The sequence below is a fragment of the Musa acuminata genome, chromosome BXJ2-1 (assembly GCF_036884655.1).
Source record: "Musa acuminata AAA Group cultivar baxijiao chromosome BXJ2-1, Cavendish_Baxijiao_AAA, whole genome shotgun sequence".
Taxonomy (NCBI): Eukaryota; Viridiplantae; Streptophyta; class Magnoliopsida; order Zingiberales; family Musaceae; genus Musa; species Musa acuminata.
In genome coordinates this window covers 14,112,032-14,164,293 of record NC_088338.1, presented here as the reverse complement: position 1 = coordinate 14,164,293, position 52,262 = coordinate 14,112,032, and the positions used below count along the sequence as shown (strand labels likewise).

Genomic DNA, 52,262 nt, shown 5'->3' with positions numbered 1-52,262 from the left:
GGACTTCCCTAGATGGGAAGAAGAAGACCCAATTGGTTGGATCTCGCGCGCGGAGCGATATTTTCGGTACCATAAAACCGCGAATGCATCTATGGTGAAAATTGCAGCTATACATCTTGAAGGGGATGCTATACAGTGTTTGATTGGTTTGAACATACTTATGGAGTCCTTTCATGGCGACAATTCAAAGAAGGATTGCTAATCCGCTTCAAACCAATCGATTACGAGAATATTGACGGACAACTAACAAAGATCCGACAAACCTCTACCATTCAGGAGTACCAAACCAGGTTTGAAAGGTTATCTAATCAAACTCATGATTGGTCTTAAAAACAGCTATTGAGGACCTTCATTAAGGGCTTGAAGCCGGAGATCCGAGGAGAAGTTAAAGCGCGACAACCGTACACGCTTATGGCAGCCATCTCTTTCGCACGACATCAAGAGGAGCGATTGAATCATGAAGCTTGGAGGACTAGTGTTGCTCCTCAACCAGAAATACTGAAGCCGTCAGCCCCACCTACTGTCGATCGAGTCCCTGCACCAAAGAAGTTGACAAGAGAAGAGCTTCGGGAGCAATCTGCGAAGCGGTTATGTTGGCATTGCGACGAGCCGTGAGTTACAAGCATTGCTGTAGAAAAGGGAGACTTCTTTTGATTAAACCAGTAGAAGAAGAAGTCATTGAGCATTCAAAAGAGAGCCTTAAACATAACGAAGAAGATGTGGAAGAAGAGCCACAACCGACCGACGTTACAGTACACACAATAGCTAACTACTCAAACCCGCAAATGATGAAAGGGAGACTTCTTATGTTTGAACCAATAGAAGAAGAGGTCATTGAATATTCAGAAGAGAACTTTGAACATAAAGAAGATGTGGAAGAAGAGCCACAACCGACTGAAGTTACAGTACACGCACTAGCCGGTTACTCAAACCCGTAAACGATGAAAGTTGGAGGCCTTCTTAGACAACAACCGATCACTATTCTCATCGAAACGGGCAGTACTACTAACTTCCTAAATAGTAAGCTTGTTGTTCGGATAGCATTACCTATCGAGAATCGCTGCAGGTTTGATGTTAAGGTCACCGACGGACAGATTTTGAATTGTGATCATAGGCGCTCGCAGGAGAAACTATTGCTGCAGGACCAAGAGATAATTACAAATTTTTTCCTTCTCCCTCTTAACAATCATGAGGCCATGCTCAGAATTAAATGGTTGACGACATTAGGTGATATTTCCTTGAATTTTATGAAACTAATTATGAAATTTTACAGTAAGGAGAAACATGTGACATTGCACAGGAAACGTGGGGGCGACATAACAACGATTTGCATACAACAAATGGAGAAGGTTTTGCATAAAGCATGCAGCGGCTTTTTCGTACAACTTGAGCAGCAAACTAAGGGAGAGCCAACAGAATTTGAAGATCCAAATCTACTTCCTTTACTTGCTGAATTTTCAAATATATTTGATGAACCGCGCAACCTACATTTTACCCGTCGGCATGATCATTGTATAACTATCCTTCCAGGCAAATCTTCAGCAAATGTTTAGCCATATCAGTATCCACATCTCTAGAAGGATGAAATAGAAATGATTGTAAAAGAGATGCTCGAAACAGGAGTTATTCGGCCAAGTTGCAACCTCTACTCTTCACCGGTGCTACTTGTACGCAAGAAGGACGGAACAAGGCGAATATGTGTTGATTACCGAGCTTTCAATGGCATAACCATCAAGGACAAATACCTTATTCCAATTGTAGATGAATTGCTAGATAAAAGGGAGCACAAATCTTTACAAAGCTGGACCTTCGATCCGAGTATCAACAAATACGAGTACGCGAAGAAGACATACCGAAAACCACCTTTTGAATACACAACAACCACTATGAATTTTTGCTTTCTTCAAAAGAAGGTGGAATATCTTGGGCATATCATATCAGAGGAAGGTGTGGCAGTAGACGCCTTCAAAATTGGAGCAATGCAAAACTGGCTGACCTCGAGGAACATAAATTTGCTACATGGCTTTCTGGGTTTAACAGGCTACTATTGCAAGTTCGTGAAAAACTATGGAGAGATTAGTGCACCACTTACTTCCTTACTGAAAAAAGATGTCTTCCAATGGTCGGACAGAGCCTCCACTGCCTTTGACAAACTTAAGGCAACCATGACGACGACGCCGGTGCTAACACTACCAGATTTCAACCGACCCTTCATTATTGAGGCCGACGCATCTGGAGTCGGAATTGGAGCCATTCTCATGCAAGATGGTCGACCACTCACATACACTAGCAAGGTATTATCTCCCTCCTATCAAAATAAGTCAACATATGATAAGGAGATGCTCGCCATTGTGCGCGCAGCAACGAGGCGGAGACCCTACTTGATTGGCCGACGATTTCAAATTAAAATCGACCATAAAAGCCTCAAGTACTTTTTGGAGCGAAAGATATCATCCCCTGAGCAGCAAAAATGGGTAACAAAACTTCTTGGATTTGATTATAAAATAACTTACAAAAAGGAGAAAGAGAATGTTCTTGTTGATGCGCTTTCGCAGCTACCCGAGCAAGTTGAAGTTTCAGCCATTTCACTTCTGACCAGCGACTTTCTTAAGGATATTAAGATGGAATGGCAGGAAGATTCAGAGACTAGTAAGATTATAAAAAAATTGGAGGAAGCACCAAGCCCCATGGCTCATTACAATTAGGACTCAAAAGAATTACACTATAAGGGTACTAAATTGAAAAGGAGTATGGCATATCACCCACAAACCGACGGCCAGACGGAAGTTGTAAATAGGTGCTTGGAGACAGCCCAAAGTCACCCACCAAATATGACTACCCAAAGAGAACTTCAGACTAAGCTAAGTGCCATTATTGATCGACGGATCGTGACTCAACGACGACGATCCACTACTGAATTACTAATACAGTGGGCAAACCTACTAACAGAAGATGCCACTTGGGAGAACTATGATAACTTGAAGATCAAATTCCCAAAATTCATGAATCGTCAGCCTCGAGGACAAGGCTGATTTGAAGAGGGCGGGTCTGTTAGGACTCTAGCTAGGAGAGTCCTAATTGAGAGGGACATTCATGTAAAACCTACCTAAGCCGACCCCTATTAAAGAGGTGAAGAGGCCGGCTAGGGTTAGAGGTTATTTTTTAGAGAAGAATAGGGAGTTGTAAAGAAATAGGAGTCTTGAGTAGGAGTCCTATTAAGAGTTGGTTAGAAGTAGGAGTCTTGATTAGGAGTCCTATTAGGAGTTGGTTAGAAGTAGGAGTCTTAAGTAAAAGTCCTATTAGGAGTTAGGGTTTAGAAGCCCTATAAATAGTCATGTATTCCACCTCTTTTCATAAGCAATAGATGAATTTTTTCTGCAGCCTTTGAGCATCAACTTGGAGGGAGGAACCCCTATAGAGTTCCAAGGAAGCTGATCCCCTAAAGAGACCAACCCCAAGTTTAGAATCTACAAGGATTTTAACAGATAGAGATAGAGAGACTAGAAAGAGGGGACGCACAATGGCCGACCATGTCCCAAGAATAGCTATGTGGACAAGGCTTCGCCAGCATCTCGTCAAGCTCACCTCCCATTTCTTGAGAAGCGCCTCCGACTACATCCGCTTCCGCGCCGTCTGCAAGTGTTGGCGTTCCGCCGTCCCCCCCCCGGCCCCGTCACCTCCCCGCTCAGCTCCCCTTCCTCCTCTACCTCTCTACCCCGGAACCAAGAAAGAGTTCCGTCTTCTGCCTCGCCAACGCCTTTAATGGAAGCATGCGCCGCCTACCTCACACCACCAGCATGTATTGCATCGGCGCCTCTTACGGGTGGCTCATCCTCATCTCCGAAGCCACCTCCGCGGTCTCCCTCTTCAACCCCGTCACCGCCGAAGACATTCCTCTCCCCCCACTCTCCACCCTCCAATCATTCGTACTGTTGTTCTACCAATCGGAGGACGGCATCGGATCTTACTTCATCAAAACGGACTACCCCAACATTACGGTCGAGTCCAACGCCATCGTCGACAAGGCCGTCTTGTCCTCCGACCCTACCCTCGACCGGGACTTCGTGGCAATCGTCTTCCTCGACGGCATATACAAGCGCTGCTTTACCTGCCGCCCAGGGGACAGATCGTGGAAGGACAACGTCAACGAACCTTTCGATGATCTCCATTGGATTTTCCCAGGAGTGCCGCAGGTGTTCAACCTGACTGACGTCGTGCCCTACGGCGAGCGGAGGTTGTGCGCTATCTACAATGACAAAAATTACTTAGCAGTCTTCGACGTCGACCCAGGCCCGCCGGGGAGGGCGACGATGATCGCATGGAACTCCATGCCGCCCTGCGTGCCGCGCGGTGGTTTACCCACCTACTTGATTGGGTCGGCTGGAGAACTACTCCTGGTTACCGAGTTCTACAAGAGGAGTGCAGCCAGGAAGAACACCAGGAGCTTCCGCGTCTTCAGGCTCGATCCAGGCGACGGAGACCGGCCAGCGAAGGCGATCGAAGTGCAGGACATCGGCGACCGTATGTTGTTTTTGGGTACGAACCATTCGGTGTGCGTCGCCGCGGGGGACTTCCCAGGGTTCCTGGGGAATGCCATCTACTACGTGAAGGAAGAGAAGATGAGTTTGGAGGGGGAAGATACCCTGGTGTCGACCGTGTGCGTGGTCAACCTGGAAAATGGTGAGATCACGGAGGTTCTCGATTCCGGCGGGTCTGAGCCGGATGGGCTCGAGTGGCTGTCGGACCGGTTGGACATCCCCTGGTGGGTGGCCCCCAATCTTGGCAGGGGCAAGAACTAGAGATTGCTGACGTCTTACATTCTGGCATCAACCAATTGTGAGAGATACCCATAGTATTCTTTGGCTTTCTTATTGTGCTCTTAAGGCGTCGAGGTTAGTTAGCAAGGCAAGTTGAGACTCAGTGTGCTCTGGATCGAGGGTCAATTCATTGTGCTATGACGTGACTCACTATATTTCCACGTCGCTAGTCAAAGTAAAAGTTAGCGTCGTCATCGCCCCGTGTGCTATCGAGGAGACTCATCTTGCCACGTCATTGGTCTACACAGAAGTCATGATCGTCGTTATCATGAGAGTCGGTGTTCAGCATTGGCTTGCTCAGCCTGGGAGACGGTGAGATCAGAGTCATCGCAGATTCGAACCAGGCTGAGGGGCAAAGGTTCGAGTGGCGGTCTGACGGGTCGGACGCGACTTGGTGGGTGTCCCCTAATCTTCGCGGCCGCTACGAGTAGACATCGACGGACATGGTGGTGAACCCCCATCTCTTTTACGGGTTCCGTTCTTTCTCGATTGCCAATTCATTAAGTTCCTGACATGATTTCCAAGATTTAGATCTCATGGTTTAATGATGTTGACTGTTTTGACGCTATTCTGTGTCTCTCTTTTTCTCTTTCTATTTTTCCTGCAAAATTTTGAGCAATAACATTGGGTTTTTCACAAATATATAACTAATCAATCCCGTAAACTATGAAATTGGCACAAATAAAAAAATAAAATCCTTTCTTTGTGGCAAAGATTAAAGAATATATTTAAGTCTAACATACTGAAATGAATTGTTAGACAAAAAAAAAACAAGAGTCCTCCTACTCATCACATTCCACCTTACGAAGTGGTAACAAATAACAAAAACACAGAGAAAAGAATTAAAAGCATAAAAATTAAGAACCATGAAAAACAAGCCATGAAATTTGAACACTGTACAGTTTTAAGGTACTATCTTTATCTATGGCTGGAAATTGCCGGTGATGAGATCGTACCTACATTTTGATCAAATGAAGTTTCAATGGCCACGTCGGAGAACAGAAAGAAATCCACCTGATGACTTATCCTTACGGCAGTATTCATCTTCGACCTGTTTGATAGTTTCAAAACCATCATGTCAAAGAAGTTTTGGAATTTAGGAACATAATCCTAGGCTTAGATGATGAACCTCTTTAGCAATAAGCTGTAGTATCTCCAATATTTCTGAGAAGTCAGGCCTGGCAGCTGGATCTTGTTGCCAACACTTGTGCAGCAGCTCATCAAGCTTTGGATGAGTATTCTTTGGTAAGGTAGGCCTCAAACCCTATAGAGTAGAAATAGAAGTAAAAAAGAATGTTGTGCAGGCACATATATAGTTTTCAAACATATATGTTAAGAAACATAGAGAAGCACTGATACTAATATAAGTATGCAACTCTTACAGAAGTATATTCTTTTCCTTAATAACTAGTTAAGTTAATTTTAGTGATTGGAGGATCCAAGTTCTACGCTGATTAAAACCCATACAATATGGTGTTGGAACTCTGTAGGAGCATCGATCAGATAAAACCAGTCATGTATGGCAAGCAATCATGTGTTGAATGATTTATGGTGATGGAAAAAACTGCTTTATGTGAAAAGGGGAGCAAGATATCTTCATGTTGATATGAAAGTATAAAGATCACCTATGCATGATTATATCTTATTTTTACTTTAAATACACCTTTACTAGTTCTTGCATACTTGGAAGTATTTGTCATAAATTAGCTTCTACTTTTCAACAAGCTATGTTGTTCATGTGATCTCCTCACCTAATCTAAGTCATAGGTATAGAGTTCTAATAAAATAGATTGCAAAACATTCGGCATAAGTAGCATAACCTGCTTTCTCAAGATCCCTCATAAGTCTAATAAGATAGATTGCAAACACATACAGCCATAACATACTCTTCTTTATTCAAGACCCCTCATATCAGAACATATTGTGTCAGATAAAACACTGTTTACACATGTTTGTGCTCCATAGGAATGCATGATTTATTGGCTTCAATGCAAGTGGCAAGGAGATTTAGTTTTTTAATTGTTCCAATCCAGTGCAGAAATCAATACATGAAGCAAAAGACAAAACAATTTTTACAATAAGTCACATTGTTGGTATCATGTAAAGTTAAGTTGGTCAAGAATTTGGTAGAACAATATTATCTTAATGAAAAGGAAGGATGTGTATGATGGATTCCTATGAATGTGTATTATAGATTGTTATATTTCTGACAACATAAGTGAAACCGGAGGTGAGGTTACCTTCTGAACAACGCCTACGGCTGCTTGAAGTGGGGTTAAGTATTCATATGGGAGCTGCACAGAAAAATAGAATATAGACACACTAAACTTCATATGATGTTTCGTTTTGAGTGAAATAAAAAAGAATTCGTACTGCATGAGTTGAAGTTACCTTAGCTGTAAGCAACTCCCACATTACAATTCCAAAGCTAAAAACATCAGCTTTGTGATCATAGGGCTTGTGTTCTATGACCTAAATATAGAGGAAGTGCAGAATTTGTTGGTTCGTTGGAGATCTGAATTATAAATAATGAAACCACAGAATATTCAAGGAAAAACCAACTGAATTGCCAAGAACCAATAAGACAGGATACCAATACAACTAAATCAAGTTAAACAATATTCAAGAGACCTAATCATGCCACCATGTAAGCTTTGCAGAATTAAGATAAGTCTATAGTTGCACACAGTTTTAATGGAAAATATAGCCAGTTACAGTTGAACCCATAGTATATGGATTATGTATACATCTCCATATTTTACAGTCGTATTTGCTTAAATGTGCCTGTCGGGTTTGTTTTCCTCTATTATCAGAGAGAGAAAAGGACCTTTCAAGAGTGGTAGTAAACTCTGCCTAGCAAAGAGTTAAGTCAATGCCATCAGTGTGCTATTTTCCAGTGTATACACAGATCCTTAGCCATCATTAACCTCCCAACTCTTCTTCATCTTCCATATTCCTAAACAAGGAACTGACAGTGATCCACAACTCCAGCTAAACATTTATTTCAAGACACTGGCAAAATTAGAAATAATTTGCAACTACTACTCTTTGTTCAACACCACAAAGGTACTAATTTGTAGAACACTCAGATCAAAATGAAATTTTAAAAAAAAGCTCCTTGCAAGATCTAGATCTAAAGCTCAACAAGCCCCTTGTTTTTATCATGGGTGAACCATAAATTTCAGTTAACATTCTCTTGAAGTCAGAAGACTCAGAACTATCTTTTCTAGGATTAGCATTTTTAACAGAAACCTGGAAGTTCAAAAAAGTATCAAAATTTACCACATACAATGACCCAAAAAAAAAAAAAAAACTAAATGAGCAAGCAAATTGTATCAAAAGATAATCATCATCCTCAAAAGTTATAAGTCAACTGCATGACCTATCATGGAGACCCACACCAGAATCATGATTTTTTAATACCAAACCCATAGGACTACTGAAAAGATGGGCTTGAGCTCAAAACCCGATTGGCAGGAAATCGAAAAGCTCCCTGAGAGAGTTTTGTGTTGTGGAAACAAAACTGAAAGGGCATGCAGAACCTTGGAAATGTTGAGCAAGTGCATATATAGATCAAGAAACAAATAATGAAAAGGACAAAGTAGCAATGCTGATTCTCCGACAATTTCCATATCTGTTGGCACATATGTTGACAAAATTGGTGAAAAGTGCAGTCAACAGTATAAACTATGATCAAATTATGGTGTGAGACAAATAAAAGCAACAATGTGGTAGGAAGTGAAATTAACACTAGAACTTGAATTAAAAAAATTAGCACTGGATCATAACCTCAGGTGCCATCCAGCGATATGTGCCTGTTTCAGCAGTCATAACTCCAGACCCAGCTTTAACACGTGCTACACCAAAATCTGCAACCTTAACAACCTGCGATGAATAAGTAGATTAGTTGAGGGAACTAAAGCAAATTCAGCTACATTGATACAAATTTACATAGGCCAAAACATAAGGCAAGGTATCTAGAGATAAAACAATCAGTTTCATGTAATAGAAATATTTACGACTTGTATGTAACAGAAATATTTGATAGTGAATCAGGGAAGATACACAATCCACTAACATAAATAGAGAAAAAAATCATTTAAATGCAACTGAAGTTTTAATCTTCAGGTCAACACAAAATGACACAAAGCAATTTAACCTTCACCTAATCAACTAGCCTCAACTTGTTGATTGGCTCGTTAATTATTGACAGCAAGCCCTGACAAATGTTAACAAGAACTGTCAACTAATTCCATCCACTTACCGATAGGTTCATGAATTCTATATAACGTGGTTTCCTAATCAACCTTTCGAGCATTAACATTCTTCATATATTTGAATGTTACCTAAGGCCACCAGCAATCATACACCTACATCTATGTGCTAGGGTATCATACACAAAGAAACACACAAAATTGAAGTAATTTTATGCTAATTCTACAAACATCACATGCATCTAACGAGGAAGTTCACTACAAAATTCATAAATAAAAGAGTAAAATTAGTTAACACAAGAATTCTTTCACCCAAAATTGCAAAATAAGCTGACTTGGAGAAAGTTGTGTAGATAATGTATCCATCATCTCCCATTTTACTTGGGGAAAAAACTATCGTATGTGTGGCTTGGTAACATCGGTTTTTCTTTACATGTCAAAATGCAGATTTCCAAGTCAACACACATTGAAATTGTTCTTGATCTGTTTAATGATTTTTCAATCAAGACCTTACTATCATACAGTCAAAGTCTTAACCAACTAACATAACTCGTTTCTTCGAATATATTGAATGAGATTTTGAACCTCAACCTTTTGATGAGTGGTTCTAGTATACCACTACCAATCCAATGTTTAAGGTGTCAGGGTGTGATTTCAAACCCTCAATCTTTGAAAAACGAGTTAGTACATAACCACCAAACCAATATTTTAGGCAATGTTTGAAATATCGTACCGTACCATACCGGCATTTCGACATTCGCTCGGTACGGTACGGTACAGTATACCGAGCAGTATACCGTTCGGTATATCGCTCGGTATATATATATATATATACATAAGATTTTATATATATATAATATTATTTATATATTTTTTTTTTCCTTCTTCGGGCGACATCGTTGAGGCGACGCGACGTCGCCTAAATATATATATATATATATATATATATATATATATATATATATATATATATATATATATATACCCTCCAGTAACGGGCGGTCTGTGTACCGGTCAATTGACAGACCGATACGTACCGTCTAGTACGAATGGTATTATTCGAAATTGTATACCTTGATTTTAGGTGTTGATTAATGATATTTGTGTGGCATTTTACAATGTAAAACCGAATCTTGTACTTACGCTGATCATAAGAAAAATTAGAATCTAAATGATTGAGCTACCGCTCAAATTCACCTAGTAGACTCCTCGCTCTCCAGATGCACATGTTACAAACATGTGCTCAACTAAAGTAGCAGACAAATGGAGGGGACCACATACCCACATTGCCTGACAAGAATACAAACAAGTAACCCAGAAGTCTCACCAGCTGGTAGAATGTGCTGAAATCACTTGCCTCATTCTCATCCATCAGAAGATTGGCAGCCTTCAGATCCCGATGGATAATGTTATTTTGGTGCAAGTAGTTCATCCCCTTAGATACATCAATTGCCACTCGCAATAAAGCTGGAAGCTTGAAGACTCCCTTCTGTTTATGAAGAAAGTCATAAACACTTCCACCCGACATAAATTCTGAAAATAAAAATACAGAAAATGAAGAAGTTTCATAACAGCAACATATCTCAATCTAGAAAAACAAATAGCCACACATACTCAAGCTTCACCAGATATTAATACCTGTAACAATACATAAGCTAGGAGGTTTTGTACAAGCACCAATAAACTGCACCACATTCTTGTGACGAACCTTTCTGCGACACCAAGAAAACAAGGATAAAGCAGAAGGTTGAGAAAAATAAACTAGAAGAGGAACAACCTCTAGGAAGCCTGGTTGATATGGTAGTCATTGTATGTCAGCACATGCATAAAACAGTTTAATGCAGTGCAAAACACCACCTAGAAAAGGATAAAAGAATATCTTATCTGATTGCTACATGGCAATAGAAAAGACAAACCTGATGAATCCAAACCATACAGACTGGGACTACAAATGAATGGATTCCACTGCATCCAAATTAAGTCCCATCCATTGTCTTCAATGTGGTGCCTCCACAGGGTGCAACTTGATGCAGACTATTGACTGACACTAGTGGCACTCTGTTTCTCCTAATTAATGATTTTATTGGAAATAGTTATTCCTTATTAGATTATCTAAAAGAAAATATCTATGGAAAGACTCATATCAACTCATTAAAAAACATGTATATGCCCAAAAACAGCTGGATTTCTATCCTAGGGAAGCGAGAGAGCAAGAGAGAGATCGGAAAGGCAAAATCTTGATGATGTCCCAGATGTCTTAGTTGGTACATCCTACATGCGTACATAAAACTCAAATGAACTTTTTTGTCTCTATTGGCTACTCACAAGAAAATCTATATTTGTGGCTTGCATTTAAAATATTCTCATGATAATTAAGGATGAACTTAAGCTTGAAAGCTGTAAAATTATAAATACTGATGACTAAGAACAATGTAACACAAAGCACACACATAAAGCATGTAATTGCAAAACCTAACGGAAACACAGCAAAGCACATCGAAATATGTTGTAGCATGATTTATGTGAAAAAACATGATATAACAAGCATGTCATACCTAAAGTCCCTGAAAAGACATGATATAGTACTATTAGCACTATATACACTCAAGCCACTGGATGTTGAGAAAATAATACTGATTAATTGTACAAATAGAACCAACCGCATGATGAAGACTTCCTGAGCAAACTCTCGCTGCATATCAACATTAACACGCTCAGGCTTTAATACTTTAATTGCCACATCCTGGCTACAGTATGTTCCACGATAACTGAAAAAGAAAAGCATTGGTGTTTAGACAGTTTAAAGTGTTAAGCATCCCATTAACTTAATCTACTAATACATGTTGGTAAACTAACTAGTGAAACTTACAGATCACCATATGATCCAGATGCTACTTTATTTCCAAACTTCAGCAGCTGAAAATTGATTTCCCAAACATCAGTCCCATCTGTTGGTATCTGGACATGGTCAGGCAGAAAGTTCTCTCCAGATTGTGCATTCTTAATTTGAGGAGACGATGAATGAGACTTTGACCATGCTTGTCTCTATATAGGAAGGTGTTCAACAAACTTAAGATCACAAAACTTAAGATCACAATCTTCTAACAAAAGATTAAAACATCAAAAAAAAGAATCAACTACTTAAGATCACAATCATCACCAAACAATGTCACAAAGTAGATGAGGTAAATTTAGAAAGGACCATATATTGAAGCAACATGAAACTGAATATTATGCATATAAGAATCAACTACTGAACCATATATTTAAACTAGCACCAGAGAGAAACATATGACTCCTCTTATCATTTCCTGCTGTTTACTGTTGAGTGTTTATACAAGATTTCAAAGAAAAAATAAATGACATGCAGGTAGTTCTCACTTGAAAAGATAATGAGGCATGTATGCTGATTTATGGGGAAAGAATTACTGATCATGTCAAAATGGAAATCCTAGTGAAGGTTGTCTGCAAAGATTCATGATTATGATTCAAACAGAAAACCGCTGTCTCTCTTGTTATTGCTCCAATTCTAAAATACAAATAACCTCTTCTCTAAAATGAATGCATACAATGAAAAAATACAAGAGACCCTATAATATATGCATGCCATCTTTTGAAGTTCAGATAAGAACTTTAAGCTAAGCAGGGTTCTAATAGTAAAAAACAGTTAGAAAGTTGAACCAATGTGCAATCAATTTAGAGGTAACTGACTAGTTCACTCAAGCACCAAATAAGGTCTATTTTTTACAGCCAAAAATGACAGGACAGTTGCTTCAATAACTTGCATATACTTTCAAACATTAAATCTCGTAACCTTAAAAGTATTTATATAACATAATACTATTTGTTCAACTCTTAAGGCTTGCATCTAAAAGTCTGATTTCATATTATTTCTTTCTACCTATCCTTAAAACCTCACAGCAGAAGGAGCTTCTCAGCACCACAGCCTCACTAAATTTCAAATAGGCAACTTTCTCCACAGTTTCCTCTTACACTTCCTGTGACGCATTAATACTCCTTGTTTATTGTGCTTTCACTAAGTACTTTCTTAGACCTAAAGTCAAAAGTTTGAGAACAACATTTTTAAGCAAAAAATCCTGGCCAGAACCAGACTAATGCAAATAAAAGAATATAAATACAAGTTCACCAAATGCCTAAATTTGCGAATGAGAAAAACAAATAACAAGCAACAAAAAGTTGCTTAACAAATTGTCCATTAAAGGGACCATGTCCCATTGTAACAATCCTGTTTTTGTCCCCTAAGCAACTAAATCAGTCATGAATTTATAAAAATGTAATGGTCAAGGACAATCCTTTGCAAACCTGAGCTATTTGACCTCAAAGAGGTGATGGTTACGAACAACGAAGTCCATCGACAATGGAGTCAATCAAGATTCAAACTAATGGGAAAAATAGAGAAAGAAAGTTACCCCCATCTTGTGAATTTCCTTTTGCAACAAGTCCTTGAGTCGATCAGTTTCCTACATGCTTTGAAGAGCAAGTAAGCATTCTTCCTTGATGGCTAAAACATTAGTGAAAACTTACACATAACAATTATCTAGAGACAACCCGTGAAAGAATTTATAGTACTCATAAGTGAATTAACATCATATTCCAACAAAATGTTGCAAAAACAATCATATCTGAGCAACAAACTTGTCAGAGCACCAATAAAGTATTAAGAATAGACCAAGGATTAGCATATTTCTATAATAAAAAAATTACTTATACACAATCATTTCTAAAAAATTGGGTCAATAGAAATTCATTCACGATGATGCAAAAATATGTCTATTATTGTGAAAATTACTCCTTTGAATATAACCTCAAGGCCTCTAGTTAACTAAAAGTTCCCTGGCACATCACCAAATACCATGTTATTTTAGTCTGACTTACCATATTCATCACCACTTAATAATTCATAACCTTATTCTGATCCTGTACATATCATGTAAAATGCAAGGGTATATCTATGTCAATATATAAAAATGTCTACAGTTTTTCTAAGGAGAATTCTATTGTAATCAAATTAAATAATTAAGTTAGGAATTAATTTTTTTCCTTATTTGCCATTGTAATTTAGGAAATCTTAATCTATTTCCTTGTTTGTTAATACAAATTAGGAAATAACTATTAAGCATTCCAAATAGAGTGATATCATATTTGTTAGTATATTAAATATAAATAATTTATATTAAATAAATACGAAAATGAAAATAGATTTCCTTTAATGGAGGCTCATATTTTTCTCATATTAAATAATTTATATTAAATATAAAAATTTTCTCATATTTTTCTTCATTTTCATTAAAAGATCTGTTAATCGTCTCCTTTGCTCTATCCATAGCCTCATAAATATATCCCATTGCAGGCTTATTTTTATTATCCACCAACCGAAGGACTCGAACAAGAGGGCCCATTACCTTTAATATATAAACTACATGATTCCAAAAGGATGGCATTAAGATGATATCAGCAGTCCTCTTGCCTTTTGCTTCTTTTGCCCATTTGCCTGTCACCCATTTCTCAGAGATAAACATATTTCTCAGAGTATGTTTTTGACGATGCACGCTCTGTAATATTAAGAATGAAGTAGCAAATCGGGTGACACCATGTCTCACTAATTCTTTATTCCCTGTAAATTCTCTCATCATATTCAAAGCCTCAATGTGATTATAAAGAAATCCAACAACAAAAATTGTCCTTTCTAAGGTTTTCTTGATTTCTAAGATCTTTCCAATATCCTCCAACATTAAATCAATACAATGTGCTGCACATAGAGTCCAATACAAGTGTTGTCATTTTTATTCAAGCAATTTACCTGAGACAAAGGATAACAAAAATGATAAGACTTAAGAGTTTAACATACTTAATTGAAGATAAAATAATTAACAAATTCAAAAGATGAATATTACCAGCTAAAATATAGTTGCTTCCATTGTCGGTTATGATTTGAACGATATTTTGTTCTCCAATTTTTTCCACGAAGTTGTCAAGTAAATCATATATCTTGTCTCCAAATTTTACAAAAGATGAAGCATCTATTGACTTCACAAACATAGTCCCTAAAGAACAATTAACCATAAAATTAATTATACTCCTGCGCCTCCTGTCAGTCCAAACATCTGACATAATAGAGCAACCATGTGTTGCCCATGATTCTTTATGACCCTTTATTAAGTCATTTGAATAATTCAACTCTTTTTGCAGCAATGGAACTCGCATCTCATAATAACTTGGAGGTTTTAATCCTGCACCATATCTTCTAATAGCTTCAATCATATCCTTAAAACTGTTTAAACGAGTTGCACTAAGGGGAAGACCAGCCTGATAGAAGAAGCAAGCAATGTGCTGAATTGTTCTTCCTCTTATTTCTTTATCACAAGCATCACTTATATTTGATTGTCTAAATTTTGAGCCTCCTGCTTGCCCTTGTTGTTTCTGGGATCCTTGAAACATATATAGATCCATCGGTCCTTTTTTACCTTTCTTAGTACTCATAACTTATTTTCCTTTTTTGTCGTATATTCTTTTTTCACTTGGGTTAATACTCATAGAATAATCTTTCTTCTTCATCCCTGAGATGTTTAACATTGTCTTCTGGTAAATTCCCGTAAGATTAATTCTTTTGTGTCTTCTTTTCATTCATATAACTCAGCAACTCTTCTTTTACCTCAAGTGGACACTTTTTACAAGTTGTTGTATTCTTGAAATTTCCTACTAGATGTTGTTTTGCACGAAAAATACCACCTCTAGTAGTCTTATCGCAGAATATGCAAGTCACTGCATTAGGATCTTTCGGATCCTTCAAATAATTATACTTCCATGCAGGATCTTTTTTTGATACCATTGGAGACTCTATTAAGTTGCTCTCTACACTTGTCATTTATGTTGAAACCTAGCAATAATTTCAAATAAATGAAAATTAACAACATTAAAATCAAAATAATATATTATTAATCTATTAACAGTATTGAAAATTAATCATTTTAAATAAACTTAATATTAACAGTATAAGCCTGCTAACTGAGAAAAGAGGATGCAGCAGCGGCGAGCGGCGGCAGCGGCAAGCGACGACAGCGGCGAGCAACGGTAGCGGGAACGGGAAAGGGAGCAGGAGCGGCGAGCAGCGAGCAGCGGGAGGCGCGAGCGACAACAGCGACAGCGATTGCGAGCAGCAATAGCGGCGAGCAGCGGCAGCGGGAGCAGGAGCGGCGAGCAGCGGGAGGCGCGAGCGATGACAGAGGCAGCGTTTGCGAGCAGCGAGTAGCGGGAGCAGGAGCGGCGAGCAACGGGAGGCGCGAGCGGCGACAGAGGCAGCGTTTGTGAGCAGCGACAGCGGCGAGCAGCGGCAGCGGGAGCAGCGGCAGCAGGAGCAGGAGCGACGAGCAGCGGGAGGCGCGAGTGGCGACAGAGGCAACGTTTGCGACCAGCGACAACGGCGAGCAGCGAGATCGGGATCGGGAGCGGCAGCGACGAGGGTTAGGGTTGGGTTCTCACTTATATCGATTTTAGTTGGTTCGATTGAACCAACTAACCATCAGAGACCGAACCAGACCTAAAATCCTGGTTCGGTCGCCTTGGTTAACCCAGGCGCTCGCCCGAAGCGCCCAGCGCCTGGGCTCGGGCGAGCGCCCAGGTGGCGCCTGTTTGAAGCGCGCCGCCTGGGAGATTAGCGAGGCGCTCGGGCCTCGCCTCGCCTCGCCCGAGCGCCTTTTTAAATCACTGATCTAGCCCAATATTGTTATTAGATTTGAGCCCAAATATTGATTGAACTAAACTAGACTTGATTAGTCTAGATCGATTCAAGGTGATTTCGAATTGATTGACTTATTCAAATCAGTTGAACCTAAATTGAACCTAATCTAGTCCAAATTATACTAGTCTAGGGTGGTTCCAGACCAATTAAATGAGGATTAGAGATCGGTTCAGTTAGGTTCTAGTAAATTGAGTTCAATTGGATCGATTGAACTAGGGTTCAAGTCAATTGAGGGCAAATTTATATTATTTGATATTGATGATATTTGAAAGAGATGTTTTAAATATGTTATTTCATCCCGATATGGACATAACCAGTGTGAGATTATGTTACTTCCGTGTCGAGAGCAGGTATGGCGATTCCCTTCGGGGATTAGTGGGCCGTCAGACGTGGCGGCTGGATGGTTCCTCCATCCGCTATTGGGAGGAACTTGTCCCCACTTTGGCGGGTGAGGGACACCTCTCCATGCGCAGTTGGGAGTGCGATATGATTTTGCCTCCATCCGCTGTTGGGAGAACACAAACTCATCCCGTAGGATAAAGCCTCTCCATCCACTATTGGGGGAGTGCTCCTTCAGGTATTTGATATACGCCAATGGGATGATTGATTGAATTTTGATCATGTATTCATTTTGAGTTAACTTTTTGGGTTCCTACTCAGTATTGCTGAATTTTCTTTATTTTTGTTTTTCAGAGCAGCCTCCCTCTAGTACTAAATCAGATTCCATTAGAGAGCAGATCTTCCTCTACCGCTATGTAGAGTCACTTGAATGATTCTTGAAGTTAACATCACTATGTTTACTTTTCTACTTGTGATTTAACGAATAAATGAATTGTAATAAATATTTATGAACAAAGAATAAAGTGATGTTTATCTATTTGACCTAAACGTGTGGAAAGATATGGAAAAAAAAAAATCCAGGATGTGACATCTATCCATTTTTATGTTCGGAATTTTTCACCAAGAAAAAGATTATTGAAGAATTATTACCAATATTAAATGTAAATAATACACAAAGGCATGATTCATACCGGAGAAGGCATGTAAAGAGGCCCTTTCTATACACCAAGCCAGTGAAAAATATATTTATTTATAAAAAAGAAACAAACTAATTATCCATAACAAAAGAAAACCAAATTATAGAATAGTGTAAAGACAGTTAATTTGGAAAACGTTCTCAATCCAAACCAAAAAAATCATGTTTTTGGGTTCAAATAAACCATAAAAAATGAGACAATTTTTTGTCCTAAACTAAGATAGATATGCTCTTATAGTAAGTATAAGTTGACAGTTAATGATAACATCTTGTTAGAATTCATGCATAAATTTAAACATCATGCTCATGAATTTTTATGTCAACACTACACTGGATTCTTGAATCTCAACTATTAACTATCATTAAGAAATATTAATTAAAATAAAGTGTCAAAAATATAATTTTTATGCTTAAGTGAATCCTCTGACTTATATACTTCAGTTTTTTACTGATCACTATGAATCAAGACATCAAGTAAAAGACAAAATTTAGAGACTTTTTTTTTATCATTGATATTTGCCAAAACATGAAGTACCTTGGCCTATCATCTCCAACAACCAAAGAATTTCATATTCGTTGATATAAAGTAGTGAAGTTTCATGTTTAACATACATTTTCAGATGAAACTTCCAAAGCACCTTCATGAATTATATGATAGAAGAAACTAAAATTCAATTGAACAATAAAGACTTTATCTTCAAATTGAGGGCCAGTGAATTTAATGTGAATATCAAGGTTCACAATATCGTACCGTACCGACGTTTCGACGTTCGCTCGGTACGGTACAAAACGGTATACCGAGTAGTAAATCGAGCGGTATACCGCTCGGTATATATATATATAATATATATATAACTCGACGACGTCGCCGAAGCGACGTCGCCTCTCTCTTCTCTCAGGCGGGGCGACGTCGCTTCGGCGACATCACCTCGTTTATATATATATATATATATATATATATATATATATATATATAAAAGATTATATATATATTTATATATTTATATATCTTTTATTTAAAAGGCGACGTCGCCTTTTCCTTCCCCACGCAGGGCGACGTCGCCTCGTTTATTTAAATATATAAATATAAATATATATATATATAATCCGAAATAAAGGTGCCTCGGCGACGTTGCATCGCCTTTTTCTAAAATATTTATATATATAAATATATATATATATATATATATATATATTTTTATTATTATTTTTCATTCCGCCCGGTAGCGGGCGGTCCGTGTACTGGTATGCCATCGGACCGGTACGTACCGCCCGTACCGGGCGGTATCATTTGGTATTGCCTACCTTAGTAGATATAGTACCAGATGAGTCATTTCTAGATAAATGAGTGGTATCTGTCTTCCCTAATTTTCTACTGCAAATATGTAAAAGCACAACTCACGGCTCAGGCTACACAGCCTGAGTTCCCACCTAAAATATTCATCTATCTTTTAGCATATACAATTCACATACTTCTAAACAAATAAAAAAAGAATGGGATACTGAAACTGAAGTGATCAAAATAATCAAATCTATATCAATATTGCAGCTAGATAAAATTGTCAACCATTATGATTGCTTCTAATATCATAGTGCAAAGTAACATCTATGACCCATGGCAATAAGTGCATCGAAGCATGCCAATACTGTAGCTTCAGTTAACTCCTTTTATGTACAGCTATGTTTTAAAATATGTCCTTTCCTTTCGGAGTGAAGGATAAAAACATCATCACCTGCAATTGAGGAGTAATTTTCATACATCACATATACTCAAAACTATTTCTACCCAGTGATAACCATGTAAATGACTATAATTGTTGTACATGTGTATATCCTGTTATACCAATACTAAAATAACTAAAATGAGAATCCAAATTATGTATAAGAAAAAATTGTCAAAAATTAGTATAGTTCAAGAAGGATAGATGACTGACTGTCAACTAGACCAAGTATTTAATGCAGATTATTCAAAAGTTTACAAATATACCTCACAAGGCCAACCATCAACAACAAACACATCCAAGGAGTAACCATCATTTGTTGAAAAGGCATGTGCTTCTTGAATGTTAAGGCCAAGTTCAGCAAGCAAGGAAGTCAGCTGGAAGTACAAAAAAATAAAGAGATTTACAAAGATATCTCAATAGTCAATACAAAAAAAACCAAAAGATTAGATGCCTTCTATCTAGATTAATTTGTTACATAATATGCCATGCATTAGCCACTGGAAAACCAATGGAAAGAAGAAATACTTGGTATTTGTATAAAAGAAGTATTATGAATTGCAGAACATTCAACTTGGAAATATACATTGTATGCTGAAATTTTGGTTTCATTATATCTTGCAAAATCAGATAAATTTGTTCTCATAAGTTCTGAACCAATCCACCTGATTCCATGAAAAGTTGCAGGCAGAAATAGTAAACAACTTTGGAACCTAACTCATAACAAATTTAAGTAACCCAAGCAAGTCAACCAACCAATAGACTAAAAATACCAATGGGGCGGGATAGTACCAGAACTCTTCAAGATTTGAGCTACTCATTGAGGCTTGAGCAATAGAATATTATCACCTTTTATGATAATCTATAACTTCATGTTTATAAGCAGAGCCCAAATATAGAAAACTTGTTGCTAGAGGAAAAATTCAAACAAGCTACAACCTTACAGACAATAAGACCAAAAGGACTAACTCCAACATGTCACATCACTCATTGGTGTCTAGATTTACCAAGTCGAAGCACTAAATCCTATGAAGTTGCTTCCGGAGACTAAAGATAGTGTATCAATTTCATATATACCAAAACTCCATGTCATTGATCTATTCTTCAACATAGGTATAACATATTCAGCAAATGACAGGTACAAACCAAAAGATATATAATTACTTAAGAAGATGGGCAGTCTCTGAATTTGCAAACATGTACTAAGAAAATGTTGTATGATGGATATAACTGGGGAAGCAGTTAGTTTACCAGACTTAGAAGCTTTGGCTTGTCATGTGTGGAAAATGTGATTTCATGCATTGGCCTGCAACAAAATAAAATCGACATTTCATGGTGAAGATAAATATCAGATGGAAAAAGAAACAAGCTCATTAAATACAGTACAACTAGCACAGAAAAATATAAAAATACAATATTTGAAAATAATAATGGGACCTACCATTTGGGTCTAATTAATTCCTGAACTTTTTTTGAAGTGCTTAAAACTTGAATGAAGTTAATGTGTCTTGTAATCTACAGTGAAGATCATGGAACAACATGCAGAAGAGAACAGAGAACACAGAAACAACACCTGGGATAAGGTGGAGCACTGGCAAAGTTATCTTCATCTTGAACTTGTTGCCTGCTGGCTTCAAGAGCAAGAGCCTCAAGATTAGGCGAAGAACCAAAGGCAGGAGGAGGATGAACACTGAAGATTGTGTAGGTGATTGAAAATGTTATCATGAATATAGCAATGGGAACAAGAAAGAGAAGTAGGAAGTTAAGTGTCGATAACACAAGGTAGAAAAGGAAGTAAAAAGGTATGCTTAGGAAATTTCACAATTAGAGAACATGCAGTAGGAAAATAAACTGCACCTTTGCCTAAAGTAAGTTGAAGCAGACTGAGAATCTCCTATTCCTGGTGCATTAGAATCAGAAAAATCAGCTTGGCTTCCATCAGGAACTGGAGAAACCTAAAGAAGCAATTGATCAAGTGAAAGGACCACTAGTCAACTACAACCAAGTCAAGGACAAATAAACTAGATGCAGACACTAAAGCAGAATATTCATTAAATCCTATTATTATATGGAAGTTCAGAAACGTAATGTTCACAAGAAACCCAAAATCTATTGTGCGGGAAAGTCGAAAAAGTTTGCTAGAATTTGTTTTGAAAACAAACAAAAGAAGTGCCATCAAATTATTGCTTTATGTGGTAAATGATCTGAACATTATTTTGTTTCTACCTATGCTTAGTGAAACAACCAAAAGCTCTAGACTCCAAAAATTTATACCCCTGTTAGAATTAGCAATTTCAAACCTAAGAAGACCAGAAGTATTAGTCTTCAACTAACCTGGGTTTTAATTTACCTAATAAGGTTCTACGAGAAGTGTTTACCTTATTTTTGTTTAACATATTCTCATTCAGGTTTTATCACCTGCACCATTAGTTTGATCTAGTACAAATTAGCAACTTTTTTCAAGCTAGACATCATATAATGTTTCAATCAGATGACTAGCTCAGTAATGTGGAACAAGAAGAAGAAGACTATTCTCAAGGAGCCTAAAGTTGCAACTTATCACTTTTATTTATCACACATTGTTAATTTTATATTTTATGTTTCTTTCAATGATCCCACATTGTTAGTTAGTTAATTTTCAAGGCCTACAATTAATATAAATAAAGGCCTCCTCTAAGCCTATAAAATCATCAAAAAGCAATATTTTCAAGTATTGTGGAAGTTTCTCCACCATAAGGAGTTTTTTTCTCATCAGGTTAGTTGCTAGAATCTTTTCTAGTAGTAATTTCTTATTTCCGTTCCTGTCCTACGTCAGTTGATATCAAAGCCTTGCTCTTGGTTAGCATAATAGGTTTTTGGTCAGAAAAATAACGAGTATGCTCTACACTCGCCACGTATAGTGGATTTTGTGTATCAGAAACTTAATTTGTTAAGTACAAGTACAACCCCATAGCCCATCAAGATGAGGTCTAGTGGTAATAATGGCGAGAACGGCAACGACATTGTCGGTGATGGCAGTAGCAAGTTCGATGATGATGGCCTTCGTGATGGAAGCAATGGCAACAACCCCAACAGTAATGATCGGGGAGGGCCAACCCTATGGGCAGAGTTCGAAGCACAAGAAGCGAGGATGATCCGGGAACTCCGAGAGATTCGTGACATGCTCGTTAACTTAGGTTTAGGCGCCAACAGAGTTTATGATGATGGTATGATCAATCGTGCCAGAGTTGATGCTTATGGCCAGCCTAATCATCAACACGGGCCTGCAATCCAGCATAGGCAACCAGCCTATGAAGATGTGTCAGACGAAGAAGATAGAATTGTAGACCATCACAGAACCAACCAAAGAAGAGGTGCAAGTACAACTCAACCTTGACACTTCTACCAACGTGATACTATCCGTCCACAACAACCAACAGTATATTATGATAACTCAGAATAGTGAAAGGTACAGAAGACATCAAGCACCATCCAGATGAAATAGATTATTTGAGGATTATCGCCTCAAAACAGATCTCCCCAATTTTAATGGCCACCTCAACATTGAAGCTTTTCTTAACTGGAGTTATTAAGTATAGACCTTCTTCGAGGTGATGGATCTTCCTGATCACAAACAAGTCAAGCTTATTGTATACAAGTTAAAAGGAGGTGCAGCAGCTTGGTGGGGGTACATTACAGAATAATAGAAGAAGATAAGGAAAGGCACCAGTACAAACATGGCGAAAGATGAAGCAACTTCTCAAAGGAAGATTCCTACCCCAAACTATGAACAACTATTGTTCTAACAAAACCAAAACTGCATCCAAGGCACTCGATCTGTAACCGAGTATACTAATGAATTCTTATGCCTTTCAGCTAGATGTAAATTATCAGAGTTAGAAGACTAGCAAACAGAAAGGTACGTCAATGGACTAAAATTTATAATTAAAGATAGGATGTCTTTAATTCCGATAAGGACAGTAGATGAAGCACACAATATGGCATTAAAGGTTGAAATGTTGTTGACTCGACCTCCAATTGCAACCTAGCAATTCTCTACTCTGACAACACCACATGTTCTTGACAAAGAGGAGCAATTTATGACTGAATCAATGCAACCTACAACTCAAGGCACAAATACCGGAGGAGCAACAAGGCAAGCTAAGCATATCCCGACTATCACAAATAATCCATATGCTCGACCCCTGGTTGGGAAGTGTTTCAAATGTGGGGAGCCTAGTCATCGTTCCAACGAGTGTCGTGCTCGTAAGACTGTCAACCTTACAGATCACAAAGATAACTTTGAAGGAGATGCTCAAGATGATATGATTGATGATATTGACAATGCTAAAATAGCATAGAAAGAAGGGGAACACGATGCATGTGTTGTGATAAGATTATTACTCACCCCAAGGCAAGAAGATCCATCTAAGCATAAGAAATTTTTTCATTCTCAATACAGTGTTAATAACAAAGTGTGTGCATGATTATAGACAACGGAAGCTATGACAATATTGTATCCAAATCATTGATGAGGCATTTAAAATTGCACATAGAAGCTCATCCAACACCATACAAGCTAGGGTAGATTAAAGAAGGCCCAACTGTCATTGTAACTGAGATCTGTAGAGTTTCTCTCTCAATTGGGAAAAGCTACAAGGAGAAAGTTATATGTGAGGTAATTGACATGGATGCATGCCATGTACTACTTGGAAGACAATGGCAGTATGATGTGAATACAACCCACCTTGGAAGAAAAAATATTTATATATTCTGGTAGAACGGAAAGAAGATTCTCATTCTACCGATTAACAAAAAGGGAGATGAAACCAACACTTCCAAAGTGGAGGGGAAGTCTCACTTATCTATTTCTAACTTTGTTCAAGAATTCATTGTCAATTTTAAAGAAATAAGAGTATAGTATGCTCTTATTGTAAAGGAAGAAAAACCACCTAAAGCAAAGATTCCAAACGAACTAAGATCGATATTGAAAGAATTCAAAGAGAATACCCCTGAAGAGCCAGATGGACTTCCACCCATAAGAGATATTCAGCACCAAATTGATTTGGCTCCAGGAGCAAGGCTACCAAATTTATCTCACTACCAGATGAACCAAAAAGAGAATGAAATATTGAGAGAGAATGTAAAAGAGTTGATACCGAAGGGATACATATTCGAGAAAGTATGAGCCCATGTGCAATTCTGGCTTTGTTGACACCCATAAAGTTGAAAGCTACTAATGCTAGGTACACAGAAGTAACTCATAAGCATAGGAGAGAGAATGTATTCAAGGAAGGAGATATGGTATGGTGTACGTGCAAAAAGAGATATTCCACATAGGCACTTACAACAAATTGAACACGAAGAAATATAGTCCCTACAAGGTCTTAAAGAAAATCATAATAATGCCTATATGATTGATTTACTAGATGATTGGGGAGGTTCAAAGACCTTCAATGTTACAAACTTATTTAACTACTTTGCAAGTGAGAATCCATTATATCTAGACATAAACTCGAGAGTGAGTTTTTCTCAAGTGGAGGGGATTAATGCAGAACAAGCAGAAGAAGACTATTCTTAAGGAGCCTAAAGGTGCCACTTATCAATTTTATTTATCCCATATTGTTAATTTTATGTTTTATATTTCTTTCAATAGTCTCACATTATTAGCTAGTTAGTTTTCAAGACCTAGAATTAGTATAAATAAAGACCTCCTCTAAGCCTATGAAATCATCAAAAAGTAATATCTTCAAGTATTGTGAAGGTTTCTCCACCATAAGGAGTTGTTTTTCCTCATCAGGTCAGTTGTTAGAATCTTTTCTAGTAGTAATTTTTTATTTTCGTTTCCATCCTGCGTCACTCAGTAAATTAACTGAGATGACATTTCTCAAAGGAAGAACTAATGAATGAAATTTTGAAAAGAAAAGAAAATCACTAGAGAACCCATATCATTTCCCCACTCAGATAAATATGAAGTAACCGATGCATAAATACCTGAAAACCAATAAGTTTTCAAAAGTTCCTAAAATCAACATAGTAAATGCATGAAAGATCATAGAACAATAACAATATAAGCCAAATTAGACACAGCTTAGTCACAAATTAACCAATACAAAGATATATAGCCACCATTACATCGTAAACTGCATGTGAAGTATATCAACTCTTTGGAAATAAATAAAGCTAATAACAGCTAATTATTCAGCAAAACAGACAAATGATATGTACACACCACAAATGACAAAACCGTGCACCGAAGTTATGGTGGCAACATGATCCACCTATAGCATAATGAATATATTAAAAGAAAAGTATAAAAACAATTGATATCAGAAACGCTAGAAAAATTTTAAATTGAAAACAGAAGCAAAACCAATTGCTAAAGGATAACTGCTCGATACAAGCTTCCATCAAAAGTATTACAAACATATTATTTGGTGATAACATCAACCTCAATTCACAAGGTGAAAGATAGAAACTAATACATCTGCTACTATCATGTTAACCAAAATATGCAAAAATTTCTTTCCTCCTATCATGTGACATATACTAGCCCTCTATATACAAGATTTCAACCGAAAAATCATGCAAAGGGACTGTTGCTTGTTGTTTCTCATTCTGTTTACATAAACAATGTTTGTTTCAGCCACTCAAGCCCTGGATGGTTCTGAGTAACTCATGCTCGATAATTTTAAGGAGAGGGCGACGAAAGTGCTATACCAGTTGTTTAGAATCCATCGGAACTACATTCATCCTTCGTTGAGTAGAGTCTTAAAAGTAAAAGCAACATCCAGATGAAGGAACAGCTGCTGAAGCTTTTACCTGCACCAAGCGTACAGCAAAGACAGGCCTATTTGCAGGTTCTTTAGCCAGTTCCAGCAATTTTTTGTGAGTCAAGACATCTTCTGCCCTCTCTACGTTTACATCCAATGCGTAACTGCAAAAGGAAAAGGCCAACAGATCAACATTTGATTCGAGGGAAAAGCACGGCAACAAGTTCGACCAATACAGGTAAAGTGTATCGGCGACTTCGGTTGTACACTCTTGTCAAACAATGATGCCATATAACCAACAGGACATTAAAACTCAATCGAGAATTCGAATTGGACTGGTCACATCCTAAGAACAAGTGGATAAAGAATGTACGCCAGCAAATATCACCAATGCGTGGATTATTCGGACTAGAAACAATCAGGAACAGAACCCTTTCGAGAAAGGCGAACGGAGAACTATATTTCAGGGCCCCGACCGACGAAAAAGATCAAAAGGTCAACAAATCGACGACACCATCACTAATGATCCAAGAACGAGAAGAAATAAGATAAACCCACAGAAGCGGACGCAACGTGAGATCTACCGAGCCGGGAGACGATTGAAGTGGTTCCACAACCCGTCCTCGAACGTCGGGGACTGCACCTCCGGCCGACCGTCCTCCCTCAGGCGGCAGAGGACCTCGTTGTAGACGTCCAACTTGTGTCGCTGCTGCTGCTGCCTGGTGTGGGCCTGGGACGAATCCACCGCAGCCCAGCTGCTGCAGCTCTCCGTCGTGTCCTCCATCGCCATTCACGAATCCAAACCCCCCAAAGAAACCCAGGGAAACCCACAAAAAAGTTCGAACTTCCGCTGGTTAATGCTCTCTTCTCGTCCAAAGGTTCTGCTTAGGCGATGGATGGATCGAAACGGAGATTGGGGTGGCGATCGCCCATGATCCACGTGAGACGAGGCGAGTGGGATAGGAGAAGGAAGAAGGGATTAGCTTTAAAATGGTTGTTTTACATATATATCCTTGCACCATATGCAAATAACTTTCCATATGGCATACATCCCTCCAAAATTGAAATTAAAAGCCTCTACATTTTTTAATTCCTTTAGTATTTATTCGTCGGAAAACCTAATTTAATTAATTATAATCGGTTTATATATATAATTTTTTTGAATTAAAAATAGCAATATAAATAAAAAAAATTAATAATTAATTTCGCTAAGAGTAGATATTGGAGATTGGCTAATAATCAAATCATCAATTGCAATCCAAAATTCCATTAGGTAGACCCAACTGTATTCATATTTTCATTTATGTTCTTCAATCTATCAATTTTTTGATAGGTTCAATAAACTTTTTTTTTCTTTTCCTTCCTATCTCCAAAAAACCAAAAAAAAGGCAAATTTCAAAATTTTAATAAGTGAAATTGTATTTCTAAGTTTTTTATTTCTTTATATATAAATAACTAGAATTTTAAAAAGAAAATAACAAGGCATCTGAAAATAAATTATTAATTTCTATAAAGCAACATTATATTTGTGCTCTAACATCCCCACAAGTGTAAGGCGTTCCAAATAACAAGATTAAATGAATGTTATGTATTATCTTTGGTGAAACATTCAATTGGTTAAGGTGCATTATATAAAGTCAATGATTTGAGTAGGCTAATTACATATTATCCATATAATTAGTTATTTTTAATATTTTAATTTCTACACTTTTAAATATTACATTGAAATCCTTATACTTACAAAAAAAAAAGAAACATTTAATCCATTACTCCAATTAATTTTTTTTTAAAAAAATTAATCTTATAAAATTAGGGATATTAATATTTTGTTTTTGTAATTATAGAGATTCTAATATAATTTTTAAAAATATAAAAATTATGATGTTAAAAGTAATTAATTACAAGATGTAATCTATAAGTAATCCGGTTTAAATCTCACCCCAAGTTGCAACTTATAACAAAAGAAAAAGAAATAGGGTTCATATACAAATATGGGTAAACAATTAAGAGAGAGAGAGAGTAAAGAAAGATAAAGCTGAGGATGACATCTGACCTACTTTGATAATATAATAACGTTGATAAGAGACGAGTTAGGTGAAGCAAGTTAGAGAAAAAGCTCCAACATTCTCAAGTAGAAGCTCTGACCTACACCAGATAATGAGCCATGAGTCAGCATCATCACTGACTTAAAACTCGTCCCTCTCTCTCTCTCTCTCTCTCTCTCTCTCTCTCTCTCTCTCCTTACATGTCTAAAATGGTGATGCCTCTTGTGACCTTCTGTCTGCGAACAATGTCCGATTCGGATGTGATGAGGATGGCGGTGGCATTATCCAGGTGGTGGACGACTCTCTGCTTTTTGTTCCCTTGCTTTACATGTACATGGGGCTCTCTTTCTTGGCTTTTAGTATTTTGCCATTATTACGAGTCTTCTTTCATTTAGCACTAACAATATGAAGTCGAATATTTCACATCAATTTTGAAATCAAAAAGAGAAATCAAGTCATTAATAATCAAGAAATAAATCAAAATTTTGGTAAGAAAAAAATACTAAATACAAAGAATAATTTTCTCTTTTGTTAACTTAAATTCATTCTCGAAATCTTCTTATACACCTCATATAAGCATACAAAACTCTTATCTCGGTCTTTTCTAAATTCACTAAAAAAACCTCTAATTTAATAAGATTTTTTTTTTAATGATTGAGTTCTTGATTTTAGTCCTTCAAGTAATTTGAATTTAATTATGATGCTTAAAATATTTATCAATCCTAATAAATCCTAAATTTACTAAGATATAATCTATGTTATCCATAAAAAATATTCTCCTAACAAATCAAATAAGGAAAACCATTCCTAAAAATATAGTTAAATTAAAATAAAATATTACCCAAACACTCTCTCGCTCATTGATTAAAATACTCATTTTCTCTAATTTAAATGTCGATATTCTCTTTTCAAGCCTTGAGTTAGCATGCCTTAGCTAATCACTTTGCATCGATCTTTCCTTCTAGAGCTTGATAATATATATTTTAATGAGCAAATTGAATTGATGAACGAATTTGACATAGACCAACCATGACGTTGTGCATGTATCTTTTTACGGGATAAGGAAGCCAACGCATCCTCCATTATAATAATAATAATTATTATTATCATCATCCAGCGATGTCATAAGTGTCGTGCATTGGTACGAAGCTTCCCTTCCTTAGGGCAGACCACTAAGTACGGAATGTTTAGAGGAATATTCCAATCATTAGCTTGCACAGGATTAAACCAAACGTGTAACGTGATTAGCCGCTGGATTTTGTTGGAGATAATGATATTTATGAAGTGGACGGCTAAGATTTCGGCTAAGTCGTTGATCTTTGATCACAGTTGATCCTGATCTCCCACGCCAAAAGTCAATGCAGCTCTAATTACAATGCAGTTAGTTAAACACGCTATTAGGATTGTGCAGCATCATTTTGATGTTGATGTGTGTGGTCATTTCGAATTCTGAACTACTTGAGCTTAGTATAGCAAGAACAGTTTATATATATTTTCTCCTAATCAACTATTATCTTCGTGATAGTGTATTCTAAATTTACCTTAGGGGAGGATTTAAAATCTAATTCTTATCCTAAATTTAGATATAGATAATCACTTTAGTATAGTCACAGTACCAAATTCTAAGATAAAATTTTGACAGGGAGAGTATACCTTTAATTTTAGCTATATTATAGTATAAATAGATGTCTCTCCAAATGCAATTTATGTATACTTAATATTTTACATTAACCTTGAATGTCGACTAACTTCGAGTATAAAGAGGTCTCATCCTATTGATTCGAGACTCTAACCAATTTGACTGCAACCCTCCCTAAGATCTGGTCAAAGTGATCGTCTCAGGATTATTAGTGTTTCATTTTTCTTCTTTCTTTTGCTCGAATCATCTACATGCGATCACATAAGATGGCATTAATTCGCATAAATAAAAGATAAAAGTAAACGGACTTCAGCTGGTTGATGTTGGAGAGAGAGACAAGAACTGGATAATCTCAAGGAGACCTGATGACAAGAGTTTGACAAACGCCCCCAATCCAGCTGAGATTAATGTCTAAGAAACGTGGGTGTTTTGCAGAGACGACCGCGGCGATTCGATGAGTGCGTGCGCTCTTCAGACTCCTTTTCCTTCCTCCGTTTTCCTTCGATCTGATGCGAAACCGAGGAGGGAGACATGAGCGTTCATAAGTATTGTCGTCGTCAGGGTGAGTACGTGGAAAGGACGGCTCTTGGTGACGGCGAAGGGCCACCGACAGAGCTCCTGCGCGGCACGTGCCGTTTCCAGCCTGGTCACTTTACTCGAGCCGCGGCGGCCGGCAACCGCGGGTTTCAACCACCGTCCAAACCTTGTTGTCAACCCATCGAAGAAGAAGAATGATATCACCGCGACGATGCAACCATACGTGCAGGCCTTATCCATGGCTGCTTCCTGCGCCCCCCCCCCCTCTCCTCTCTCGCTCTGGGATATCAGATTGTGACATGGCGATCGGTAAGCGTTGACAAAAATGTAGTTGATTGGAATGAGTCAATCCAAATCAGGTTCAAGAGATTCGAGTTTGTCTTCTGCTAGCTACAGATAATATTTCTTATACCTCGACTCTGCTCATTTGTTTAGCTTATCCAGGAAGTCAATAAATTAATAAATTCATCTTATATCAGAAGAAATATCTATAAACACCGCTAGATTGAATCATGAGAGAAGTGTCTATATGTGCATATAATAGATATATAGTGATTGATTCCATGGACAAGGAATAACATTATTGGTGAGACACATCGTAGCAGATAACGGGGACCAGTCAATGACAATGGGAAGGATGACGGAGCATCGAAGCAGAAAAGCTATTTGGATCCACAAGCTTATCCAATAGCATCTAATTTATACAGTATACTTCGTTATCATCTGACAGAGGTGAAGCACAAGGTTTGTCTTCGGCTTGTATCACTGCACAGGTTCTGCAAGGGTGGACATGGGGGGCCTCAAAGCAAGAGATGAACCTGTGGAAGTGTTCTATTTCCAGTGAAGCGATAATGAGCGAAGGGGAAGAAATGTCAATTAGGCCAAGTCTATTGTATTCGTATCAATTAGGTGCAATCCATATTATTTGGTTTCAATTGTGTGGGTTAGGACAGGGCTACGATTGCATATTGTTTGGTACCAATTAGGCTCAATCCATATTATTCGGTATCAATTAGACTAACGAATGGGTGGGTTAGGGCAGGGCTGCAATTGCATACTATTTGGTGCCAATTAGGCTCGATCCATATTATTTGGTATCAATTAGGCTCACGAATGGGTTGGTTAGAACAGGGCTTCAATTGGAACAAACCAATATGGGTCGACGCCCAACGGCCCATCCCGGATCGTTCTGTCGAGGGAAACGTCCTCAACCCTTTCCCTCTCAAAAGGGTGGGAGAAAGCTCGGGCGTAAAAGAGAAGGAGAAGGAGAAGGAGGAGGAGGAGGAGGAAGAGAGGATGGCCAACCTCTCCAGCCTCATCCACGAGCTGCGGGAGCGGATCGCCGCCTCAGCATCCGCCCCCTCGTCCTCATCCTCGGGAGAAGACCCCCTCGAGACCAAGTTCCGCACCGTCCTGCCCAATCTCCTCCATGCCTATGTCGTTCCCTCTTCTACAGGTACCGGAACCCCCCTCTCTCTCTGCCTCCTCCTCTTTGATCGTCAAGTTAACCAGGTCTCCGGCAGCCAACGAGAGGGAGGTCACCGCGGTCCTCAAGCTGCTCTCCCACACCGCTCGCAACTTCCCCGGTGTGTTCTACCACGGCCGAGCCGCCGCCGTCCTTCCCGTCATCGGTCGCGTACTCCCATTTCTTGCGGAACCTGCCTTTCGGTCCCACTCGCAACCCTAGAACGAAAAGATCAATTTATCCTCCATCATTTTTGCCTTGTGAGTATCACAACCCTAAGCGGGGTCGTTCTACTTTCACAGTTCTCGCCATGGAGTCATCTTTGAGGCTATAGCCTCTCTTCTCTCGCTGCTCCGTACTGGAGACCGTGAAGCCTATCGCATATTCTTTTTGGATGCCATGGTGGTCGTTCAAGGTACAGTTCGTTAATTCGTGCTACTAATTTCCACATTTCTGTACCAAATGTCCGTTCTTTTTCATATTTTCTTGGGTTAACTACACAGATGTTGTTTATATTGCATCGAGTTATGTAAAGAAATCAAGAGCATTTTCTGATGGAGTATCACTGAAGTGTTTCAACGAGTCTTTTGCTCTGATTTCCAACTCGCCTGCACTTTTTAGTGAGCTTCCAGCTTGTTGCCGACCTCTGGATGGCCCGGGTGTACTAGTTGATCTGACTGACATAACAAGATGGCAACCATTTGCAGCGTGGAATATTAGACTTGTTAACAAGTGTCTAATGGAAGGAACACTCTATGTGGAAGGGCTCGTCAATGTCTCATTTGCTTATGCAGTCTGCTCTCTTCTGTGCTATGGGGATGCAACTTTGCACATGGTAGGTCAGTTCTTCTCGATTAGATCTGTCAATAGAATTCTGTATTCATGTTGTTCAACTTGTTTTTATGTACGCCATGGTGATTTGTTGTTGTGCAAACAGGCTTGTTTTGATTTTGCACGTTTAGCAGCAACAGTAATAGATGCAGATATAATTCCTGTCGAAAATATCATCCGTTCAATAGCATGCATATTGGGTCAAGATGGCAAGGAATTTGTGGCGTTCAGGTATGCCAAGTTTGTTTCTTGCTAGTACTTAAGTTTCATAGGCTTATGTTTGGATTTGCTTCAATTGTCAGAACTTGGAAGTTGATAGCTACAATTTGATTCTTTAAGGATGTATATAAGAGAGTGTTATTGGAGAGTAATCAGTGGCATGCTTTTTCTTGGCAATATTTCTTTTAGTAAAACGTCATTTGGTGCAGAATAAAGCAAGGCCTGATAAGAAGCTATATTTTCATAACAATCTCTCTCATTTTGCATGGATAATGATGCTGATTTTAGCCGATGATCTAGACTATTACAAGGAAATAACCTTCTGACGAACAATGAAGAAAATGGAGTTTTAGGCATGATACAAATAAAATGAAGTCATGATACTATATAAGAACTCATAGTCCGAGAAAAATTTAAGCACTGATTTTCAGAAGTCATACAATGTTCTCTGAAGTCATATGCTAGCTACTCACATGAATTTTACATAACTTTGTTGACCTTTAAATTGTTAAGCCTTAAAAACTAACCCAGATACTATGATTATTACTTATGGATGTTTTTTTCCTCAAGAACTTGAACTACTTATCACATTGGCCTGGGTCAGTGATTATTATGTTTCCTTCAGAAATCTGCTTTTATATGTGTACCACTTAGGCTACCATGTTAGATATGTTTGTTTAAATTGCATAAGTGAACTCTAACATTCTATATTCCAAGTAAATATTATTTATATTAAAGGGTCTAGCTTAGGCCTTCCTTACATCCTATTATCTCTTATTTTATCGAGAAGCCTTGTTTTTGTATACTAATCATTTAGTAATGGCACTAACTTAATCCTTGACCATAAATACATAATTGCAATGTGCAATACTTTCTTTGTTTATTCTTAATTTGCAAAGTGAAGAACCCAGAAGCAGTTCCCGTTAAGGGTGGCACTACAATGCAAATATGTAACTTCAACCTGATATGTACCCCCAATCTGCTGCTCAGATATTTTATGGATTCTGGGGCCTCCCAGATGAGGAGGCTCATTTCTGAAATATTTACTCGTGACATGGTATAATTTATACCTGTCTGATACGTGCACCGTATCTGCTGCACAGATGTTTTATGGATTCCAGGGCCTCCCAGAGGAGGAGGCCCCTTTCTGAAATAATCGTTTGTGGCATGGTATATTCGAACTCATATTAACAGGATATTTTACAATGCTCTTTATATTTTCTGGTTTAAGTTATAGCTGCATCTGTACATGATCAATTTATATCCCCAAAAATTGCCTATGGGAATTTTGTTATCTAGAATTTCCTTGTTCTTAAATCTACATAACTGTCAAGTCTATAACTTTTCTGTTTCTTTTCTAAAGTTTTTTTTCCCCTCTTGTGATACACTATCACTTTGCAGAAACACTGCATATGATTCTTCTATGGGTGCATGCCTTCATGTACTGCATTTGTCTTGTCAGCATGACATTCTTGAATCGACAGCTGGTGACGTTGTTAATGTTTTCTCTAGATCCTTAGAGAGCACTGAAAGCCCTGAACTTCAGGTCAATCTATATACATTTTTGGTATTGTTTAATTGTCTTTTGGATTCCCAAGATGGTACTGACTTAATTCTATCAGGTAGCAATCTGCAGTGCTTATATACGAATTGTTAAAAGCTGCCCTCTGCAAATTTGGGAGCCTGTAAACCTTGTTAAGATGCTATGCTTGCCAAGACCTTGTGTACCACTGATTGAGTGTATCCGGGTGGCAATTGATATTCTTTGTTCCAACAATGTTTCCGAGGTTGAAGATGATCATAACTTTGGCATGTCATTGGCCAGTCTTAAGAAATCTCATTTGCCTAAAGTTGGTGAGAAAAGATTGTCTGACACTGTTGTCAAAGTTCAGTGTAAGCGTCAAAAGGCAGCAGAAGCAAACACACTGGATGCTTCAGATTTTGCTGTAGATGTTGAATGTAATTCTTCTTTGGTGAATGAACGCAAGAAAGAATTTGCAAATGAGCTGTGGAGATCAATTTCTGTGTTTCTTGAATTATCAAAACCTGTTCATACAAAAACTTCTGCACTAAAACCAGAAACAACAATAAGAGCTCTTAGCATTCTCAGCCTCGTCTTTTCTGCTTATCCTAATGACAGTTTGTCTTCTAGAATTTTCCATCAATTGTTTTCCTGGATGCCTTGGATATGTAAGCAGGTTCGCCGATAATAATCAGACAAAAGTGTTGCAAACTAATGGCTTAGCATTTATTTTCATTTTTCTTTGTTAACTCTTTGGCCTAATTGAAGATTTTATGATACAGGCAAAGAATTCAAGCTTACTTTCATTTGATTTGCCTACCTATTTACAAGCAGTTCACAGCATATTGTGTCTTCAAGGTGCGGTCCTAAATATTCTGTCATCCTTTTCATTAGATTGGAGTAATAATCAACTCAGTTCATTCATGGGATAATTATGCCTTTAGTTTCCTGCAAATGCTTGTTTACCACGAACTTATAGGCGATCAGTTAATGCAAGCCATAGAACTTGCCAGTAATGAACTGTAGATTGTGACACCATTGCAATGTTACATAATATAATGCTGTTTAGATAGATGGTGGTGTTCATTTTCTTTAAGCTGACTCTTATGTTGCTGTTTTTATGATGCTGATACACTTCTTTTGCTTAAATTGTTTACCAAGTGGATGATTCAGTTATGCATTCATTTTAGCATAGTTTTTTAGGAAGTTCTTTTGGTGAATAATAACAAATGTACAGCACTGTGACCTTTCTTTCTTTTTCAATATTTTCAAAAAATTTTTAAAGAACCAACTGTGGGAAACCATCCAGAAAGAATTTATTTACAAAAAGTTTTACACAAAAGTTTAAAGGAGAAAAAAGAAGACAAAAACAACAAAATGAAAATGGGAACAAAGTAAGAAATAAGGGGGAAAAAAAGAGCAACACCTTGCATGTCTAACTTTTATCTTCCATATTTCAGAGGTCATATATATCCTCCACTTTTGTCGTGTTTCCTCTGAGAATATTTTTCACCTTTCATTTCAAGGATCCAGCACCAGCCTATGATCATCAGCATTCTTACTCTCTTCTCTCTTCAGTTCACATTGGTAACCTAAGATTGCAAAGATTATAGGATCCCTTCACCTTGGTCTCCATATTATATGTTTCTACCATGCTAAATGAAAAAATGTTCTCACTAAGGTTCTGATTGCTAATCGAGAAGCTGGTGAAAGACTGTTACACCTTAATTTTGACCTTGTTGTGTATGTTGTTGCATCTGGCTACAACAAAGATGTTTGGTGTCCTGTATGGCGGTACCCATGGAGTAAGAACTGTTAAAAGATGAGAGATTGTTGGTTTAACCCATTACTTTTCTGATCCTGTACAGTGTCCTGTACATGGGATAATCTTGAACTTCAAAGTCATATTTTCAGCTAGTAAACATTTGTCCTTGCTTGTGGCCATATGCATGTGTGGTGATGTATGATTCATGGCACCATGTGTTTGATATATATCAAGCTCAGTTGTTTGGTTATGGCATGCTATCCATGTATGCACTATAAGAATTTGGGGTCTATGTGTAAGTTCGTCAACTTAGTGCTTTCGAATTACGTGGAGGCTCCATATTCCTTTACTGCCTAATATATCCAGTTTTTGGGCGAAATATTTATACTAATATAAGAATCTGAGCATGGTATAGTTTCTTAAAGATTTGCTTTTACTTTTAAACTGTAAGACTACAATGATAAGTACTTGCACATCCCAATACCAAATTGCATCATCCTATTGTCAATCATTCAGGTGTTCTGCAGTCACAGATGAAGTTGTTCCAGGATGATGACTCCATTGATGCAGACAGCGGGAGCTGTAGTTATCCACAATATGCTGATCTCCTGGAATTCTTGAAACTGCCTTGGACCAATAATTCTTTCATTGCTGAAGCTTTTCTAGTCAGGAAAGTAAAATGTCTGTGCATACAAGCTCTCTCCAAGATCGGCATTAAACTAAAAGATGAAAGTGATCTTGAAGTGCTGGACTTGGCTATGCATGATGAAAGTGAAGAAGTCTGTATTGAAGCTATTACATCAATGCCAGTGATCATATTATTTTCTGGTCAGATTTTTCTGGGAAGCATGTTAAGAAAACTAGAGTGAGTAGATGTACGCTTGACATGCTTTGCCATTGCTGTTTGTCTTCTTCTATTGAGGTCTACTCATTATTTTCTGATGTCTGATTTTGTTTCATGTTATATTCTATTTGTTCTGCAGTAGTAACTTCCTCCTTTTGGGTAGATATTTTAAGATTGTCAATCAGTTTCAAATTCATCACCATGTTTGTCAGTGGAAAGCTGACTTTAGAGTTGATTGGTAGTTACCTAATTTAGCTTGACTTGATAATAACATCTCAAACCGAAATGGGTTTAAACTTTGTTAGATATGACCAACATCATGACTATGTCTACTTTGCAAGTATATGCAGGACTGGGTAGCAGCCGATGCCAACTTATGTAGATCTGATCCAACTTGATAATCAGTAAACTCGAAGACCTGATACCTTATAAGTGGTTTATGCTTCTTTGTTGATAAAATGGTTGTAATTAGATGTACCATAAAAAAAATCAATAAATCATATCATTTTTTAATTGTGTTGTGAACATTCCTATAGAAGGGATTTTTTGTTTTGTTGATTCACTACTTAGTAGACTGACGATGCTTTACTGGGAAGGTATTTGGTAATTAGACCTTGTAACAGCACAAAGGTACTAACACAATCAATATTGAAATGCATGATCAACAGACCTTTTAATTCTTCCAGTATGTTATATAAATGTCATCTTATTGAATTCAAGATATGATGAATAGCCGCTTAATGCTACAGGTCAGTGGGTCGATATAGAAGTGTCGAAATTGGTAAAAGTATTCTCTTTTCACTTGGCTATATGTCATGTTTGCATAGCTCTTCAGATACCTTTGACGATCGGAATAGAAGTCCTTGCAAATTATTTCTAGGTGATCACTATGAAAGGCAGACAAAAACAATGGATCTTCTGAGAGGATTTCGGTGCCCTCATTGTGACATGGGAGTAATGCACAATAAAGGGCTATCTTCTAACACTATATCTATGCCTAAGCAGCAAAGCATAAAATCTGATTGTGACACTAGTTTTGTTAGATTTCAGACACTGTTCTTTGAGTTTCTATATGATGATTCATCAGAAGAATTCTATGTTGCATGTGTTCAAATATTACCAAGAATTCTAAGGCATTCATCTCAAGATACTCTTCTAAGTACAAGAACGAAGTGGAGTGAGTGTATTGATTACTTACTCCTCCACAAGGTAAAGGCCGTGAGGGAAGCCTTTTGCATGGAGATAAGTTGCTTCCTAGAGGATAATATTTTGGAGCCATTGTTTAATGATGTGGAAGGAAGTGACAATACCAATGAACAAAGATTTATGGACAAACTAAAACATTCTTTGGCAGCTGCTGAAGATGCTGAGGTCCTAATGACACTTTTGGAATCAACAGCTGCCATTATGAATTCTAGTGACATCCGTGGCCCCATGTTCTTTTACTCGCTTATTTTGTTTATCGAGCAGCTTGACAACTGTAATCAAATAGTTAGAATGACTGCATCAAGATTTATACAAAAGTCCCCCCATTTCTCTTGTAAAGGAGGATTTGAATCAGTCATTTCCAAGTTTTCTTGCATTCGTGATGAGCTTTATGAATATTTCTCTTCAAGACTTGTGAGTCGCCCAGCCATGATTAGAGAATTTGCAGGGGCTGTTCTTGGTATAAAGATTGAGGAATTTATTGGGAAAATTGTCCCTTTTGTCATACCAAAGCTTATTGTTTCACACAAGGATAATGATCAAGCAATTATCACTTTGCATGAACTAGCGATCCACTTAAATTCAGATGTTGTACCATTGATTGTCAATTGGCTGCCCAAAGTGCTTGCTTTTGCTCTTCTCCATGCAGATGGGAAGGAGCTATCCTCTGTATTGGAATTTTATCATGTTCAAACAGGATCTGGTAACAAAGAATTATTTGCAGCTGCTTTACCAGCACTTTTGGATGAACTTTTATGCTTTTCTGGGGAAGGGGATATGGATGAGACCGAGAGGAGGTGATAAATTTAACATTTCTACTTCATGCATTAGGCATTAGATAATGCTCTGTTCATTCTATGTTCTTGTTATTTTTGTTGTCTTTCAGGACCTCTCGAATTCCTATGATGGTTGAAGAAATAGCCAAAATCCTGACATGTTCAGATGACCTTCCAGGATTTCTCAAGAATCATTTTGTTGGTCTCCTTAATAGCATTGACAGGAAAATGCTTCATTCTGAAGATATCTGGTTTCAGAAACAAGCCTTGAAGCGGATAGAAAAGTTGACTGAGATGATGGGTCCTTACCTCAGTACACATCTTCCCAAAATTATGGTCCTTTTAATGTATGCCATTGATAAAGAAGCACTTCAAGCTGAAGGTCTCAGTGTGTTGCATTTTTTTATTAAGCAGCTGGCTAAACTTTCACCTTCCAGCACCAAACATGTTATCTCACAGATTGTAGCTGCCTTTATTCCATGCTTGGAAAGATGCAAAGAAAACCCTTCTATTAATTTAAAGAAAATTGTTTGTATTTTGGAAGATCTTGTTGTTGAGAATCGGCTGTTACTAAGGCAACATATAAGGGAGCTTCCTCTGTTGCCCACCATTCCAGCTTTATCTGAAGTGAACAAAGTCATACAAGAGGCAAGGGGATCAACGTCTCTGCATGATCAATTGCAAGATGCTGTTGATGGCCTTAATCATGAGAGTCTAAATGTAAGATATATGATGGCATGTGAGTTAAGCAAACTGTTGATTTTGAGAAGAGAAGAAGTTACTGCACTGATTGCTGATGAGTCAATTGTAGATTTGGATGTCATGAGCTCCTTGATTTCATCGTTATTAAGAGGGTGCGCAGAGGAATCAAGGACAGCAGTCGGCCAACGGTTGAAGTTAGTCTGTGCAGATTGCTTAGGTGCCCTTGGTGCTGTAGACCCAGCTAAATTTAAAGGAATAGCTTCTGAGCGATTTAAGATTGAATGCTCTGATGATGATCTAATTTTTGAATTAATTCACAAGCATCTAGCAAGGACATTCAGATCTGCTTCTGATACCATTGTCCAGGATTCAGCTGCCTTGGCTATACAGGAGCTTCTCAAGCTAGCAGGCTGTCAAGCATCACTTGGTGAGAATATAGGCAATGAAAATCTACGTACATCTGAGGATAGGGTTGCTGGTGGTAGTGAGGTGAATACCAGGGGTCAAAGATTGTGGGATCGCTTTTCTAATTATGTTAAGGAAATTATTGCACCATGTTTAACTTCAAGGTTCCAACTTCCAATTGTAACTGATTCAGCAGGTATTGGCCCTGTTTATCGTCCTTCCATGTCATTCCGGAGGTGGATTTTCTTTTGGATCAGAAAATTAACTGCATATTCAACTGGTACACGCTACAGTATTTTCAGTGCATGCCGTGGAATAGTACGACATGACATGCAGACAGCTGCCTATTTGCTTCCTTATTTAGTACTGAATGTTGTTTGCCATGGCACAGTTGAGGCGAGGAACAGCATAACCGAGGAAATCTTAACTGTTCTTAATGCTGCAGCTTCAGGGAACAGTGGAGCTGCAGTGCATGGAGCTGCTGGTGGACAGAGTGAAGTGTGCATACAGGCTGTTTTTACTCTTCTTGATAATCTGGGGCAATGGGTTGATGATCTCAGACAAGAAACTGTTCTGTCCCAGACTTTTCACACTACAGCCTCAAAGAAAGCACTGGGATTGAAAGTTGAAAATGAGGCTATAGGTAATGTAGTTGAGCTGTTATCTTCCATTCCTAAAGTTACCCTTGCTAAGGCCTCCTTCAGATGTCAAGCTCATGCTCGTGCATTGATGTATTTTGAGTCATATGTTCGGGAGACATCAGGTTCCTTCAATCCAGCTGCCACAAGTGGTTTAGAATCTTTAAACAAGCCTGGGAAGTTAGGTTCCTTGGATCCAGCTGGTGCAAGAAGCAATTTAGACAATCTCTTTTCTGTTGAAGACATTTCATTTTTGATGGAGATATACAGTGGTTTAGATGAGCCTGATGGCCTTTCTGGTTTGGCAAATCTGCGGAAAGTATCAAAACTGCAAGATCAACTTCTAATAAATGAGAAAGCAGGAAATTGGGCAGAAGTATTGACATTATGTGAACAGGCCTTGCAGATGGAGCCTTCTTCAGTTCAAAGACATTCAGATGTTCTCAATTGCATGCTTAACATGTGCCACCTTCAGGCTATGGTAACACATGTAGATGGTCTGAAATCTAGGTTACCTCAGTATGAGAAAACATGGTGCATGCAAGGTGTACAGGCAGCATGGAGGTTGGGTAGATGGGATCTGATGGATGAATATCTTTCTGCTGCAGAAAAAGAAGGTCTAGTCTGTAGTAACTCTGAGAGCAATGCTTCATTTGACATGGGCCTCGCCAAGATAATCCAGGCAATGATGAATAAAGACCAATTCTTGGTTGCTGAGAGAATTGCACAGTCTAAACAAGCATTACTTGCTCCATTAGCAGCAGCTGGTATGGACTCATATGTGCGTGCATATCCATACATAGTGAAACTTCACATGCTATGTGAGTTGGAAGATTACAGTGCTCTTCTTGGGGAAGATTCATTTCTTGGAACAACTTTCACATTGGATGATCCAAAATTTTTAAAGGTGACTAAGGACTGGGAAAATCGTTTGAGGATCACACAACCATCGCTGCGTGCGAGAGAGCCACTGTTAGCTCTTCGCAGGTTAGTTTTCAGAACGAATAATTTGGGTGCTCAAGTTGGAACCTGCTGGCTTCAATATGCGAAGCTTTGCCGTTCTGCTGGTCACCATGAGACTGCTCAACGGGCTATATTAGAGGCACATGCTTCAGGTGCTCCAAATGTTCACATGGAGAAGGCTAAACTTCTCTGGACTATTAGAAAGTCTGATCATGCTATAGCTGAATTGCAGCCATTTGTCCCAGATCCAGACATTCCTATTACCACACAAGCATCGAAGGAGAATCGAGATTTGGCTAAAATCATTCTCCTCTATACTAGATGGATCCACTATACAGGTCAAAAGCAGAAGGAAGAGATTTTGAAGAATTATTCTAGAGTGAGGGACTTGCAACCCAAGTGGGAAAAGGGATACTTTTTCATGGCAAAATATTGTGATGATCTTCTTGTTGACGCTAGGAAGCGCCAAGAAGATAATCTTGCAATGCAGTCCTGTATTGCTGGTAGCTCTTTGAATCCATCAACGGAGGAAAAATCATGGTGGTCTTACCTACCTGACGTGTTGCTGTTTTATGCGAAAGGACTTCACAAAGGACACAAGAACCTTTTTCAAGCACTGCCAAGATTGCTAACACTCTGGTTTGAGTTTGGAAGCATATATTACAGAGATTGTTCTTCATCTGATAAACTTATGAAAACTGTTTTCACAAGGGTAAACAAAATTTGTTCTTGCATATTTCAGTGTTTTTTTTATTTTCTAATTGCTGCAATGCTCATTTTCTGTTTGTCAGATCTTGAGCATTTTGCGGGGTTGTCTAAAGGATCTGCCGACATATCAATGGCTAACAGTACTATCTCAATTGGTTTCTCGCATCTGCCACCAGAGTCAAGAAATAGTTCGAATTGTCAAACATATAATTACATTAGTTCTACAAGAATTTCCACAGCAAGCACTTTGGATGATGGCTGCAGTTTCAAAGTCAACAGTTGCTGCAAGGCGTGATGCTGCTGCTGAGATAATACAAGCTGCAAGAAGATCTCGAATTGGGAGTGAAATTAGTGGCCTATTTATTCAATTTGCCAGCCTGATTGATCACCTGATTAAGTTGTGCTTTCATCCTGGACAGCCAAAGGCAAAAACAATTAATATCTCAACTGAGTTCAGTACCTTGAAGAGAATGATGCCTCTAGGAATCATATTGCCAGTCCAGCAGGCTCTTACTGTCACTTTACCGTCTTATGATGCAAGTCTTATGGATTCTCCTAGCTTTGATGTATTTTCAGCCTCTAATCATGCTATGATATCTGGCATAGGAGATGAGGCCGAAATCCTTTCCTCTCTTCAGCGACCGAAAAAGGTACCAATCATACTTATTGGTTTTCCAACGTGCGGCCGACAAGATAGATACGTTGTAAGGTGTCCCTATAATGTGGGTGGAGAACAACTGAGATCACAAAATTTAGTACAAGTATTTAGATGGGACTTCTTGCACAAGTTGAACTTATGATAATTTGAAACCCATTTGCATAATGTAAACTTCAAATACGATTTATTAACATGATTATCATCTCCTTTTATTGCTTATTTCTTCAAGATATATAGTCAAGTCAACCTATTTTCTATTTTAAAGTAAAAATAATTTATAAGAAAATAAGATGATGAAATTAAGAAAATGATTTTGTTAGTTATTGTCAAATGATCGGCGAGAAAGATAGAAGTTTTAGGCTCTCGCAATTTTGTGGTGTGTAAGGATTTTTTTTTGTACAAACTTATATGGCTACTAGGGGCATATCCGTCCTATCCTTGATTTGATGCATTTTTTTTTCTTGATTCTTATAAAAGTAAATTCTAGAGCAACATACACAGCACGTCAGGCAAAATATTTTCACATGGTTTCATGACCATTTCCTTTATGCACTTAAAAGTTACTTGTCAATGACAAATACATCACATTTAACTAATCCTGGTATTCTGACTGTTGAGGGAAAAGCGTGCTAATAAGAGATATGTTTCTCATTAAGTTGCATGTATGTTCCATGATAATCCAATTTTGGTGGGATGATAAATTTGGAATTTCAGGTGGTTTTTCTTGGAAGCGATGGTGTTCAGCGTCCGTTCCTCTGCAAGCCAAAGGATGACTTGCGGAAAGATGCACGGATGATGGAATTCACTACAATGATTAATCGTCTGTTATCCAAATTTCCTGAAAGCCGCAGAAGAAAGCTGTACATACGAACCTTTGCTGTGATCCCTCTTACTGAGGATTGCGGGATGGTGGAGTGGGTCCCGCATACTCGTGGCCTCCGTCACATTCTTCAGGACATCTACATAACTTGTGGAAAGTTTGACAGACAGAAGACAAATCCTAAAATCAAGAACATATATGATCAGTGCAAGACATCTGAAGAGGAGATGTTGAAATCACAAATCCTTCCCATGTTCCCTCCTGTTTTCCACAAATGGTTCTTGACCACATTCTCTGAGCCAGCTGCTTGGTTTCGAGCAAGGGTGGCTTATGCACATACCTGTGCTGTTTGGTCCATGGTTGGGCACATTGTCGGTCTAGGTGACAGGCATGGTGAGAACATTCTATTTGACTCAACTACTGGTGACTGCATTCATGTTGATTTTAGTTGCTTATTTGACAAAGGTTTACTACTGGATAAGCCTGAGCTGGTGCCTTTCAGGCTAACCCAGGTAAATTCTATATGGTATTTATTTTTGCCTATTTTTCCTTCCGCTGCTCACATGCTTTTGTGCAGAACATGATCGATGGTCTGGGCATTACTGGATACAAAGGTGTCTTTTTGAAGGTCTGCGAGATCACACTTTCAGTGCTACGAACACACAGAGAGACTTTGATGAGTGTTTTGGAAACTTTCCTGCATGATCCCTTAGTGGAATGGACCAAATCTCACAAATCAAGCGGAGTGGAAGTTCAAAATCCTCATGCACAGGTTTGTTATATACTATATATATCTTTATATTTTATCCACCATTACTTGACGAGCAGACTTGTAACCACTACTAGGTTTTGTCTAATGATTCTGTATGTGCAAAAATTTCAGAGGGCCATCAGCAATATCAAGGCACGTCTTCAAGGAATAGTGGTCGGGGTTGGAGCAGCACCCTCTTTGCCCTTGGCTGTAGAAGGACAGGCTCAACGCCTAATCGATGAGGCTATCTCACTCAAAAACCTCGGAAAGATGTATATATGGTGGATGGCTTGGTTCTAAGAGTTGCTTGGTAGCCTTGCTGTCGATATTTGCTTGTTTGTCTTTTGTATTACGCGTGCTCCTGCTCGGTGAATGGACAAATGTGTCTGCAGCATCGTCACCGTAAGTGGGAACTAGAGCAGGGTCATGACAGGGCCATGGTAGATTTTTCACACGTTTTTTGGTTCTTTCTCGTGATGATCATTGAAATCATGTGGTTTTCTTGAGATTACATTTTTCACAGGCATTTTGGTTCTCGCTTGTGATCATTGTATTTATGTAGAACTTCTCTTTAGAGCTATGCTGTATCATATGATAACAACTTGAGGGTATATATATTGAAATTAGATTCGCAGAGAATCATATACGTAGCGGTCAATTCAACCGACTTTATGTCACCGAAAACATATGGCAATCAATGTCAGTTTTGCAGGCTTGGAAACGTCATGTGACATGGCTTGGATTTGAATTAAATCGTTGGCTTTCTGGTGTATATCAAATTGGATTGATTAGACTCTGATGAGGATCGGATCAGATTAATCCTGTTGTTTCTTGGGTAAATTTAAAAAAAAATTAAAGTTTTTTTCCCCTTCAAAACGTCTTAATTCTTGTATAGTATTTTTTTAATTTATTATTTTATTATTGTTGAATTGAACGAGACTCTCATGAGAAGGACAAGGCGTTAATGGATGAATTACGAATACGGATGAGGCTGGAGACGACAGATGAGGACAAGACTAGAGATGGAGATGGCCATGATGGCACGAACGACAAGAGTAATATTATTTTAAAAAAATAAAAAAATACGCCAAAATGATGATCTTTAAAAAAAAAATGTAGAAAATTTGCCATTGTTTCTTTTCTCTTTTGGCAGAGGAACAAATCCATTGCTAGCGTCATAAAGCTGTAGCTACGTATTCAGATGTCGGATTGTACGGCACTCACGAGATGGACATCACTTCAATCCTTTGAAACCGCGCCGTTGGATATAGCAATAGTTCCAAGTGATCTCAAACAGGGGGGTCGCAACTCCCCTTCACTTTTGAGCCTCACGGGGGTGGGAGGCGAAGAAAGATTATTACTCTCAATTCTGCAGCGTTTGCGATATGGTAAGAGTCTCCGACAGCTTCTCGCAAAGGCCAACGGAAAAGACAACAGTTCCAGTTTCCCTGATTGCCTCAATCTTGACCGTCTATAAAGTTGATATGATATTACTACTTTGCCGTGGTGCCCCCCATCGCACATGAGATATAACATAAAAGATTGAGTCAACATATTTCGCATCTCAATCACAACATGCAAAAGCTTAAATATGCCATGTAACATACATTGTTACATACATCCATACATGCAGCCTTTCCCGATCCTTCATCTACTAGTAGTACTTATCTCACCTTGATTCTAAAGCAGGTAAGCCCTAAGCTCACACGGTTAACACATCAATCTGTTCTTCCTCGTAGAGACATCTGATTGATTAATGCATCATTAATTATACCGAACATCGTACTAAATAGGTCAAACCAATGCAAATGGTCAAATTGATCATGATAGAGGACGCCAATTCAATCAAGAAATTAACCTTTCTAAATTATGGATAATTCTTAACAATATTAAACTATTCTTTAATTTTTTTTTAACCATTATCATGTATGAATATTCTCATTATATATATATATATATATATGTACACATTTATTTGCTTAGATTGAATATGAATGTCTCAGTGAAAATGGAGACTAAAGCAGTCATCAGGATACAGATCGGTGCCAACAACACACATCTTCTAAGCACAAATCCTCTCACACCAAAGCAAATCTCATCTGCCGTCACAATGCGAAGTAGCTACACAAACACCCTTCACATTGGTAGTCACCTTCCGTACCAGTAGTACTAAACCATTACAGTAATGGAGAGATCATGTACACGAGACCCGGCGTCATCTCCTCCTTACAAACACCTCCCTCCGTATCCTGCGTTCCTGAACAGTGCTTGCTTTATGTCCTCGGCGCTCACCACCGTCCTCGGATCCATGTCCTGCGCCGCCGCCAGCAGCAGTTCAAGATTTTAGCAGCTAAATCGTCGCAAAGATCAAGAGAAGAGCGAGGGCCACTGATCTTTACCAGCTCGGAGCAAGAGGCCTGCATGCCGAAGTCGTTGAAGCAGCTGATGACGCATTGTTGGATCTCCATCCCCAGCGCCTCCAGGGTGTTCACCGTGGAAAGCAGCAGACCGGGCTTGGCCGCGCAGCAGATCTCTATTCGAGTGTCGTTCTCCCTTCTCTCCACGTCGAACTACGAGGTCGATTCAGAGTCGGTCAGTGAGGCGTAGCTTCAGCCAAGCACGAGACCGGCAAATGTTACCTACCTTGGGGGAGTTCCTCACCAGCACCTCATCGGAGTTCAACTCCTTGATGATGCTCAACAGATTCGCCTGCTCCGGGCCGACCTCGATCTCCTCCTGCAGGTGCTTGATCCTCTCCAGGAGCTCCTTCATGTAATCGATGGTGTCCCCGAGAATGGACGTCCTGTCCATCTTGTGGACGCAGATTTGTGTCAGTGCAATCTGGAGGTCGAATGAGCTCAAGGAATCATCCACATACCTTGCTGATCTTTGGAACGACGGATCTCAGCATAGAGAGCCTGTCATTGAGCCTTTTCCTCCGCCGCCGCTCCGCCATTAGATTCTTGGAAGGCATGCCTTCCAGCTTCTTCTTCTTCTTCCTCTCCACATCGCCACCCGGTCCAAACATCACCGACGCCTCCGCAGACTGGCCCATCTCCACTTTGCAAGCACTCTGCCCATGGTCACCGTCATCCAGCGTCGACCGCACCGACGAGGACTGGATCTCCGGCGCCGCCGCAGTCGCCGAGTAGACGCCGCCGAGCGGACAGTACACTTCGCTCAAGAAGTCGTAATTAGGCTCCACCGGCATGGCAACGCCGGCGTCGAATGCCGTGAAACTGGGAGGGACCAACCCAGGGGTCTGCTGGAAGCAGTCTAAGCTCCCGTCGCACGAGAAGAACTCCCCCATTGCAGCCGGAAACGAGTCCCACGCGTCTCTCCTCAGGGACATAAGCTCCTCCAAGAAGCCATGCTCGTCGAGCTCCATTTCTTTCAAGGCAGCAGAAGGCACACAAAAGCCACTGAGCTTCCCGAACCAGCCTGAGGAATTATATATACAACCTTAAAGGAACAATTATTCCCTGCAATAAATGCAATATGCTATCCAATAAGGTATGTTGGCATTGCATTAGAACCTACAGAGCGTAGCCTAAGATTGGAATGGAATCTCCTTTCTCTCTCTCTCTCTCTCTCTCTCCCTCCCTGTGCGGTCTATATCATAGAAATCTGCGGTTGTGGAGAGGGTGACATTAATTATAATGGAATGGCCTGAGAGGTTTGACCCACAAGTGTGTCGGAGACGTAAAGAACGAGAGGGAGGGAGCCGAGGCCAATGTCAGGGTTCCCTGCACATGTATGTACGTTACCTTCGCACATAACTGGGCGTATAAATATCGGTACAGGACGTCACGGCAGCCTATGCTCTGGAGTTTGGAGGTTGGCTACTCGGCTCTGATGCAAGTTGGCGGTGGCGTGGGGGAGGGAGCCCTTTCCTCTGGGCTCCTTGTGGAATGTTTCTTGTCTCCATCTATCTGCCTGTGAACCCCACTCTTCCACCATCAGTACTCCTCGGTGCAGTGTGATACAGATCGTCTTCTTCTTTCTCTCTCTTTCTGTGAATGCAGTGGCGTTGGTGTTGCTTATCAAACACATGGATCCGAACTTTCTGCAAAAAGCTTATGGAAAGTGTTGGTGTTGCTTATCAAACACATGGATCCGAACTTTCTGCAAAAAGCTTATGGAAAGTGTTGGTGTTGCTTAAACTGACTGCATCACTATCATACGATGCAACCGGATGATGCCAGGATGGAACGAATGTCTAATACCATATTGATATGAAAGCAAGATATGGTGATAATTCTACAGTGGAGACAGAGACTCCACACGCAAACACAAGTAGAACATTAATCAATTCATCAACTTTGGCTTCTCAATCAACCACAAAATGTTCCAAGTACAAGCAAGCAAAGTTGTGTTCATGTTAACAAGATTTGTTCGAGTGGTTTCAAACAGTGACTGCATTTGCTGCATTCTTATTATAATCGTTACTGTTCATTCCTGCGAGGTGCATGCATGTGAAGAAACTCCATCCGAACCTCCGATTCCGATGGGCAAATACTTATGCACGAAATATAATGAGTCGATTTGTTTGTATCTCTTCCTGACACAGACTCAAGTCTATATTTCTTGCATGTCTCATCCTGCCATTTTCTTATTTAGATGATTTTTCGTTCCGTTTTCTCATGCCTTCACTTAAACAAATAATTTGTAGTTAATCGGTCAAATTACCAAAGCATTTCTTTAAGAAGATAAGTTTAAAGTTACAAAAGAAGTTGCTATTAAGCATTAAGTCACAAAAATAATCTCTCTCTATTTGTAAAAATAACACACTACGTAAAGCATACATGAGTCATTAGGATTATATATGAAAGCCAAAGATTTTCGATTACATTCAACATGAGTCTTTATCATCTATAGTTAGTTATCATTAACATCTCCATCGTTATACTTTATTGAGATTTCTATATATACGAAAATGAAATATTTGATCTCGTTGCTTCAACAAAACCTTTCTCTTTACTGATTTTTAATCTTGTATAGAGATCTCAATACTTTATTTTAGTAACTATAAATATTTTAATATAATTTTTTAAAATATAGAAATCGAGATGATGAAGATAACTAATTACAGAAATAATCTAAAATGAGCTCATATCATCCACCTATTTGTTGCAAATCGCTAAATATATATGTTGTGGGAAACAACTTTGAGCTGTGGCCTCGGGGCCGACGCGGCTCGGTTTGGGTCCGGACGACGGGGATCTCCCTGGGGCGTTCCTTGAGCCCGCTGAGGCGGTCGAGTGCGGTGTCCGATCGGGACGGTGTAGCCGTCTCCTCCGGGCAGGAACTCCTCGCCTGCGCGTCCGAAGGGGACCTTCGGCTTCGCACCTGCACAAAGGTCGGGCCAAGGTGCTCAGCCTGACCCCTCCGACGATCAAGTTAGCATATGTGGAGGGGGTTTCAGACGAAGAAGTGTTTTTGTGTATCTATCTCTCCCTCCCTCTTTCTGATGAACGAGAGGGTATTTATAGGGAAGCTTACTACTTCTTGAGCTGCCCGCTTGCAGGGGGCTGGCTGGTAGCGTCTAACTTTGTGTTGGTGTGGCGTGAAGAATTGAGTTTTGGTAGGATGTTAATGCGCCTCGGTCGGCGTTCTAGTCTGCATTGACTAGGTGCTGTTGCGTGAAGCGTCATCTGACGTTAGCCAAGTCTTATCATAATTACTATCCTCATCATATTCCCCCCCGGAAAAAATATATGCGTCGGTCGTTGTAACGGGAGTCCGAGGCATGGGTTCAGCTTTCAGGTGGGCTGGCCGCGTAGACGCGGTCTCGGGGAGCATGGAGCCGAGGAGCACGAGGCAGGCGGGCTGGCCGCGCAGGCGTGTCTCGGGTTATGGAGCCGAGGAGCACGACGCAGGCGGGCTGGCTGCGTAGGTGTGTCTCGGGGCATGGAGCCGAGGAGCACGACGCAGGCGGTCTGGCGCGCAGGTGTGTCTCGGGGCATGGAGCTGAGGAGCCGAGAAGCACGACGCAAGCGGGTTGACCGCGCAGGTATGTCTCGGGGAGCATGGAGCCGAGGAGCACGACGCAGGCGGGCTGGCCACGCAAGTGTGTCTCGAGACATGGAGCCGAGGAGCACGACGTAGGCGGGCTGGCCGCGCAGGTGTGATCTCGGGCATCATGTGGCCGAGTAGCACGATGCAGGCGGGCAGACCGCATAGGTGTGTCTCAGAGAGCATGGAGCCGAGGAGCACGATGCAAGCGGGCTGGCCGCGCAGGTGTGTCTCGGAGAGCATGGAGCCGAGGAGCACGATGCAGGCGGGCTGGCCGCGCAGGTGTGTCTCGGGAAGCATGGGGCCGAGGAGCACGATGCAGGCGGGCTGGCCGCGTAGGTGTGTCTCGGGGAGCATGGAGCCGAGGAGCACGATGCAGGTGGGCTGGCCGCGTAGGTGTGGTCTCGGGCATCATGCGGCCAAGTAGCACGACGCAGGCAGGCAGACCGCGCAGGGGTGATCTCGGGGAGTATGGAGCCGAGGAGTCGACTAGCACGACGCAGGCGGGCTGGCCGCGTAGGCGTGGTCTCTCTGGCCTCATGCGACCGAGTAGCACGACGTAGGTGGGCAGACCGCGCAGACGTGGTCTCGGGCAACAGGCCGCCCTAAGGGGGGCTCGACAGTCTACGACCGAGGAATATGGCAAAGGCCGAAGGACACGACTTAGGCGGGCAGACCGCGCAGGCGTGGTCTCGGGCAACATGCCGCCCAGAGGGGGGCTCGGCAGTCTACGACCGAGGGATATGGCAAAGGCCGAAGGACACGACTCAGGCGGGCAAACCGCGCAGGTGTGGTCTCTCTAGCCTCATACGGCCGAGTAGCACGATGTAGGCGGGCAAACCGTGCAGGCATGGTCTCGGGCATCATGCGACCGAGTAGCATGACGCAAGCGGGCAGACCACGCAGGCATGGTCTCTCTGGCCTCATGCAGCCGAGTAGCATGACGCAAGCGGGCAGACCGCGCAGGCGTGATCTCAGGCAACAGGCCGCCTTGAGGGGGGCTCGGCAGTCTACGGTCGAGGGATATGGCAAAGGCTGAAGGACACGACTCAAGCGGGTAGACCGCGCAGACGTGGTCTCTCTGGCCTCATACGGTCGAGTAGCACGACGCAGGCGGGCAGATCGCACAGGCGTGGTCTCGAGCATCATGCGGCCGAGTAGCACAACGTAGGCGGGCAGACCGCGCAGGTGTGGTCTCTCTGGCCTCATGCGGCCGTGTAGCTCGACGCAGGCGGGCAGACCGCGCAGGCGTGGTCTCGGGCAACAGGCCGCCCTGAGGGGGGCTCGGCAGTCTACGACCGAGGGATATGGCAAAGGCCGAAGGACACGACTTAGGCGGGCAAACCATGCAGGCGTGGTCTCTCTGGCCTCATGCGGCCGAGTAGCACGACGTAGGTAGGCAGACCGCGCAGGCGTGGTCTCTCTAGCCTCATGGCCGCCCTAAGGGGGGCTCG

At 39.7% G+C, this 52,262-nt stretch overlaps 4 protein-coding genes across 16 annotated transcripts; 2 read left to right on the top strand and 2 right to left on the bottom strand.

The window, feature by feature from the left end:
- The first annotated feature begins 3,770 nt into the window (after nucleotides 1-3,770).
- Nucleotides 3,771-4,799, top strand: LOC135598194 (uncharacterized). The gene has a single exon (XM_065091734.1). The coding sequence runs from the start codon at nucleotides 3,771-3,773 to the stop codon at nucleotides 4,797-4,799; it is 1,029 nt and encodes a 342-aa protein (XP_064947806.1).
- A 690-nt stretch (nucleotides 4,800-5,489) lies between these two features.
- LOC103998670 (serine/threonine-protein kinase STY46) lies at nucleotides 5,490-27,279 on the bottom strand. 9 transcript variants are annotated; one of them, XM_065093610.1, is made up of 16 exons: nucleotides 26,884-27,279; nucleotides 26,349-26,463; nucleotides 21,405-21,502; nucleotides 21,121-21,237; nucleotides 20,799-20,853; nucleotides 19,814-19,924; nucleotides 13,462-13,512; nucleotides 11,901-12,076; nucleotides 11,587-11,799; nucleotides 10,670-10,743; nucleotides 10,359-10,564; nucleotides 8,607-8,702; nucleotides 7,209-7,289; nucleotides 7,058-7,111; nucleotides 5,947-6,081; nucleotides 5,490-5,868 (listed from the first exon to the last, which is right to left on the bottom strand). In XM_065093610.1, the coding sequence occupies exons 1-16, from the start codon at nucleotides 27,087-27,089 to the stop codon at nucleotides 5,797-5,799; spliced, it is 1,860 nt and encodes a 619-aa protein (XP_064949682.1). In that variant the 5' UTR covers nucleotides 27,090-27,279; the 3' UTR covers nucleotides 5,490-5,796. The 9 variants fall into 9 exon arrangements, 7 of the variants coding, with proteins under 7 accessions (XP_064949682.1, XP_064949684.1, XP_064949683.1 ...); XM_065093612.1 differs by having other exon boundaries at nucleotides 21,121-21,171; XM_065093611.1 differs by having other exon boundaries at nucleotides 10,389-10,564; nucleotides 26,884-27,278.
- A 2,954-nt stretch (nucleotides 27,280-30,233) lies between these two features.
- On the top strand, nucleotides 30,234-45,453 carry LOC135580869 (serine/threonine-protein kinase ATR-like). Of its 5 annotated transcripts, XM_009420251.3 has the most exons (16): nucleotides 30,234-31,976; nucleotides 32,044-32,188; nucleotides 32,288-32,400; nucleotides 32,489-32,820; nucleotides 32,923-33,047; nucleotides 34,437-34,581; nucleotides 34,658-35,233; nucleotides 35,340-35,415; nucleotides 36,839-37,187; nucleotides 37,916-39,169; nucleotides 39,259-42,568; nucleotides 42,648-43,214; nucleotides 43,937-44,435; nucleotides 44,508-44,554; nucleotides 44,620-44,814; nucleotides 44,926-45,452. In XM_009420251.3, exons 1-16 carry the CDS (start codon nucleotides 31,634-31,636, stop codon nucleotides 45,091-45,093), a joined length of 8,244 nt encoding a protein of 2,747 aa, XP_009418526.3. In that variant the 5' UTR covers nucleotides 30,234-31,633; the 3' UTR covers nucleotides 45,094-45,452. The 5 variants fall into 5 exon arrangements, with proteins under 5 accessions (XP_009418526.3, XP_064949679.1, XP_064949677.1 ...); XM_065093605.1 differs by having other exon boundaries at nucleotides 30,238-31,976; nucleotides 43,937-44,554; nucleotides 44,926-45,451; XM_065093607.1 differs by lacking the exon at nucleotides 32,044-32,188 and having other exon boundaries at nucleotides 30,236-31,976; nucleotides 43,937-44,554; nucleotides 44,926-45,451.
- Nucleotides 45,454-46,777: 1,324 nt separating this feature from the next.
- Nucleotides 46,778-48,391, bottom strand: LOC103998706 (transcription factor BHLH3). The gene is made up of 4 exons (XM_009420262.3): nucleotides 47,672-48,391; nucleotides 47,437-47,604; nucleotides 47,193-47,363; nucleotides 46,778-47,106 (listed from the first exon to the last, which is right to left on the bottom strand). Exons 1-4 carry the CDS (start codon nucleotides 48,179-48,181, stop codon nucleotides 47,020-47,022), a joined length of 936 nt encoding a protein of 311 aa, XP_009418537.1. The 5' UTR covers nucleotides 48,182-48,391; the 3' UTR covers nucleotides 46,778-47,019.
- Between the last annotated feature and the right edge of the window lie 3,871 nt (nucleotides 48,392-52,262).

Bases quoted from the DNA above. Each gene is read 5' to 3' on its own strand.
- LOC135598194 (XM_065091734.1), top strand. From the start codon at position 3,771: ATGCGCCGCCTACCTCACACCACCAGCATGTATTGCATCGGCGCCTCT.
- LOC103998670 (XM_065093610.1), bottom strand. From the start codon at position 27,089: ATGGCGATGGAGGACACGACGGAGAGCTGCAGCAGCTGGGCTGCGGTG. The intron at 7,290-8,606 runs GTTATGATCCAG...CTCTATATTTAG, and splicing joins ATCGCTGGATGGCACCTGAG to GTCATAGAACACAAGCCCTA. The intron at 6,082-7,057 runs GTAACCTCACCT...TCTACTCTATAG, and splicing joins CCGTAGGCGTTGTTCAGAAG to GGTTTGAGGCCTACCTTACC.
- LOC135580869 (XM_065093605.1), top strand. From the start codon at position 31,634: ATGGGTTGGTTAGAACAGGGCTTCAATTGGAACAAACCAATATGGGTC. The intron at 32,821-32,922 runs GTAGGTCAGTTC...TTGTGCAAACAG, and splicing joins GGGATGCAACTTTGCACATG to GCTTGTTTTGATTTTGCACG. The intron at 44,555-44,619 runs GTAAATTCTATA...GCTTTTGTGCAG, and splicing joins TGCCTTTCAGGCTAACCCAG to AACATGATCGATGGTCTGGG.
- LOC103998706 (XM_009420262.3), bottom strand. From the start codon at position 48,181: ATGGAGCTCGACGAGCATGGCTTCTTGGAGGAGCTTATGTCCCTGAGG. The intron at 47,364-47,436 runs GTAGGTAACATT...TCGACCTCGTAG, and splicing joins TGGTGAGGAACTCCCCCAAG to TTCGACGTGGAGAGAAGGGA. The intron at 47,107-47,192 runs GTAAAGATCAGT...GCGGCGGCGCAG, and splicing joins AGGCCTCTTGCTCCGAGCTG to GACATGGATCCGAGGACGGT.